Source organism: Gracilinanus agilis, chromosome 1, assembly GCF_016433145.1.
Source record: "Gracilinanus agilis isolate LMUSP501 chromosome 1, AgileGrace, whole genome shotgun sequence".
Lineage (NCBI taxonomy): Eukaryota > Metazoa > Chordata > Mammalia > Didelphimorphia > Didelphidae > Gracilinanus > Gracilinanus agilis.
Window position 1 is genome coordinate 312,196,528 of NC_058130.1, and position 72,089 is coordinate 312,268,616.

At 37.2% G+C, this 72,089-nt stretch overlaps 4 protein-coding genes across 4 annotated transcripts in view; 1 reads left to right on the plus strand and 3 right to left on the minus strand.

Annotated features, from left to right (window-relative positions):
* SPATA9 (spermatogenesis associated 9) overlaps positions 1-8,053 on the plus strand; it is an 11,579-nt gene extending 3,526 nt beyond the window's left edge. The window contains exons 4-5 of the mRNA XM_044657646.1: positions 5,445-5,540; positions 7,784-8,053. Of these exons, the coding sequence (XP_044513581.1) occupies positions 5,445-5,540; positions 7,784-8,053 (366 nt within the window). The remainder of the gene's footprint in view (positions 1-5,444; positions 5,541-7,783) is intronic.
* A 9,326-nt stretch (positions 8,054-17,379) lies between these two features.
* RFESD (Rieske Fe-S domain containing) lies at positions 17,380-32,277 on the minus strand. The gene is made up of 4 exons (XM_044657647.1): positions 32,236-32,277; positions 21,186-21,368; positions 21,061-21,095; positions 17,380-17,886 (listed from the first exon to the last, which is right to left on the minus strand). Exons 2-4 carry the CDS (start codon positions 21,361-21,363, stop codon positions 17,587-17,589), a joined length of 513 nt encoding a protein of 170 aa, XP_044513582.1. The 5' UTR covers positions 21,364-21,368; positions 32,236-32,277; the 3' UTR covers positions 17,380-17,586.
* A 32,616-nt stretch (positions 32,278-64,893) lies between these two features.
* GPR150 (G protein-coupled receptor 150) lies at positions 64,894-66,309 on the minus strand. Its single transcript, XM_044657648.1, has one exon. It carries the CDS (start codon positions 66,307-66,309, stop codon positions 64,894-64,896), a length of 1,416 nt encoding a protein of 471 aa, XP_044513583.1.
* Positions 66,310-70,484: 4,175 nt separating this feature from the next.
* The window catches only part of ARSK (arylsulfatase family member K), a 50,083-nt gene continuing 48,478 nt past the window's right edge, over positions 70,485-72,089 (minus strand). The window contains exon 8 of the mRNA XM_044657649.1: positions 70,485-71,302. Within this exon, the coding sequence (XP_044513584.1) occupies positions 71,028-71,302 (275 nt within the window). The 3' untranslated portion in view covers positions 70,485-71,027. The remainder of the gene's footprint in view (positions 71,303-72,089) is intronic.

Consider the following 72,089-nt stretch of genomic DNA (forward strand, 5'->3'; position numbering starts at 1 on the left):
GGAGCTAGAGGCAGATCTTTTTAAATTTAAAAGTCTATCATTTTTTCTAGAATATGGCCATATAGATTCATTGAAAATTTAAAAAATCTGTAGCATCTATTTTTTCCTTTCTCTTTCTGGTTGCATTTATTTTTTGTCTTTCAAATGTAACTTATTTCCCTTTAACACTTCATTTTTTTGGACATATGTTCCTTAATTCTGTTTCATAAAAACACAATTTTATCAAATTAAGTACTAATCATATCTTTGATGAATAGTATTTTCCCCCAAGTATAGTCATTATAATAACCTATAGATTTTCTTTATTAAAAATTTCCATTTTAGATATTTATTGTTAACAGGTCCTCCCACTCTATTGAGCAAAAAATAAAAAACAAAAACAAATCCCTCAATATGGATCTACATTTTATAGCAAAAAATATCCACATTAGCCATGTCTAAAAATATATCTTTTTTTCTGTATCTTAAGTTCATTGCCTCTCTGTGAAGAAGTGAGTGATACATTACATCTTTATTGGATTAATGGTTTATCATTATATTCTAAAGTTCTAAATACAAACTTTCCAAGTTGGTTTCTTCTGTATGTTGCAATCACTGTATAAACTATTCTCTTAGTTCTGCTTATTTCACTCTGCATCATAAGGTCTTTCCAGTCTCCTATTAAGTTGTTCATTTTGTTATTTCTTATGAACTAATAATATTCAATTACATTTAAGTCCCACAATTTGTTTAGCTATTGTCCAATAGGACAATACCCCCACAGTTTCCAACTTTGGGCTACCATGAAAAAAGCTACTATAAATATTTTTGTACATAAAGATCTTTTACTCTTTTAATTATTTGGGTATATTGGTCCAGTAGTAGCTGATTCAAAGTGTATGCACAGTTTGGTCACTTTCTGAACATAGTTCCAAATTATTTTTCAGTATGACAATGTATGAGTAGATCTCTTTTTTTTTTCTTCCATAGCCTCTCCAACACTTGCAATTTTCTTCTTTTCTTTTCTTTATTATTTTTTTAAATCCTTACCTTCCATCTTGGAATCAATACTGGGTATTAGTTTCAAGGCAGAAGAGTGGTAAGAGCTAGGCAATGGGAGTTAAGTGACTTGCCCAGGGTCACGTAGATAGGAAGTGTCTGAAGTCACATTTGAACCCAGAACCTCCTGTCCTGGGCCTGACTTCCAATCCACTGAGCCACCTAGCTGCCCCCTTTCTTCTTTTATTATCTTTGCCATTTTGATAGATAGGAGATGGAATGTTAAAGTAGTTTTAATTTGCATTTCTCTAGTGATTTAGAACAATATTTCATGATTCCTAATAGCTTGGATTTCTTCCTTCGAAAACTGTCTGTTCATATCCTTTGATCATTTATCAATTGGGGAATAGTCCTTTGTCTCATAAATTTGAATAAGTTCCTTATCTGACTTAGAAATGAGAACTTTATCAGAGACCCTCAATGGAAAGATTTTTTTCTCCCAGTTACCTTCCAATTTTTATTATATTCTCCAAACAGTGAAACTTCTCCTTGTTTCCCTTCTACTCCCTACTCTTAAAAATGAAAGAAAAATAAAACCCTTGTTGCAAACATGTACAGTCAAGTAAACCAAATTTCACATTGGCCCACCTCAACCCCAAATAGATGTTTATTCTGTATTCCGAGTCCTTTACCTCTCTTATCAGGAAGTGGGTAGCATATTTCATGATTTTTCCTAAAGAATACTGGTTGATGATTAAACTATTCAGATTCCTTTTTTAAATTCTATTTAATTGATTAATTAACAGAATTAAACTAATCAGATTCCTAATACTTTCAGTTTTTCTTTACCATATTGTTCTTCTGGTTCATTTTACTTTGCACCAAGTTCATACAAGACTTCTTAGGTTTTTCTGAAACCATCCCCTTCATCATTACTTATAACACAACAGTATTCTATCACATTCATATATCATGGCTTGTTTAGGCATTCCCCAAATGATAGGTACCTCAGATTTTCATTCTTTGCCATCTCAAAAGCGGCTTTAAATATTTTTCTTCCTGATTAATTAGAAGTTGTTTTGCTTAGGACTAGGGAGAGAAAGAAAAAGAAAAACAAATTTTCTCTTGTTTTCTTCTTTCCTGTCCTCCTCATTGCTATAGTAGTAGCCAACAGAATAGAAGACTTCCCTTCAGGACAGTTCCCTATAACTAAAGATATTCCATTAACTAGTCTAAGCCAGAAACAGGATGCTAAAATAGAGACTGTCATTCCTGAAATCAGAGATATCTTGCAGACTTTTATTCTGATGGCTTCTTCACTTGTACTCTTTTGTAGGTTCCACAAAATATACAAGATTCAGTTTGTTGCTCAGTCATTTCACTTATGTCTCACTTTTCATGACTCCATATGGAGTTTATAAAGCAGAAATACTAGAGTGGTTTGTATTTTCTTTTCTAGCTCATTTTACAAATGAGAAAACTGAGACAAACAGGTAAGTGACTTACCAAGGGTCACATAACTAGTAATTGTCTTGGGTTGGATTTGAACTCAGGACTTCATGACTTCTAAAACTTTATCTACTATGCTATGTAGCTGCCCCCATGAGAGTCAGAGAACCTGACATTTTTTGAAGTTTAATAATTATCTACAGTTAATACTATTCTTTGTCATTTTCTTATCTTTTATATACTGGAAATGTGATTATTAATTGTTCAACTGACAGTATAAATAATTCAGTTAAGAATGACAGCAATAATTAGAATAATGAAAATTTTTTTTCAAGATTCAGGGTAACTCCATCTATAGGGCACAAGTGGAAATTTTTTAAATGTAAAACAATAATCAATTTTTGGACAACTTAAAAAATAAAATTACCTTTCTTTCATAAAGGTCAGATTTTTGTTCACCTCAGAAGTCTAGAAAAATGTTGCCACCAAATAACTGAAAAAGGTGTTTTTTTTAACTTTTTTTAAAAAAAGGTGTTTTTACAGAAAACATATCCCAACACAAGTGCATGCACTTGTGATATGGGCAAAACTATTCTCAAGGTTTTTCAGTCATGTAATTGTATGTATAATGAGGCAACAGGTTTAGACGAGGAAGAAAAGTAGGTAGAAGAAATATAAACTCTCAAAAGTCTGGGGCCATTTAGTATATGAACCATATAGTATATTAGTCCTTGAGGGTATTACATACTTGATATTCATAAAGGTGATATTATTATTCAAGAAAAATTAATGGCATCTTGTGTTTAAGAAAGTTGGATGACATAATCTACTTTCATAAAAAATATTAGTATAAATAAAGTTTTTATATTGACAGGAGTAAGCTTTATTTGTATGAAAGATTCATTAATATAAAATGCCTCCCCATAAAGAGTGAATAATGTATTACTACAATGCCTAGTTTGCAAATAATTTTTCAGTTATGAAACAGAATTTAAGGATAAAATATAGTGAAATTTTATCACACTTCAGTCTGCCAAATAAGAGGCCCATTTGAAAAATGTATCAAAACTAATCAAAGAATGCAATCCTTATTTTCCCAAGTTCCAAGTAATCTCACAGATAATCTCATAGCAATATTTTACTATGCCTCTCCTACTCATTCCTCTTCCCTCCCCTTGCAAAAAATAAAAAGCACCACCCAAGACTAAATTTTTAAAAGTATTTAAAGTCTCTAGCTCACAAATAACCAAAATAGATAAGCACAGTCCTCAACCCATGACCATTGCTCCCAGTGCTTTGCCATAGGAACCCATTATAAAAAGTCATGAAGCTAGAGACCACCTGAGTTCATAGAATCATGAAATGATAGGTCTGAAAGGGATCTTGGAGGTCATCTAGTCCAACCCCAGGCCTTGAAATAAGCTCTGGGTTTCCAAGAGAGGAACGTGAGGAGGGAGAGGGCATTCTAGACATCCAGGTGGCCTTTGCTACCCTGGCACAGAGACTGGAGATGTAATATCAAGCATGGAGAGCAGCAAGTAAGTTAGTTTGTCTGCAGATAAAGTTCCTGAGGAAGAGTAATGGGTAATCAGTCCTCCAAAGCAGGCTGGATATAGATTATGAAGGGGGGGACTAAATACTAGATAGAGGAAGTTGTAAATCATAGAGACAAAGGAGAGCCATTGAATTATCTTGAACAAAAATGGCTCAGTAGATAGCCAGACTTGGAGATGGAAGGTCCTGGGTTCAAATATGGCTTTAGACATTCCCTAGCTGTGTGACTCTGGACAAGTCATATTAAACCTCATTGCCTTGTCCTTACTGCTCTTATGCCTTGGAACCAATACTCGGGGTGGTTGTTGTTTTTTAATAAGTTATCTTGAACAAGGTAATAATGGTCAAACCTGCACTTTATAAGAATTTCAGTTTTACCCATGATGTGGAGGAATTAAAGGAAAGGAAGAGACTGAATTCAAGATCAGTTAAAATGTAGTTTCCATCTAAAACTGACTAATAAATGTTCACTAGAATAAAGCAAAGGATGGTGCCTAGGTATAGCTCTCTATTGGATACTTTTCTCCAGGTTGACATCAATTCATTAATTACATTTCACTGATTCAAAACATTCATTCACCTCTGAATTCCTATTGTACATAAAACATTCAGGCCATATGTTTTTCTCTTGTCCTGAAAGATATTGGAAAAATCTTTGTAAGGACCTTGTGAAAAATCAGTCACACTTACATCATTTCGTAGGAATACTAGATAGTCCATTAATCAAAAAATTATTTGAATTAACAAGAAATCTCTCTTAAAACGCAAATAGGAGGATTTGGGGGCTATCAGTCATTCTCACAGTAGTAGAACTTCATTTAATCTATGCCCTTTTCTAAACACCTAAGAGATCAATCCCAGGGGTTTGATATACAAATACAGGAGCATCCCCACTTCTTTGTTTAGAGGGAGGGGCAGGAAATGATTAATTGTTGGACAGTATCGGTCTGAGTGTCTAGGGATCTGGAAAGGATGGTTATTACAAAGGATTGTAACAGAAGGTATGATGATTTCAAAGGCAAACTTTTTCTATTCAAAATTTTGCATAAGTATTGCCTTAATAAAAGAGCCAATAGTTCTCTTCTTTATCTCTATGTCTCCCTCCCCTGACTTCCAGGACCCAGAACTCAACCCAGTATATTAATATAATGGCATTTTAGGTTAAAATACCTTTTGTGAGACTTAATCATTATTTACAATGTTTCCAAGGGAAAATGTTTTCTGAATTCCAACCAATCAACTTAAAATTATAACAGCAAGTAACACAGGAAGCACATAGAGTTCTTAAGGTTTGTTAAGTATTTAATATATATTTGTTACTAATTGTCTTTTGTGGTAGAATGTCTTTTCTGGGAGCAAATATTTAAAGCCTCATTTTACACTTTGCATAAAGTTTCAAAATGTTAACTATTTTAAAAGAAAGAATAAGAGAAAAAAACTTAAATTTTTTTCTTTTCCTACAGGTCAGAAAGGGTTCTTTGTTAGATGTAATCTCCTTTCCAGCAAAAACTGCCTTCGTAAGCATAATATATGCATCTTATGCAGTGCTAATTTATTTGGTAGGTTAATAAAATACTTAAAAGTACAATAATAAATATAGTTCTTTCATGTGATAAGGTTAATACTCATTTTTTCATAAAGATCAAATACTAGAGTAAACTAGAATATTCATAACATTTGGGTGGAATTTCAACCTTTATTAGCCAGAATAAATGCCTTTTTTGAGAATAGGGATTACATATCCAGGCATTCATCCAGTTGTCACACTGTAAGAAAGAATGGTCCTCTTTTCATACTAGCCTAATTATAGTACAGTAGAACTTCTGTTATCCAAATCTTAATTAACTAAGCATCTAAATTATCTAAAGTATACTGACAGAAAATAAGAGTGCTGAAATAGTCTTATCAAAGCCTATTTCTAGAGACCTGATATTATTTAAATATTTCCTCTAACATTGAAATTGTACTATTAGTACAGTGTCCCCAATATCAATTCACAAAAGAAGCTGTCATTATTTAGTTAGCCATAGTTCCCTCAATACTTTGGATAATCAAGACAACTTGAAGAAGATTCTTTTATTTGATGGATATAAAATGGAATTGAATATCTTATTAAAGGTTTTTGCATGTAAAATACGACTCTTAGGAGAGTAAATTATCTACCTTCTGACCTATATCCTCATTAACTTTGAGTTGGGAATCATATAGTGTGACAGAGATAGAAATGACTTTATAATCTGGTTCAATCCTCTTGTTTTAGAGATTAAGAACCAAGGCCCAGAAAGATGAAATTACTAAGGCCACACAGTTCATTGACTGGTACAACTCCTAGGCTATCCATTTTGCCACTTGTTTTATTGGGATGGGGATGGTGTTCCTTCCCTGCATCCAACCCAAGAATCCAAGAATTATGGAAAACAAGTCTGGAAAAGATACTGAGTTTTCTGTTCAAACCCCATGTCACAGAGGATCACATTCAGATGGGGAGATAGAGAATCAGAAGATCTTGGCTCTAATCCTAGTTATGCCATCAATTAAAGTAACTTTGGGCAAATGATTTAAAAGTCTTTAGGCCTCAGTTACTTCATCTGTAAAACTAGGAGGTGTACTATAGCCCCTCTTACTCTTGAAGTCAATGGCTTTTATGGTATATGCACTAACTAAATAAACCCACCCTTTATTTAACCTGTGACCTACCTGTTATCATATATTGCCAATCATTGGAATGAGACCATATGCCCCTGCAAAGGACAGAAAGCAGGCCTCTTGCTTAAGTACATGGAACTCATGTTGCATGCATCTAAGGTTTATATTAAAATGTTTGCTTTAACCCTCAAACATTCTAAGGCAAAATGCCACAATTTTTAAAATTTAATTGTTTAAGTATTTCCCAGATTAAAAAACAAAAACAAAAAAAACTAAATCTTCCTTGTTAGAATTTTAGCTTCTTACATTTCACTTCCTTTTAATGACTTATGACTAACTGTTCATAAGCTACCTTACAAAAACTAATATTTTCATAGCCTTCTCTTCTTCTAACTGTACTTGTTTGAGTCTTCCAGCTTCTCAGAGATTATACTTTGCCATTTATCTGTTCACATGCTCCTTTTCTGGTGGAATGCTCCTTGAGGGCAGGGACTGTTCATTTGTAGCTCCATATCATAGAATAGTCCTTTTTAGAGTGGAGTTGCTTAAGAAATAATGTTGAATTAAGTTGATTTGTTATTTTCCTAGAACAGCTGCTCTTCTCTAAAAGTATTTAGGTTTCATTTGCATGTCACACTATATGAGGTAAGAGCAACACAACAGACCTATGTTTCTCACCGTTTTTGAATTGTTAAAACTCTTACATTTTTAAAATTTATTTCATTACATTTTACTTCCTTATTAAAGTGCCATATTACATACATTTATTTGTGAGTGACACTTCTTGATTTGGAGGAGATAAGCAGATTAAAATAATTTTAAAAGCATTTTCATGATACTCTGAGATAATGAGTCTAGGTGCTGGAAATCACTGCGCTATTGTCTTATTGAATTCTCCCCCAATGATCTATATCCCTTTCAAACTATGGTACCCTAAACTAGACACATTTATTACCCACACACAGAAAACTCTATAGATGGTCTAAATTAAAAAAAATATTTTATGTTATTATTTAGGGACCTCACTTAGAAAATATTTTATTTAACAAATCATAAAAGCATAGATTCTGAAGTTATGTATTGGAATACATAGATTGCTAACTTTAATAGAAAATGTTATTTAAAAATAAAATGGATTTTTCTTTTTATTACATAGGCAGTCTGTATTAATGCATTGCTGGAGAAGGCAAAGAATATTTTTCAAGAGGAAGAGTCCATAAGGCAAAACAAAAAGGATAGTAATGAAGTTAGAAAAGCCTTTTCTGAGCCTGTATTTCCTGAATATGAAATTGTAGCTAAACCTTATAGATCTCTGCCGGAGAACCCAAACGCTATTCTCCTTTCCAAACTTCCTGATATTAAGTTGAGTAACAAGATTCAAGTATTACATTCTGTATTTGACCAATCAAATGAAATGAATGAATAAGTAAATATGAATATAAAAATCACTTTTAAAATGGAGCTTAAGTGCTATCTGAAGGTACATTTAATTGAAAATGGGGGAAATATAGATATATTAAATATGCTACTTATAAACAAAGCAATTGCTAACAAAATGCCAATCTCTGGTACTAAATAAAATGAACTGTTCATATATATCTTTATATATATATACATATACATACATATGTATATGCATGCACATATGTGTATCTTTGTATGATATAAGTGGTTTTCAGCACAATAAAGAGAAAGTAATTAAAATATATAAATAAATGTAGATCTCCACTTTAACAAATCAATATTAATTTGGCATATATTTTATTACACAAACTAGATTGTTGGTCCTTTTACAATAAGTTTTAGTTTTGAATATCTAATAAATTAAGTTATTTTAACATTTTAAATTAAGTTTAAAAACTTTAACAAAATACTCCATAATTTTCATTATAAAGAAAATATATATTTGTTGAATACTCATAGGCTTTATAGCTTTGTCATGAATAAATACTTTCTGCCTCACTTTCTCCATCTGGAAAAATGAAGAAGTAAACATTGGAGGTTCTTGGGTAGTAGAACTGTTTAATTATAAAATGTTATGTTTTAATTTCAAAATTGATGTGTATGGACAGGTTTATTCATATATACAACTTTATGGCAGCTAAATGGTATCAGGGATAGAGTGCTAAGCAGGTAGTCAGGAAAATCTGAGTTCAAATCCTGTCTTATACATTTACTTATACATTAACTATCACCTTAGGTGAGTCATTTACCTTAAGAATCTGTTTTCTTTAGTTTCTTCATCTGTAAAATAGGGATAATAATGTCACCCTAACTCCTAGGTTGTTGTGAGGATCAAATTATATGATAGCTGCAATGAATTTAGCATAATGGTTGGCACACAATAGATGCTATATAAATGCTTAGCTACTATGATTATCAATCAAATCTTATATGTAATCAAATATGTAAAACTTTATTATTAGGACTTTATTTTTTTACCTTTTTTTTTCACCAGTTACATTTAAAAACAAATTTCCACAGAAATTTTCTGAAATTATATGGTCGAACTTGTCTCTCCCTCACCCTCCCTTCTCTCTCTCAGAGCTGGCAAGCAATTCTATCTGAGTCATACATTCATTATATGGGAAAATATATTTCTATATTGTTCATTTTTGTAAGTGAATAATCATATAAAATCAAAATCCTAAAATATAAACCCAAATAAACAAAAGAAAAATCATATGCTTTGATCTGGATTCTGATTGCAACAGTTCTTTCTCTGGAGGGTAGATAGCATTCTTTGACACAAGTCCCTAAGAATTGTTCTGGATCATTGCATTGCTATTAGTAGCAGTCTATCACATTTTATCATCCCACAATATTTCAGTTACTGTATATGATGTTCTCCTGATTCTGCTTATCACTCTGCATCAGTTCCAGAAAGGTCTTTCCAGCTCTTTCTGAAATAATCCTGTTCATCATTTCTTATAGCACGATAATAGTCCATCACCATCATATACCACAATTTGTTCAGCCATTTCCCAACTAATGGTCATCCCTTCAATTTCCAATTCTTTGCTACCACAAAAAGAGTAGCTATAAATATTTTTGCACAAGTAAACCCTTCCTCCCCACTTTTTTAACCCATTGGGATACAACATTATAACTTTAGAAGTAGATTAATGCTAACACTTAAAGGTGACCTCTGTTTCATAATCCTAAAGTTTATTTTCAAGGCTTAAAATATATTATTTACAGATTGTAGAATAAGAGTTTAAATTTAAGGCCATAAATTAGATTCATACTTCTTTCTTATGATAGGAACATGTGAGCTCTTTGAGGAGGATACCTGGCACAGTCAGTGCCTATCAAGTGAAATTGAGTTGATTTATAGCTAGTCTCCTGATTCTAAAATTATTTTTCTTGCCAATGAGCTACATATGCCTCTATGTTTTATCTTCAGCCTCTGAGATCAACAGAAATATATGGATATGATTACAAATTTTTTCCTAGAAGTTTCTTCTTGTTCAGTCATTTCAGTCAAATCTGACTCTTTATGACACCATTTAAAGTTTTCTTGGCAATGATAAATGATAAAATGATTTGCCATTTCCTTCTCCAGTTCTTCTTATAAATGAAGAAATGGAAACAAAAAGGGTTAAGTGATTTGCCCAGGGTCATATAGCTAATAAGTGTCTGAGGCCAGATTTGAATTCTGATCTTCCTGAGTAGAGATACAACACACTACCTAACTGCCTTAGAAGTTTCTTAGCCATTCTTGAAGTTCTTTACCCTTTCTTTTAGTAATGAATTATGGAGATTTGCCAGGAATTTGAGTCAAGTTCATCACCCTACAGTTTCTAGCTACCATCTCTTCTTTTTTTTTTTTTTTTTAAACCAGGACATTTATTCTTTAATTGTACTATAGCAGTGTTGACAAAGTATTGGCACATGTGCCAAGTTGGCACTAGGGATTCTGCTTCATCCCCCTTCCTCCCAGCTACCTGAGGATATTTTTTGCAAGCCCCGCCCCTCTGTTTCACCCCCCAAAGTGAGCACTTCCTCCCTCCTCTCTCTAGGGCTCACAGGCAGCTTGAAGTTGCAGTTTGGGCTCCCAAATTTGAAAACCTTCACCAAAGTTGTCTATAGCAACTCTCACATTCTCTATAATCTTTCAGAGAGCACTAACAATGGTTCAACAGTAAGTAACAGCCCAGAGACCTGAGATATATCCTGGGTTCAGGTGACTTGGAACTCATCAAGGGCACTTAGCTGTTTTCTTTTATCTCCTTGTTTATTTCAGGTTTCAACTTCTTATGTTTTTGTTCTTTTTCCAGTCCAAAGATCATTAACTTTGACAGTGAAAACAGACACTAGAACTGGACAGTTCTGACCTCCTTCTGCCATCTGTTATCATGGCCCCAGCGCACTAGAACACTGGTCCTATCTTTGTACTTCCTCTTTTCTCAATTTAGATAAAGCAAAATAAAACAAATACTGTTTTGATATTTTCCAGCCTCAGCTCTTTCTGAGCTTCAGTTTTCCAAACTATATTCTTAAAGGACCATGCCGTAATTTTCCATCGATCCTCTGCTACCTGCCCTTGCTTCTGTTTTCTGTACATCTTTTATTTTACTTTTAAGAAATTTATATATTTTCTTTTTTACATGACCTTCATTTCTCAATATATCTCTTCACCTCACTATATCATCTAATAAAGAAAATCTAATCATCTAGTAAAGAAAAAAGACTTAGCAAAAGCAATTAACATATCAACCAAGAGTGACATTATATTCAGTGTTTCATACTCATAGTTCCCTGCCTCTGCAAAGAGAGGAGGTACATTCTCATATCTCCTCTTTGGGACTAAGTTTGGTTATTATAATTACTCATCATTTAGTTTATATTTTTTGTTGTTGCTGTTCTATTTACATTGTTGCAATTGTATAGGTTTTCCTGGTTTTGTTTAACTCATTCTATATGCCTTATTCTCTATAGTCACATTTGTAATTTCTTACAGTGTACTAATATTTCATCATATTCATGTACCATTTTTTTCAACCAGTTAATGTTAAAAGGCATATGCTTTGTTTCAAGTTCCCTTAGGTATGTCTTTTAATTATTTATTTTAAATTTAAATTTGTTCATTACATTAAAATATTCAGGTAACTACCTCCTTACTTTACCCCTTCCTGCATTCGAGAAGCCATCATTTGGGTGCGGGTGGAATACATATATAAAACTATTTCTTGCTCTTTTCTATTTATTGGTTCTTTCTCTGGAAGTGGACATACACAAATGACTCTTCAGACAATAATTCTGTTGTTGTATATAATGTTCTTTTGGTTTTGCTCATTTCACTCTCTATAATTTTATGTAGGTCTTTCCATTAAAAAAATTAACCAGCTTGTCATTTCTTATGGTGCAAAAGTATTCCACAATCATATGCCATAACTTGTTCAGTCATTCCTCAATCGATGGGCATCCCTTCAACTTTGTCTTTGCCACTACAAAGAGAGCTGATAGAAATATTTTAGAACATATAGGTTCTTTCCCTTTTTCCTTGATCACTTTAGGAAATAAACTTAATAGTGGTATTGCTGGGTCAAAATGTAAATGCAGTTTTATAATTCTTTGGGCATAATTCCAGATTGCTCTTTAAAATAGTTGGTACGTCTTTAAGAAAAATCTAAGCTGACAGATGAATTCCCCATAAATACATATCAGTCTCTAGATAATTCCTTCATCTATTCACTCCTCATGACCTATTCCTCCATGCCCCTATTCCCCCCAAAGAGAGTCATGTGAGCTTGCCATCGAAAGCACCCTCTCCATGTTCTTTTGAAATCTCCTTGATTGACCATAGACTCCTGCTTTCCTCTACCACTTATTCTTCTTCCACATTGAGACCACCAGACCTTTGACTCCTCAGTTTTCTCCCAGGTCAACTCCCTTACACATGTCCTGTTTCCTCCATCTTCATCCCTTGGTGAACCAAATCAGCTCTATACTGTTTTATGTTCCTTGCGCTCTATCATATTGCCAGTTATAACCGGCCATGACTTAGCCTTAGGTAACTCCCACCACCTGCCACTTTTATTTCCACATACATGCTCCTGAAAGTAGGTGGAGAAAATCACATTATTCTGACTGAGTCCACTAAATTTATGTTAACTTCAATTGCTGCTAGGCAATCCTTCTATACTCCCCTTAATAATTTAGTTTTCCACTCTCCGTAGCAGCTCTTCCAAAAATTTTCAACCTTCTGCAAATCTCCCATTGCCTATCTTTTCCCTTTCCTGTCAGCTGAAAACCTTGTCCTACATTTTATTTTTAAAAATTGAAGCAATTCGCAGAGCCTTCTTTTCTTTCTACTACTCAGGTGACTTCTGCCATTTTTCTCCTCTTTCACCTCTGTCTCACAAGAAGAGTTAGCCTTATTCCTTACCAAGGTCAATCCTACCAGCTGTACTAGTGATCCCATTCCATCCCAACCACTCAAACAGTTTGCCTCTTCTGTCATCCTACTCATCTCCTATCTTTAATCTTTGTGTCTACTAGCTATTTCTTTACTGCCTACAAACATACCATCTCTCTTCCATCATCAAAAAACCTTCATTTGATCCTTTCATCTCTGCTATTGTCATATATTTCTTCTGCCCTTCATCGCAAATCCTTGAGGATGCTGTCTACAACAGGTACCTCTACTCCTTTCTTAACTCCTTAAAAATCTAGCTTCTGCCATCACCAGTCCATTGAAACTACTCTCTTCAAAATTATCAATGATCTCTTATCAAATTCAATGACCTTTTCTCAAGTCTTCATTCTTGACTTCTCTGAAGCCTTTGACCTCTATTGATCACCAATCTCTGTTTTGGGGACGCCACTCTTACCTTTTCTCCTGCCTTATCAGACTATTCCTTCTTACTCTCCTGTATTGGATCCTCATCCAGGTCATGCCATTTAATCATAAGAATCTCACAGGGCTTTATTCTATGATCTCTTTCTTCTTCCTCCTCTTATACTACTTTGCTTGGTGATCCCATTGGTTCTAAAGGATTTAATTACCATCTCTAAGCTGATAATTCTCAAATCTAACTATTGTAAGGGTGAAAAAGAGGTTTTATGGGTTCAATATATTAAAGATGGTCGCCAGAGGATTGAACTATTATCAATCCTCAATTAAGAATAATCTCAAATCAAAATGGACTTTTATGGAACTTTATTTACATGAGAAAAGAAAGAGGAAGTATGGAAATAAGAATCTATCCCATTGATTAGTCCAGATAGATCTTAATCCTCAGCCTAGGGTTAAAGGGCCTGAGGCCAGGAGGTGAATGGAGTAAACTTCATTCAGAGTCTATAAAAAGAAGTTTCTTAATAGAAGTTCAGGAAGATTCAGTCTTTGAACTCACCACATGGAACAGTCTCTGTCACGAACCAGCTAAGCTCCCTCAGGTCCCCTTCACCAAATCAGAAGCAGCCTCACTCACTCAACTCCCTCTTTTAAAAGGGGTCACGTATGCAGCACTTCCAGTGCCTTCCCCTAGCCTGCGTGTCCAATCACAATAGACACTCTCATAGAAAGCATAGGGGGTGGTAGGTTGATTCTCATTCATTACTCTAGCACACATGGGTTAGGACCTCCCAGAATTGGAAGGTGCTCTCATCTCTGGTGATTAAATCTAAAGATGGGCAGTGTAGACTTAATCTAATTATCACACTATCCTGCCCTAACTTCTCTAGAGAACTGTAATCTTGCATCTCCTAATTGCCTTTCAAATATCTCAGACTGGAACTCATTACTTTTGTCCCTAAACCTTCCCTGCTTCTAATTTCTCTATTACCATAAAGGACAACACCAGTCTCCCAGGCTTAAGACCTATGAGTCATTCCCAACTCCTATTTCTAATCTCTCATATCCAGTCTGTTGCCGAATTCTGTCAGTTTCACCTTTACAATATCTCAGGAACATACCTCCTTCTCTCCTCTGATATTATTATCATCCTGATGCAGATCCTTATCACCTCACACATGGGACTACTGAAATAACCTGCTCGTGTGCCAGCCTGCTTCAAGTTTCTCCCCACTCTAATCCAAGAAAGAATCGGAGTCTGAATGTAGATGGAAACATGTATTTCATTTTCTTTCTCTTTTTTTTTTCCATTTGAGAATTCTTCCACAAAACAATTAATAGGGAAAAAAAGTTTTAAATGATTACACATGAAGAATCTATATCGGATTGCTTGTTGTCTCAGGGAGGAGAGAGTGAGGAAAGGGAGGTCAAAAGAAGGGAGAGAATTTAGAACTCAAACTAATGGTAAAACAAATGCTAAAAAGTGTTAAATGTTAAAATGAAAGTTAAAAATGGTTTTTAGATATAAAGGGGGGGAAATATTATTAAAAAATAAAGAAATGTGAGTTTCCTATCAGTCTAGCACTGTCTTCCTCAACAGAATTTTAGGCTTTTAAATTCTATAATACTCTTTCTCTGAAGCCTCTAAAATTTACTCTTAAAATTAGATGCATATTAGATAATGCCTGGCTTTCTACTGCACAATTTTGAGTGTTAAAGTGGTTTACCCATACTCACTTAACCCTTATTTTGAATACTTCTACTTCAACTACCAACTCTTCCTTGTTGGTCAGAATCAGATCCAGAAAAACAGTTCTCTTATTTTCTTCCCCTTTCAAACGATGAAATCATAATCAAGGTAAACTAAAAATATCAGTTGCTCTGCTTTTAGCAGGTGAGCTTCAGCAGACATTGAAGTTCCTGATCCCTCCTATATAATCCCTCCATGCTAGGCTTATAGTTTTTCCCCCCAAACTCATCATTTATGTTCTCCTGTCTTCATATCTGCTACATTTTTTAGAAATAAGTTTTTACTGATGTTGGGGTCTTTTTATCATCAAAATTTCCTACACCATCCCTCCCTTCCCTCTCCCAAGAGTTATCCCACTGAACAAATGATATTTTTATTCAACTGCCCCAAAAAAGGAAAAGTAGAAAAGTCAGCAACTGATCAATACTTCAAAAATGTATGAAAATATGCAAAATATGTCACACCTGTGAATCTCTCACTTCTGTAAAAGCACAGAGTATGGGTGTCTTCTCATACCTCTTCTTCTTTTTTTTAAACCCTTCCCTTCCCTCTTAGAACCAATACTTTGGTTCTAAGGCAGAAGAGTAGTAAGTGCTAGGCAATTGGTTCTAAGGCAGAAGAGTAGTAAGTGCTAGGCAATGGGGTTAAGTGACTTGCCCAGGATCACACAGCTAGGAAGTGTCTGAGGTTGGATTTAAACCTAGAACCTCCAATCTCTAGGCCTGGCTCTCAATCCATTGAGCCACCCCAGCTGCCCCTATATCTCTTCTTTGAAGCCATGCTTGTTCATTGTAATTTTGCAACATTTACTTTTTTTTTTTTTTTGGTGCTTCTTTCCATTTAAAATATTGTAGTCACTGTGTATACCATTTTCTTGGCTCTGCTTACTTCACTCTGCATCGACTTTTGTAGATTTTCCCATGCTTTTCTGTATTCACTATTTGTCATTTCTTACAGAAAAATAACATTCCATTATATTCATGTACCACAATTTGTTTGTTTCCCAAATAACATATCTCCTTTGTTTCTAATTCTTTGCTATAATAAAAAGGAATGCTATAAATATTTTGGTGCATGGGAGAACTTTTTTCTCATCTTAGTATTTTGTTTTATGCTGAATACAAGAAAGAAAAGTTACATTTCTAGACAGAAGTGGACTTAACATATAAAACAATATGTATACTTATATAGAAAAATGTAGGTTTCAAACAATATTTGGCACACAAGTAAATCATCTCTTCTCCAAAATCTACATAAAAGATCCCCAGCAGGGAAAGTTAGCCCAGCAATAGTGAAAAACAATATAGCTTTGCCCATTATGAAAAAACAAAAAACTGAAGTAACAAAAATTGGGGGCCAATGTGGTCTGCATTACTATTCTATGATAGTTGTAAATATAAAATGCAGTTTTTATAGGCTTTTTGTGGGGATTTTTTATTTACAAAACCTCCTTTCATCATTGATGGGATGATCATATGTATAGTGATGTACTACTTTTTTTGATAGGATAATTAATATGTAGCTAAGAAAGGGCAGGGCAGATCCATTAAGATATGCAGCTTATTTATCAACAATCATTTGCAATTTAACCAATAGGAAAGATTCCAGGTGTGTCCCTTAGAATGACTTAGGGCAGAGTGTTCCAAATTATAATATGCATTTGCCTAGGGAGGCATGAGATCCTTTTGGTGGGGTCAGTAATGATTAAAATTATTAGGTATTTTCATGAGCTGCTCCCTCATAAATACATACACTATTTTCCCCCAACAAAAACAAAATTCTAATCAAAGTTAACAAACAGAGAATTTGCTCCAACTGACTACTAATCAGGTCATATCCTCAAAAACACAGGCATTCAATGACTGTTGGCCAAATTCCCTGGAATTGTAGCTTTAACAATATTTAGACAGCTGTAATAATGTTTTGGACAGAATCCAAATTTGAACTCTAGTCCCCTAGATCTGGAATCAGAAGATTTGAGTTCAAATTCTGACTCTTGTTACTTAATACTTGTGTGACCCTGAACCAGTCATACAATTTCCTTAAGCCTCAGTTTTGTTATTCTATAAAATAACAGGATTAGAGTAGATAATCACTAAAGTCCCTTCCAACTCTAAATCCTATAATCATATGATTTACACTGTGTGTGGAGCTTATAGTCATGTTTTTTTTAATTTTGTTTTTGTTTTTAAACAAGGGCATGTCAATGAGTATTCTGATAGGAAAAACGTATCATAGATTTTGTTCCATACTACAATCCTGTCTATGCTTCTCCAAGTTATCATTTTGTTGTTGTTTTTAAAAAAAAAGGATACATTCATACCAGGCCAATTCTATTTATTGCCTTTTGTGTAGAATTTCCTAAAAATACTTTCTTTCCACATATACGAAAATTTTTTTTTCATTATTGTCATGTATTTTTAAAATCAGGAACTTTCTTCAGAGTAGAAGGTCTTTTAATTACTTTAAACTGTCCAGTGGCATAGAAATCAGAATCACACTTTAAACCTGAAGTCTTGTTAAGTGTTACATAAATATACCCATTTTTCACAGTTACAGTATGAATCCTTTGCTTTATTCCTTTGGAACACCATTTGGGTACTGCTGATGGATCCTTAGGGTTTATAGATTGATATAGTCCTTCCCCTGTTGTCAAAGTAATTTTGTATTTATGCCAAGGGCAAACAATACATGCCTGTCCGTCAAAATCCTGGGGAAGAAAATGGTTAAGCAGATTAAACATTTTGAAATCCAAAATTCTCACATTAAACATAAATTTTTTTTAATAATTTTTATTTTATTTTCCTTTCTTTTTTTGCTTGGCAGATATTTGTTTTCTCTCTTCCCACAAACCCTTAACTGGAAAAAAAAAAAAAAGGAACCAAAACTCTTGTAGCGATTATGAATAGTGAAGGAAAACAAAACTTTACATTAGTAATGTCCAAAAATGTATATTTCAATCGTACCTTGAGTTTTATCACTTCTTTGACATGAGGTAGACAGAAAGGCAACAAGATTTAAAAATAAGAACTATATTAATTTGCATTTACTAAATGCCTACTCCCTGGCAAGCACTGTACTAGGTGCTGAAGATACAATCACTAACATAACAGTTCCTGCCCCCAAGCTGACTGATTTTTTTTTTTTGCAGACCCTTTTCTTTTTTCAGTCCCAAATTCTCCCCCTTTGCTTATCCTCTTCTTCCACCCAATGAAAAGGCAAGAAAGACAAAATGTATTACAAATATAACATTAGCTATGCCCGCCCTCCCCCCAAAAGGAAGACAAATGGAAAAATATGCTTTAAACTGTACTCTGTCCATTAGTTCTCTATCTGGAGATAGCATGTTACATCATGAGTATTTTGGAACTGAAGTGGGTCATTATGTTTACCAGAGTTACTAAGTCTTTCAAATTTGATTAAATTTTCAATATTGCTCTTATCGTATAAATTTTTCTTCTGGTTCTGTTCACTTTACTTTGCATAAGTTCAGTTCTTTCTAGGTTTTTCTGAAACTCTTTTGTTATAGCACAGCAGTATTCTATCACATTCATATAACTCATTCAGGGATTCCCCAATTGATAAGCATTTCATTTTCCAATCCTTTGCCATGACAAAAAGAGCTCCTATAAATATTTTTGCATATATGGGTCCTTTTCCTTTTCTTTGATTTCTTTGAGGTATAGCCCTAAAAGCAGTATTGCTTTATCAGAGGGTATATGTGTATGTATGTGTGTGTGTGTGGGTATGTGTGTATATATATATTATATATACGTGTGTGTGTGTATGTGCGTGTGTGCACGCGTGTATAGTTGAATAACCTTTTGGGTATAGTTCCAAATTGCTTTCCAGAAAGGTTAGACACAGCTCCATCAACATGGCATTGGGTGTATCTGTTTTTCCATATCCCATCCAATATCTGTCATTTTCCATTTTTTGTCATCTTAGCCATTCTGGTGTATGTGAGGTGGTATCTCAGAGTGGTTTTAATTAGCATTTCTCTAATATGGATTTAGAGAATTTTTTTAACACGGCTAATGTTAGCTTTTATTTCTTCCTCTGAAAATTACCTATTCATATCCTCTGACCATTTATCAGTTGGGGAACAGCCTATATTCTATTGGGGATCTAATTTGTGTGAGGCTTTGGAGTTATGAGAAACCTAGGTTTGAATCCTGCCTCTGACAACTTTACTAGATTTGTGACCATGGACAAGTCCTTTACTCTCTATGAGCCTTGATTTCTTCACCTAAAAAATTAATAATAGTACCTACCTCACAGTAGCATTGAATCGGAAAATGTATATAAAATGCTTTGTAAATCTTAGGACACTATTATTATTAATAAAACCATACAAAAATTACTACAATCAAACTATATTTTAAAAGTTCTTGACAACTGATCACTCATACGAAATGTAAATGACAAAATGACAAAAGAAACAAATATATCAAACCATGTACCTGGAATCTAGAGTATATAGTAGATGTTCAATACATGCTTATTGAATGAACTGAAATGTCACTGAGGCAGCTAGATGGAACAATGGATAGAATGTTGGGCCTGGAGTCAGGAAAGACCTGATTTCATATTCAACCCTAGATGTTGTCAGAAGGGCTAAGTTGTGTGACCCTGAGGAAATCACTTAACCTCTCTCTGCCTCAGTTCTCTCAATTGTAAAATGAGGATAATAATATACCTCAAAATATTTTTATGAGAATCAAATGAGATATTTGAAAAGCTCTCAGCACAATACCTGGCACAAAGTAAATACTTTCTAAATGTTTGTTCCTTTTCTTTCTCTTCATATTACAAAATTCAAAATGAAATTCATAGATTTTTTTATTCCCAGTTCCACTATAGAGCCAATATGTAACACTAAGTTATTTAACCTTTTTTTATCCCAGGAGTTTGAAATATCTCTGTTGGATAAATATCATTTACCTATTAAAGATAATTTCAAAACATTATATTTGTAAAGTACAGTAAAGTGTTTAATACTTATAAAGCAAAAAAAAAAAGTCTTTAGATAAAATGCTCTATTTCCTTTCAACTCCAGATAGTTAAAAGAATGAAAATGACTTCAACCTGCTACTGGAATTATGACTCTACTTTCTAGTTCTAATGTAGGTTAAGACAAGAAACAAAGTGGAAGGGGCCAGGTAATAGAAGAACTTATAATTTCTGGGACCCTTATGGGACAGCACTTAAAAGAGAAAGGTAATAGCTCTGGAAGAGTGGGAGAAAACTCTGTAAGTGGGGCACGATGTTATATTTGGATTTAACATGACCTCAGTCTTAATATGAATATCAATTAGTATGCCTTCCAAATTTTTATCCACCTGGTCTAATAGTCACCATCAACCTAGGGAATAAATTCTGGATGAAACTTCTGAATTTTCCATTCATCAAAATGCCCTAATATCTAGTAATCTCTTAATAATACGCAATGACTAAGGTCATACCTTAGGCCAGATATGAACTAGATAGATACAAAGTTCAGAAAGAGAAAGGGCATGTAAATTTAGGCTGAAACCTTGCATGAGTAGGAAAGGCAATTAATGCTGTCCATTTTTTGTTTGGAGGAGGGAGGAACAAGCAAAAATTGAAAAGGCAAAATAACAAAGCTTGATAGTTTTTTAACTTTTCTGTAATTGAATCTTAACAATATGGCTTATGTATTTTGTAATATGAATTTGGAAATATTCATACCAATATTTATATATAAAATAAATTACATTCTAAAGTAAAATATAATTTTTATGCTCTCCACTAGTTTTGAATGCCAAAAATTTAATAAAATATTAAATAATAAAAATATTGAGAAATGAACTAGAAAAACAATTATCTGAGTTTGTTGAAAATTAGTTTAGTTTGTACTTACCTCTATCTCTCCCAAATGTAAAGGTCCTCCTGAATCTGAAATATAAGTGAATACAACATCTGGTTAACAAAAACAGTTTCAGAATAACCATATAACCACAAGGAGAACATATTCAAAAATCTTACGGTAACATCGAATATCCATAGCATGATATTCTCCTTTGTGATAGAAAATGACAATTTCTCTCTCATGGACTATAGCTGTCATTCTTTGAGATTTTTTAATGTCTTCTTCTCTGCCAACATAGACAGGAGAATCATCTTCTGTTGTCTCAGGATCCTGTGTAGAGTTTTGCAAATCCATGTTTGCTGAATAAAATAAATGGAAAAAGGCACTAAATTAACAACTAAAAAAATGGTATTTCTTAGTTTAGGATCTTAATCAATACAGAATTAATTATATTGTATAAAAAAACTTAGATTTCTTCCAGATAAATAAAAGACTTTATATAAAATTCTTGTAAGACACTAAAATCTTTACTGGATCTTAAAAAGTATAGATATTTTATTTTTAACTAAGATAATCATTTGTTAAGAAGGAGGACACTGAAAAAGAATAAATAAAGATCTTCAATGGAGGAATAATTTGCAGGATAGAGAGGCTTGACGTGAATTACAATTGACAGGCATGTGGTACAGCGGGTAGAGCAATGGGCTTGTACTCAGGAGGACTCATCTTCATAAACCCAAATCTGGCCCTAGCCACTTAACTGTGTGACCTTGGGCAAGTCATTTAATCATGTTTGCTTCAGTTTCTCATCTGTAAAATGAGCTGAGAGAAGGAAATGGCAAACCATACTCCAATATCTTTGCCTAGAAAACCCCAAATGGGATTACAGGGTCAGACATGCCAGAAAGCAACTAAATAACTACAAGTGAATTGTAGTCAATTGTGGACATGACTGACACTCCAAAACACACCCAGGAAGGATATGTGAATTTATAGTAATATTGAAATTATCTTCTCAATATTAAGCCAAACATTAGAGATTTATAAAAATATGTAAAATAATGCCACTCTTTATTCATAGAAAATGTGTTAACATATAGTGGGCTGATTATTGTTATTTTAAATGAATGAATACTTTAAAATGTTACCAGTTTTTATTTAAAATACAGTAAATATTGATAGATTTGCCCATATTAACAAGAACTCTCTAGGGTTCTTGATAATTAAAAAAAAATTTATGCAGCCCCTCCTTCCCCTTCCCACACTATAGAAGGCATCATCTGGAAAAATATATAGCATATATTTTTCATATTATCATTTCTCAGTTCATTCTCTGGAGGTGACCATTTGTTATTCTTCAAATATTAAGTCTATAGCTGTATATAATGTTTTCTTGGTTCTATTCATTTCAATCCTCATTATCTCATGTATAATTGGAATTTGGGAGATGCCATTTAAAAGTATATATATATTTTTTCTATGGACACATGGGGACTATCAAACTACATTTCCTGTGGTCCAACGGGTTTCCGGTTTCCGGTTCTTTGGGCGTGGGGACGCCTGTGTCCCCACGCATAGGACAGTTTAAATGGGAGGAGATCTGAAAGTAAGGCCTCTTGACCTTCCTGAGGGCTGGATAGAAGATGGGCTCCAGTGGTAAATATAAAAGATAGGCGTGGTCTTATATATATTTTACCAGCATGGCCATGCCTTTAATTAAACTACTAATTTCTATATTTATATCAGTCTTTATCATTTTTAATCGTAACACTCATGTAGTTCTATCCAAGTTTTTTAAAAATTTACTCTATTCATCCTTTTTATGGTGTAGTAGTAGTCCATCACAATCATATGTCAAAATTTGTTTAGCCATTCCCCAACTGGAGGACATTCCCTCAATTTCCAGTTTTTTGCCACTACAAAGAGAGCTGATAAACATATTTTGGAACATATAGGTTCTATGCCTTTCCCCCTGATTTCCTTGGGAAACAGGCCCAGTCATGATATTGCTGGGGCTAAGGACACATACAAGCTTATAGCAATCTGAGCATAATTCCAAATTAATCTCCAAAATGGTTGGATCAGTTCACAGTTCCATATCCCCTCCAACACTTGTCATTTTGCTTTGTTATTTTAGCTGATCTGATGGGTGTAAGGTGATATCAGAATTGTTTTGGTTTTCATTTCCTAAATGAGTTAGAGCATTTTTTCATATACCTATATATGGTTTTGATTTTTTTCATCTGAAATTGTCCATATCTTTTGCCCATTTATCATTTGGGGGATGGCTCTTATTCCCATAAGTTTGACAAAGTTTTCTTATGTGTTTTCGATATGCAATCTCTATTTGAGAGACTATGAAAATTTTTTTCTCAATTTTATGCTTTCTAATCTTGGCAAATTTTATTTTATTTTTTTTTAAACATTTATTAATAATCGTTTTTAACATGGTTACCTGATTTTGGCAAATTTTATTTTATTTGTACAAAAACTTTGGTTTAATGTACTCAAAATTATCCATTTTATATATCACAATGCTCCATCTCCTTTACTCATAAATTCTTTCCTATCTATAAATCTGATAGGTAATATGTTCCTTGTTCTACTAATCTGCTTATGATATCTCCTTTTATGTCTAGTTCATGTGTCCCTTTTGATTTTATCTTAGTGAATGGTGTAAGACTGTTGGCAAACCTATGGCACACATGCTAGAGGGGCTGCTCCCTTCCTCCTCTCTATGCATGCTCGAGGACATTTCTCTCATCATCTGCCCCTCTGTCCAGCAGCCCAATGGGAGTGCTTCTTCCCTTCCCTGTCTGGAGTTAGGTAGAGGCTCCCATGCGGTATGAGGATTGCAGTTTGGGCACTCAGTCTCTAAAAGGTTCACCATCACTGGACTGTAAGATATTTGTCTATACCTAGTTTCTGCCAAACTACATTGCATTTACCGCAGCAATTTTTACCAAATAGTGATTTATCTCAATATCCCAGATCAGTGATGGCAAACTAATGGCACAGATGCCAAAGATGGCCAGCCCCCAGCTTGTTACTAGAAGGCAGAGGGACTCAAGTGGAGCTTCTCCTCTTCCCCTCTCCACTGTGTCTGACATTTTTTCACATCCCCCATCCTTCTGCCCAGGAGCCAATGGGAGTGCACAAGGGGGTAAGGTGGGCAACTCACAAGGAAAAGAGCTGGAGGGGAGCAGAGACCTTAAGCCACTCGCCTTTTCTTCTCTACACTCACTGAGGACATTTTTCACTTCACCCACCTCCACCCAGCAGCCCAATGGGAGTGCTTCCTCCCTCCCCTATGTGGGACAGGGTGTGCTTGGCATTTGGTGGGGGTAGGGACATGTCACACAGTCTGGTGGGGTGGAGTGAGGTGAGGGCAGGGCCTGGTACTCCATCTCTAAAAAGTTTGCCATCACTGGTCTAGAGCTATATTTTTGTCAAATACAAGATTACTATAATCTTCTCTTACTGTTTGTTATATGCCTGTTTGTTCTATTTCACTGATCTACCTTTCTATTTCTTAGCTATCCAGATAGTTTTGATAATTACTGCTTTCTAATAGTTTAAAATCTGGTAATGCTTGACCTCCTTCCTTTATCTTTTCATCATTAATTCTTTTGCTATAAACATAAGTAGGTAGGGTTTAGGTAGGGTTGTCATTTTATTTATATTGGTTCTGCTCATCCATGAACAAATAATATTTCTCCAATTATTTAGACCTGACTTTAAGTAAAAAGTGTTTTATAATTAGGTTTGTGTAGTTCCTGGGTTTGTTTTGGCAGGTATACTACCAGGCATTTTATTCAATCTGTGGTAATTTTAAATGGGGTATCTCTATTCTTGCAGGGCTTTATTAGTAATATAAAAAATGCTGATGATTTAAGTGAGTTTTATATCCTGCTACTTTACTAAAATTACTGATAGTTTCAACTAACTTTTTAGTTGAATTTCTAGGATTTTCCACATATACCATTATATCATCTGCAAAAAGAGATAGTTTTATCATCTCTTTGCCAATTCTGATTCCTTTGATTCCTATTTTCCTCTTATTGCTAGCATTTCTAATATTATGTTAAATAATATTGATGATAATGGACATCCTCTTTTTGCTCCTGATCTTATTGGAAAAGTTTTAGTTTATCCCCATTACAAATAATGGTTTTAAATAGATGACTCCTAACATTTTAAGAAAAACTCCATTTATAAGTCCTTAATAACTTTTAAGAGGGTAAAGAAGTCTTAAGACCAAAAGGTTTAAGGACACTATTCTAGAACATAACCTTTGGCAGGGAGGAATTGAGGGCTGATAATGCTCACAGTTGTTACAACACCAATTAGAACTTTTTCTTTTAAATAAAGAACTAGCTAGAGAAGAAGAAAAGAAAGACACAAGAAGCCTTGAATTCAAGGTATGATAGAAGTAAAATGTAGAGTTTTAAAAATAATTATAAAGGTATTTAGTTGTAATTTTTCTAACCAATACTTTTATTAAAACATTGTTATAAGAACAAAGTCTTTTACTTACTAGCAATGTGATCTTGGGCAAATTATTCTCAGGATCTGTTCCCTTTTTAAAAAGAGGAGGTTTCAATAGTTGTCTATTTTCTTCTAGTTCTAAATTTATGATCCTCTAACTTTAAATCAACAATGCGAAGCAACAAAACTCCAGACAAAAAGAAAGGTCAATATTAGTACCATGTCATCAGAGTTAAAGGACATGTCTTTCTGTTAATAATAAATAAATTTTAGGGAATGTGCTTTTCAAGGAGGTAAGAAATGTTTTGATGTTTGTTGGGAAGTATTTGTTTAAAACTGTATTAATATTTTTATAATAAAAGTTGCTGTGGCCAAAATTTTCATCAACTGTTGGCCAGCCTTCTGGTGATAAACCTTTCCAAGCTTATAATTGTATGAAAAACACAAAATCCATTACTGGGTCTGTACTCAAAAGTATTTCCAAATTAATACAACTTTCTACTGCCCCCAATTGGCTTTTTGTCAATGCTGCCTAGCAAACATTGGTTTTTGCTTTCTCTCTCTTCTATTTCCCTCTTATCTCTAACTACCGTAGTTTTCTTTTAGAAGGTGCAACACCTATAGTTAGAAGATTTTTAGAGGTATTAAGCCAATTATGTTGAATGATCAATTGGGGAGACTAGTCTCCCCAAATGATCATAGGGAGATTGTGAAGACAGGATTAATTCTCTGCCCATTTTTAGATTTAATCACTTATCTTTAAGTATGGGGAGGTCTGTGAGCCCCGTGGGAGATAGTGGGTGGTGAATCAGAATTGACTAACTGCCCCTTGGGCAGTCCTAAGCAAAGCTATAGCTGTAATTGGTCCATGTAAAGTGGAAGAATGGTATAGGAAGTGACAAAAGGAAGGATCTTTAAAAGTGGCGAGAACTTTTTGTGACCAGCTTTTTCACCTTCGAACTTGGCCCTGGAGGAGCTCTTTTTCCTTTTGTAAATAAAACTACCATAAAAAGTCATTCTGACTTGAGTAATAATTTCAGTGACCACATTTTATACATTTAGTCCAACATCTCTTTTTTAAAACGGTGGGAAAAGTATGTATAAATCACTGGCATATACTATTGAACTTAGTTGACTTGTTGGTTAGTTTGCAAAATTGCTTATTTACTTTTTATTTTTTGTTACAAGATGCCTTAGTAGTGTGTAAGGAATAGTAGTAGGTAGGGGAAAGTGTAGAGATATATAAAGAAATTAAAGTGATATAAAAAATAAATTTTAGACCAGATTCATGATTTTATTAGTATAAGAGAGCTTTCAGTGAGCAAAATCCTACCTAATATTCAGAACCTGCTCTGCAGTTTAGAGAATCTTTTTTTGTTTGTTTAAATCCTTACCTTCTGCCTTAAAACCAATACTAAGACAGAAGAGAGTAGTAAGGGCTAGGCAGTGGGGTTTAAGTGACTCACCCAAACTCACACAGCTAGGAAGTGTCAGGCCAGATTTGAACCTAAGATCTCCAGTCTTTAGGCCTGGCTCTCAATCCATTGAGCTACCCAGCTGCCCCCCCAATTCTGAGAATCTTAGAGAGCCCCTGAGGACATGGAAAGATAGAGTGACATGCCCAGACTCAAACAACTTTTTATGTCAGAAGCACGGTTTGAATCAATATCTCTAACTAGAAGTCAGACTTGTTCTCTTTCCATGTGCCATGCTGAAAATAAGACATTGATAAAAATTTTAATGTTTAGATACAAATTTCTTTTCTGTATCATGTTTGATACATACTGTATAGAAGTATATAAAACAAAGCAACAACCTCCAAGTACTATAACCAGTTGGTTAATGGGATTATGAATTCTTAAAATACCTAAAGCAGTGATGGTGAACCTTTTAGAGACTAATGCCCAAACTGCATCCTCATGGAAGACAGGGGCAGAAGGAAGCACTTTCATTGGGCTGTTGGGCAGAGGATCAGGTAATGTGAAAAAATGTCCTCAGGCACGGTAGAGAAGGGGAAGGGTGCAGCCTCCTTTAGCATACATGCCATAAGTTCACCAACACAGACCTAGAGTATTCTTTCCACTACTGAAGTCACCTTTTTATAACTAGTTTATTTATACAGGAAAATCGACAGGTATGACACTCTTAAGTTGTGATGACAAGTCTGTCAAAAAAGTTTTAATTTTTGTCTCATGTTTTCAGATTAAATGTGGATTTCAATTTTTCATATTTCTCCCTATTAAGATAAATGAAAATAAATTTGTTGTTTAGCCATTTCAGGTTCTTTGTAATCCCATGTGGGGTCTTCTTGGCAAAGATATTGGAATAGTTCGTCATTTCCTTCTCTAGCCCATTTTATAGATGAAAAGCCTGAAGCAAACAGGGTTAAGTGACTTGCCTAAGATCTCAGGGCTATTATATATTTAAGGTCAGATTTGAACTGAGGAAGATGAGTCTTTCTGACTCCAGGCACTATACTCTATTCTCCACCACCTAACTGCCCGGGGTAAACTATTTCTTTTAAAAATAAAGACTTTTTTCTACTAAAATATATATATATATAAATCCAATGCATCCTTTAAAATGATTTTTATAAAAAAGAAATTACTAAATTAGAAATTTTGTAAATTCCTGAAAATATTGGAAAAGTTTGCTTCTAAAATAAGAGTTAGGCAAGAAGAAAAAGGAAAAGGAAAGAAAGGGTCCCACAACATTTTTACTTTCTTTTCAATCATAGCCCTGAAATGCTGGCTGGAGGATCAAGGATCTACACTTGCTAGAAATCGGACTCATACTCTAGACTAGGGGTTGGCAAGATATGGCTCTCCAGCCATATCTGGCTCTTTCTGCAGGAGCCATAAGGTCAATTTTTTTTCAGGTGCTGTTACAGGAGCACTCACTGTGAACACTGTACGGCTCTCACAAAATTACATTTTAAAAAATGTGGCGTTTATGGCTCTCAAGGCCAAAAAGGTTGCCGACCGCTGGCCTAGAGCTCCTGTAAACAGTGCGCGCTCCTGTAACACTGTAACAGCACCTGAAAAAAAATTGACTTTATGGCTCCTGCAGAAAGAGCCATACGTTGTTGACCCCTGCTCTAGAGGATCAAGGGCAAACCTCAATAAAAATTCACATAGTATATGTCGGCCATGGGGGGGGAGGGGGGTTAAGGGGAAAGTAGGAGCATGAATCATGTAACCATGTTAAAAATGAATATTAATAAATGTTTAAAAAAATTCACATAGTAGAGTATCTTACTTCTTTTCACAGTAAAAAGCACTACAAAGTCAAATTATTTCACAAAGAAATATCTAGGTGTTTAAAAAGTATACATAGTATCTTGAGCTAAGGTTCAAATCCTTGGAGGACATTTAGTCCAATCTTCTCCATTTTACAAATAAAGTCAGATTTAAAGAGGTAAAGATCACACAGGAAATAAACAGCAAAGTCAGAATTTAAATTTGGCTACTCTTTAAAAATCCAGGTCTCATCATTCCACTACCATCAGTCACCTGGGGTGGGGGTTAGGGGGAGGGGGGGAGGGGGAGCAGGGTGAGAATGATTAATTGGGAGGAGTCGAATCAAGTTTCTAAATTTAAAATGTCTTTTCTGGAGATTAAATATATTTGTTTAGACAAAGACAGTGTCTAGAGGGGAATCTCAAAGGGAAAGCAGGGAGGGGATAAACTGTTTCAAAGAATATTCTGTCTATAATACCAATATGGTTGAAGACTTTGGAAAATTCAGTTAAAACTGGGCATTGAGTGAAAGGGAACAAGACAGTTCTAGAATTCATTTTTTAGATTTCAAAAAAGTTGAAGAACTGCCAGAACCATAAAAATAATGAAAAGCACAAGATGTGTGATAACATCAAAATTACAATAATTAACTCCAAAAGGAAGTTAAAAATAAAATACACTTTTTTCCAAGTCACAGGAAATAAGAGTTAGCAAATTCGCAGGAATCTAAGAACAGTTTCAACTTCCTTCAAGGTTAGTAGAAATGAAGTGGAGCTTCTTTTGCAAGAGATAAGAACAGAAGGCTGTAGACAGAATGATAGAGGCTTAAGTTACTGTATTTACTCCTTTTCACACTATAAAATACTTTTCATTATAATTGATTTCTTTGTATGCATCATAAATGCCATGCTACATTTAGTGACCACAATTAAAACCATATCTTATTGAAAAGTTTTGACCATCTTTACCCATTTAGAATATTGTAAACAAGCCCCAATCCAATTACTGTCATTTTAATGCATTATTCATATTTCCCCACACATTTTTAATCTAAATTCCATATTATAACACAATCTTAACTGAAAAAGTGACAAATTAAATTAATTCATTCAATTGTACTGAGAAGAAAAATATTTCAGAATTCTATATTCTGAACTCCCTTAAAAACTCCCTTATTTCTTTTCTATAACTCCCTTGAAAAAAAAAGAAAATTTTCTGCTTTCCTTAACTTTGAGTGGCCATACTGTACATAATAAATAACTAATTCCAATGGTTTCAACCTATATTAGGGCAAATATAATTATAAAACACTAAACTCAATTAAGTCTATTAAATTCTATTTAAGCATTTGTGAGTATCTCACAAAAAGGAGCCAAAGAAGGCATGATAAAAGCAGAAAAACCAAAATTACTTACTGGTTACTCCACAGTACACAGGACTAATTAGTTCAAACTGTAGGTACTCTACCCACACAAAATATCAGAACTTCACTTTAAGTTGGCCACACCCTTGCCTTCAGCTTCAGTTACAAACTTTTTTTCCTCTTAAAAAGTCCTCTGTTATTTCTCAGTATACCAATCCTCAATTTATAATAAAAGGAGAGAGGAGACACATTTCCCATATACCCTTTTCAACAAATTCCTCAAAAACACCAAATAAAATGAGCATGTCTGTGTATACTATGAAATGGTTTTAGTGAATTATATATGAAGCTGCAAATCTTCATTATATACAGCTTTCATTTCAAATATATAATGAATTCAAAGTCACTTGCAAGGCTGTCCCGCTTTATCTGATTCCCTCTTTACTATAGGCTCCTATCATTATTTTATTGATCATCTAGACTGTACTTGAAAATCACTATCATGTGTCTCCTGAGTTCTCTTCAGCAGGATAAACATTCTTCATTCATTCATTGGCTCTCCACATGATATGAACTTAAGGCCCCTTCATCATCCTAGTTACCCTGTACAGTCTTCAGCTTATCAAAGTCTTACCTAAACTATGCCTTTCTCTCCCAAATAAACATACCTCAGATAGCATTTATATAAAGGCAAAGCAAAATGTCACCATCATTCTGTTTCTAGAAGCTAAGCTTAGATCCACCCAAGATCTCACTAGTTTTTGGTTTCAGTTGTCTAAAACCCTAGAATTTTTTTTTATAACAGCTGTCCAACTAACCATGTTCCATCTTGTACTTATGAATTTGACTTTTTTTTAAGTGCAAGACTTCACATTCACTTCTCCTAACTTCATTTTATTAAATTCAGCACAAGGCTCTAATATGCCAAGATCTTTTGGTATCCTGGCTCATCCATTGTGTTAGTTATCCCTCCTGACTTTGGGCAAACTTGTTGAGCTGATGATCTGACATACATATGTATTTAACATGACTATAAACCATAAACAGAATATTGATGCAAGATTTTTTTTGTCCAAAGCTGTACTTTGTTAGGTATTGATGGCTAGTCATCTTAAATATTTTATATATAGACATATGTACATGTGTGTATAATGATCTATATATTGTGTTATATGTGCATATATGTACAAAGTAAACTATGAATCCAGTTACCTAAGAATGAATGTGTATATACTGATTTAGGTAAAGTTATATATATGTATCTATATACACATATGAACATAGGAATAATATATGTCTATATATGGTAAGTAAATTTGAGTCACAGCCAGTCACCCAAAATAAGAATGTGTATATATTGGTTCAGTTATATATATGTGTGTGTATAGAAATGTATTTTTAATATTAACATATAAACACATACATGTAAAAAGAGCTTGTCTGTACTTTCCAGGGGACAGTAGTTGTCAGAGAAGGAATCTCGCTCACTTTCTGGATCAAATGGCAAATGGAAATTGAGAAAGATCACCTTTAAACTCTTGGGTTCAAAACCTAATTCTGCCATATGACCCAATGCGTCTTGGTTTCTTCCTCGGGAAAAGGAAGGAATTATATTTTACTGTTCCTAAACTATGCCCCAGGTTAACCACTATGCCGGGAGACCACCATCCGAGGGACTATGACGAAACAAGGCCAAGAATAAGACCAAAGGCGGTGCATTAAATACAGGAACTTGGGCCTTGGCACTCCACAGGGCAGCCCACCGGATTTGCGAAGTACCGAGAAATACTTCCCCTATACATACACCGTCAAGGAGACAAAGGATTCGTCCCTCCCAGGCATCTAAGGGTCCCCCATAAGCTCTGCGAGCCAAGGGAGCATGCACCGACCGGGAGAAGAAACCAGTGCCCCCCAACCCTCGGGTTCCAACCGCCAGTCAGCGACCCCGCCGGAAGTAGGAAACAGTTCAGCCTCCCAGAGAGTCCTGCCCCTCCCCAACCCCCCCCCCCCCCCGGGTGCCCGCGCCCGAGATGACAGTGTGTACAAAACCCGCGCATGTAGCCTACTCCTCTTCCCCTTCCCCGCCCCCGAACCTCAGCCCAGGAAAAGGGAAGCAGCGCCACGCACAGAACTAACCCCGCAAGCTTAGGGGTCCACGAACATAGAGGCCTTCGGGCGTTCCCTTTTCCGTAGGGGCGGAGTGACATCGCGCACGTGACCATACGTATGGATCCAGTGCAGGCGCGGTCGGAGGGGAGGGCGAGCTATTAATTTATGGACGCTTCGCCCCTCCCTTCCCTGCGGTCGCCTCCGTTTTGAGTGCTCTTTGGCGCCAGGTTGGATAGTGTGACTGGTCTAGGGTCTTAGGTTCGAATGTTGCCTCAGACCCTTAAATGTGTTGCTTGCAAATTACTTAGTCTCTGCTGCTTCATCTGTAAAATAGGATGATGATAGCACCTGCCTCTCAAGGTGGTTATAAGGACCTTATGAGATATCTACAAAGCTGTTTGAAAACCTTAAAAGTGCCATGTGAACCCTGGCTATTAATAATATAATTCTCACTCCTCGGTCTTGGTTATCACTGAACCAATGATGAACCGACTTGTGTCCTCACCTCCACCTCTTGTTCAGCTTAAGGACCACCTTCAAGAAGCCTTTACTAATTTTCCCATTTGTTAATGCCCAGCACTTCACTCCCTATATATCTCCTGTACTTAAAAAAAATTTTTTTTAAATTTAGAATATTTTTTCCATGGTTACATGATTTATGATCCCCCCCCCACCTCACACTCTTTCCTACCCGCTCCCAAAGCTGTCAAGCAGTTCCACTGAGTTATTCAAGTATCATTGTTCAAAACCTATTTCCATGTTATTCATATTTGCAATAGAGCCATCCTTTAACATCAAAACCCTAATCATATCCCCATTGAAGTATTGTTGTGTGCAGATGCAAAGTATGGAATCCCTGCAAAGGTACAGGGAGAGCCTCACCCAGAATTCCCACCAATTAACTGTCTTTAACCCTTCTCAACTGCCCCTCACCCAAAGTTCTCCGGGGGGTACCCACAGTTCTTTCTCTGGATATGGATAGCGTTCTTTCTCATAAATTCCTCTGGATTATCCAGTCATTGCATTGCTGCTACTAGAAAAGTCTATTACATTCGATTGTGCCATGATGTATCAGTCTCTGTGTACAATGTTCTTTTGGCTCTGCTCCTTTCACTGTGTCAATTCCTGGAGGTCATTCCAGTTTACATGGAATTCCTCCAGTTGGTCATTCTTTTAAGCACAATAGTATTCCATCACCATCAGATACCATATTTTGTTTAACTATTCCCCAATTGAGGGACACACCCTCATTTTCCAATATTTTGCCACCACAAACAGCACAGCTACAAATATTTTTGTACAAGTCTTTCTCTTATTATCTCTTTGGGGTACAAATCCAGCAGTGGTGTGGCTGGGTTAAAGGGCAGGCATTCATTTTAAGCCCTTTGGCCATAGTTCCAAATTGCCCTCCATAATGGTTGGAGCAATTCACAACTCCAACGGCAGTGTATTAGTGTCCCCAATTTTGCCACATCCCCTTCAACATTTATCACTTTCCTTTGCTGTCATATTGGCCAAGCTGCTAGGTGTAAGGTTCTCCCCTACTTATTTATCCATGAACATTTCTCCACATGTTGATAGATCCAAAAAGGACCTTAATAAATACTTGTTGCTGATAGGCTAACTGGATTTGGAATTAAAAGGCTAGCTCTGATGTTTATTATCTGTAAGACCTGGTGAAAGTAAATGCAAGTCTCTGCCTAATTTGTAAAAGGCCTCCATGGGGTTAGATATTTTAGGCCTTTTCTACCTTCAAATGCTATGATCTTATGACCTCAACCAGCTAGAGGATCACCTTACAATTCCACAAGAAGTTCAGCTTCTTATTAACAAGTTTAGTTATTTCCATGGGGACTACCAATCATTTGTTATTTTTCCTCCACTCATTTAGAAAAAATACAATTAGTATGGCCTCCATCCATGTATTCTGAATGGCTAGTCTTGTAAAAGACATTTTTATATACTTAAGCTTGGCTCTTTCAGTGCATTGTTAGTTGTTTAACAAAGTTATTATTTCACTTTTCATATCAATCCAAGAAAAGTTAAACTAATTCTCAAGATATTCCTGGTTGGGGGACAGCTGGGTAGCTCAGAGGATTGAGAGCCAGACCTAGAGATGGGAGGTCCTAGGTTCAAATCTGACCTCAGACACTTCCCAGCTGTGTGACCCTGGCCAAGGGTGTGTGACCCCATCGCCTACCTTTACCACTCTTCTGCCTTGGAGCCAATACACAATATTGACTCCAAGATGAAAGGTAAGGGTTAAAAAAAAAAAAAAAAAAAGATATTCCTGGTTCCTTGTATTTTCCCCTAAATTAGACAATGAAACTCACTTCTACTCTAACAGAGTTTTGCTGCAAAGAGAAGTTAATTGGATTCTCAAATCTTATTATCAACCAATCATCAGACACAAAGTAAGCAACTGAAGTGCCAAGGTCATTGTGCTGAGTGAGGTGCCAGGACATGAGTCCTGTCTTCAAGGTGTTTATTATCTACTTGGGCAAACAGAATTATAAAGATAATTTAAATTTATTCCCATAATATTTTAAAAAGCAAATACTTAGCCATTACCATATTATAATAATTCTGATAAGAAAATTCCATTTTGAATGAAGAAAAAAATAATGCATGATAAATGAAATAAAACACATGTAATTATCTAATAATCATCATCACAGCATATGAGAACAAGAATAATATCCTTGTAAAAAGTAAAGTTACTTCTTGAATAAAAATTGAGCCAAATAGTTATGTTTTGCTAAAATAGTAGGGTTTAAAAAATAAAATCAAATAGTAAAACAAACAAAAAAGAAGTTATCCTTCATATATTTTGATTTTGATTACTTTCTTCCTCTGGTGATATGCTCAACATACATGTCTCTGCTCTACTTAATTATAATTTACACCATTAATTTTTTTTTCTTTTTAAATTAAAACCTTTACCTTCGACCTTAGAATCAATACTGTTTATTGACTCTAAGGCAGAACTAGGCAATGGGGTTAAATGACTTGTCCAGGATCACATAGCTAAGAAATGTCTGAAGCCAGATTTAACCTGACCCCAAGACTTCTCATTTCTTCTCTCTATCCACCGAGCCACCTAGCTGTTACCTACACCATTAATTTTCTTATTTGATTTGTGCATTTTGTAGCCACTAAAACTATCACCACATGTAGCCTTTCTTTTAAAAGAAAGACAACACCTAATTCCCAACTCAGGAACACATGATAAATTGCATTCTTTCATTGCTTTGGGAAAAGTTCCAATTAAACCTAAGTAACTTTCAAAACTAAAAAAAAACAACACAAAAAACAGTGTGTTTAAGGGATAAAGAAGGTATGGCCAATTATAGAGGAGAAAGCCAGGGTTGTTGGTAAGGGTAAGTGGGGAGATCACTGACTCAAATAAATCTCCTGCCATTCTTGCAGTGGGGTAGAAGCCCTTTTAGGCCCCAGCATTTTTATTTCATTCTCCAGATAGCATTATAAGTGTTCCAGTCAGTGAGTGAATTATGTGGGCTCACATCCTTCCTTTTATCCTGGTCCCTGATGCAAAGATGGTCTTTCCCCTTTCATCATAGGTTGGTTACTTGAGAGTCACAATCTTATCTCCAAGGCTAACTAATGGGAATGTGCAATTTACAAATGCAATTATCCTAATTATTCAAGTGAAGTTTAAGCAATCAAAAGAAGGAGTGGAATTTAACCAATCAAAACAAGAATTGTTTCAGTCCTATCTAGCTGAAATTTTACAGCCTTTTTAACCAGTCAAATGAGGAGAAGGTTATCTAGTGCTCTTTCCAGGAAAACAAAACTCGGTTTGTTTATCTCTTGGAGAGATGTACTTCTCAGAGAGGAATCCAGTCTATCTCTATTCTCCACAAGGGGAACAGTGAGAAGGAGAAACCAGTGGTGGCTGGAGCACAGTATAAATGACTCAGCATAAGGCCAGGTGGAAAGTCAGGTGGGTGGGGTAGCTCAAATATTCTTTCTAAGAAAGGGTACAGCCAGGAATGGGGGAAGGGGACTGAACTTATAGTGTAGAAGAACAGATTACAAGGAATGTGGTGATAGGGGATGAGTCAACTCATAGAAGAGATCATTGAAAGAGTATCCCACATTTATCATTTGGGAATGGAATAGAAAAGCATTTATTAAACCCTTATATATTGTGGAATGATCAGCTGTGAAAGACTTAACTACTCTCAGCAAGACAATGATCCAGGACAGTTCTGAAGGACTTAGGACAAAGAATGTTATCCACCTCCAGAGAAAGAACTATTGAAGTTGGAATGTAGAGCAAAGCATACTATTTTTCACTTTAGTTTTTTTTTGTTTTTTTTTTATTTTGGGGTTTTGGTTTTATATGAGTATTCTTTTACAAAAATGAATACTATGGAGGGGGCAGCTGGGTAGCTCAGTGGAGTGAGAGTCAGGCCTAGAGACAGGAGGTCCTAGGTTCAAACCCGGCCTCAGCCACTTCCCAGCTGTGTGACCCTGGGCAAGTCACTTGACCCCCATTGCCCACCCTTACCAATCTTCCACCTATGAGACAATACACCGAAGTACAAGGGTTTAAAAAAAAATGAATACTATGGAAATATGTTTTGCATGATAATACATGTACAGGCCAGATAGATTGCTTACCATTTTTGGGAAGAAGGAGGAAAGGAAGGAAGACAATTTGGATCTTGTAATTTCAGAAAACTTGTGTGGAAAATTATTACATGTAATTAGAAAAATAAAATATCCTTAAAAATAATAAAATTTAATATAATTCTTTAAAAGATGAAACAGGAAAAAAGAAATAAAATCAAAATAAATTTTGATAAGTACATACTCTGTGTCTAAGCAAGTCTCTTAACCTTTTAGTGCCTGGGCAACTCTAAGATTATTAGTCACAGAACAGTTACTGATTTATTTTGATATGGGGGAATTTCTTGAGTTGGAACTTCCTATTTTGATGAAATACAAGTCTAGATTAAAAAAAAAAAAAGGAAAACAAATTGACTAGTTTTCTTCTACCTGTAAGGATTAAAACTAGGATCTAATTGTGCCCCTTGGATATTGTTGTTTTCTATTAAGAATCAGTCAATGAATATGATTACAAAGTCATTCACTAAGATGTGTTATGTGGAGATGCAAAGCATGGAATCCCTGCAAAGATACAGGGACAGCCTCACCCAGAATTCCAGGGGACCCCCCTGGAGAACTTTGGATAATGGGCCTGATACCCTCTGTGGCCTCTTTGCTTAACTTATACTGAGGGATTCTAGGTGGAGTACCCTCTTTCACCTCGATTTTAACTGGGTTGACAGATTTTAAAATTCCCACATCAGTTGAATGCTTAGCTGAAACTGCCTCTGGGATATCTTCCGGTATTTCAAAGATACTCCCTATGTGTTGTTCCTCCTCATCACCCTCCGCTTGCCCTAGGAATAGCAAGGGATGGTGTTTGAGTGACTGGGTAAGTGTAGGAATATCTGTCCTGACCTATCACACTGGATAGTGGCACCTAATTTACAAAGAACATCCCTCCCCAGGAGATTGGATGGGCAACTGGGTATCAACAAAAAAGAATGATCTAGGGGCAGCTGGGTAGCTCAGTGAATTGAGAGCCAGGCCTAGAGACGGGAGGTCCTAGGTTCAAATCAGGCCTCAGACACTTCCCAGCTGTGTGACCCTGGGCAAGTCACTTGACCCCCATTGCCTACCCTTACCACTCTTCCACCTATAAATCAATACACAGAAGTTAAGAGTTTAAAAATAAAAAAAAAAAATTAAAAAAAAAGAATGATCTAAAGTCATTGTGCCTATTTTCACCATCTTAGATCTTAGCTTGGGCACCAACTCCATTTGCCCAGTGGCTCCTTTTACTCTCACAGACCCCATTAGTGCACAATTTTCTGGTGCTGATGTCAACACAGACTGGGTTGCTCCGGTATCAATAAGAGCAGGATAGATTTGATCTCCTATTGTCACCATAACCAAAGGTTCCCTGTCTTTAGCTGTCTGATCAACAGGTACCAAAGGTGTTTCTATTTCTATGTCCCCCAAATCCCATTGATCTTGTTCTAGGACTTCTGTCTGTGCTGGCTCAGGATTCTGTGAGTGTATTGATGGTAAGTCTCCTTCAAAAATGGCTTGTTGGACTGCCAATGCCTGAATTGGCATTCCCTGGACTGTTTATGGGCCTATCAGTGTCAAAGCGTATCTCAGTTTTTCCAGACCATGAGTAAGGTAGAGAGTGTCCTTCTCTTCACTGAACATGCTTTGCTTGACTTTAGCAAAGGTAGATTCAGGAGAGGTATTTCTCTGCATTAAAGGAAATTCTACAGAATTGGGAATGTGCTTTTGGTTCCTGACTACATCCCAATCCTGTGAGTCTATGCTTTCTTCTTGTATTTGTTCCCTAGACTCCATGTCAGTAACAGGAAACTTAACTCTAGATGTATTTTGCATAGGAAACAAAGTCAGTGTTGTAGATTCTTCCTTTGTCCCTATTGATGTCATTTTGTTCCTCTCTTGGCTACTGACATTTATGGAACTGAATTCCTTTAAATGCATTAACTCAGAATCTACTCCAAAGGCAGCTCTCTTTGGAGTATCACAGGCTTGAAAGTGTGCTACATCTTCGTGCACTTGACCCTGAAGTAGGCTTGGTACAAATTCTCTAGCTCCAGGATCTAGCTTTAAAATTCCTCTACTATTGTAGCTACTAGAGTTTTCACTTTCCCTTTCAGCTTTCCTAGTTGGTGATAGAGAAGAGGTAGTGCCTGTGTCTGAGAATTTAGCACTTTCCTTCTCAATGATCTGTTATAAAAATGAAAAATGATAAAGGCTGGTATAAATATATAAATTAGTATTTTAATTAAAGCCATGTTTATAGATAAAATCATTAGACCACGCGCTTGTAAGCATTCAAACCTGCCACCTCCAGAAGCGCCTACTCGCAAAAAAGACCACTCCCTCCTAACCCAGGAGATTTAAGCTCTCCCCTGCGTCAAGACGTCGGAAACGGAAATCAGTTGGACCATGTTGGATCACGGGAAATGTAGTTTTGATACATTTCCCTTGTCCATAGAAATATATATATTTTTAGAATGGCATTCCCCAAATTTCACTTTTACAATTCCCCGTGAGGTCCGGCAAAAAAAAAGGTTAGTCCTTTTTTCTTCGCTGGACCTGTAAAAATAATTTGGGGATAAAGAAATAGATGAACAAATGGTTAAAATTAGATGCATTGACAAAAAACCAATTTGGGGGCTGTCCCCCACTGGCATAACAGTGTACAATTAAAACAATACATACAACTCAATTTCAACTCCCCATAGTTCAATCAACTGCACCCCAAAGTTCAAAGTTTGGTCTTCATGGTACAGTGAAGGCTTTTCAGACATCTTCATGTGTCCTCACCAAACAAGCTCGTTGTCTGGATTCTGGGGAGATGGCAAGATCCTTATCCTGAAATTATTCTCAAAAGAATTTAAACTTTACATTATAGATTACAAAACATACATTTTCTTCTAAGATTTTATATAATTCCCCGTGAAATTACTCCTAAAAGAGTTAAATAAATATACATATATTTTTACATTATTGAATTTTAAAAAACAACTTAACAGATATCCCCGTGAGGTAAATCTTAAACACACCTTTTTTCTAAAAAAAAAAAGGTACCTCAGGTCAGTTAAGGATGGCAAAATACAAAGAACAAAATTCAAGAAAAAAGAAGAAAAAAAATTAACTTGTGAAAGAAATATGCAAAATTACCCATCCAGGGCCAGGACTTAAGGAAAATGTCTCTCTCTGATCTGACTTATGATCAGCTTTTTAGGGAAGTGAGCCAAATAAATAACCAATCTTGGGTGCTTTCTAGGAATCTAAGTTGAGGGGACCCACGTCCTCTAAAGTTTTAGAAAAGACCGGGACTCCAGGACTCAAAACCCAATTTCCACGCCCTAAAGTATTGGCATAGAACTGCTATTTTGCAGATCTTAGTCAGTCAAGTCTCTGACCATGTGCTTTCTTTAGCACTATTAACAACTTTCATATTCCCTTCTGGAATCAGAGAGGCATTTAAATCACAGTCCTATAGGCTCAGGTATTGCTGTAGAATCAGAAAAAGGATAAATAATGATTATATATGTACTTCCAGTACAAGATGAGAAAAGGGGAAAATCAATTTCTCTCATTAAAAAATGTTTTAAAAATCAAAAATATATGTATAGCTTAGAATTAGAAGGGTTATGTTACCCAAAATGAGACTTTCTCTGAGAGAAAGTGGGTTTTACAAAATAGCAGATTCACAATGCACATTCAAATAGAGTACCATTATTTCCAATAGCACATTTTAAAACAATAAATAATGATGTTCAAAATCATATACTTGTTACAACTTGTAAATCTTGGCAAATGTTATTGCTTCCATAGCAAGGAATATACAGGAGCTCCTTGACTCTCTGTATTTAAAAAAAATCCTGGATAGGAATGCTTCTACCCATTTAAGGCAATAATATCTCTTATAATAAAATATATAAAGGCTTTATCCTTTAAGACAACAATTCTTAAGGATTTAAAGTAAAAGTTAAAAAAGATATCTTGTAAAATTACAAGGTAATATTCAAAACATGGAAACTTTCAAGGTTCTTTGCAATTACCAAGACAGAATAAATTTTAAAAGACATGTGCTTCTATAAGATGTTCATAGATGGTACATATAACCGCATTGTTTCTGATACAGTAAGCTTTAAGTAAATTAGGAAATATAATAACATCATGAGCAGAAACTTCATTAGCGTAAAATGATTCAGTGCAACAGGAAAATCAACGAAATAAGCAAGATTAATTTACAAAACTAATTAGCAATATACAGTAAGATACAGTCTTTTTAAAACAGAAATAAAGCTCATTCAGTTCCGAGGTTTTAAAAGTTCACCCCTGATTTCAATTTAAGGTTCTTTTGATTGAGTTCTGCTGAGTTTAAGGGTTTTTTTTCTTCTAAAAGTTCAAAGTTCTGAGCAGTTACAGGGGTGAATATTTCTCCCCTGAGTTCAGTTATTAATCACAAGCAAGTCTGAATAGGCCATTCGGCCGATTAAGGGTAAACGCTAGTTGCTAGGTCCAGACGCTATCGTCCACGTGGGCTCGGGGTTAGTGGAGAAAAGCTCAGGAAAACTACCCACGTGTAGAGTCTGTGTGGGTTGGGGTTGCCTAAATTAGGTCTTTAGAGAAACACGTGGAAGGCTAGAATGTCTCCTATAAGAAAATAGAGAGAAAGGGGAATATACCCAAATTGTTAGCGGCAGGAACTGAAGCAGTCTCTGGAGGTCGAGATCTAGGCAAGTCAGGACTGGGTTCCTTCCCGGAAATCTCAGGAAAAGCAGCTCGGGGTTCTGGAGTAGAAGCAGCAGCACTGGCAGCACCAGAGGCAAGAAAAGCGGCGCGGAGATCAAGTCAGGAGTCAGGAGATCGGCTGTGAGACAAAACTGGCTGGGTACCGGCAGTCCATCAGTGCCAGCAAGGGCCACCAGGCCTGGGGCATTGAGCAAAATAATTAGCAGCCCAGCGGCAATTAAAACCATTGTCTCTCTTCCCTGGAAAACAGCCTCTAGGCTGGGGAAAATCGGGAGAGGACTGGGCAAGGAAAAAAATCGCTTCTGAGACTCGGGGTCCCAAAGCCACATGGCTTTTTCTTAGGCTATCTAGAAAATTGAGAATTCTATTTCCAAACTTCTGGTTGCCATAATTATAAGTATTAAAAATGATAAAGGCTGGTATAAATATATAAATTAGTATTTTAATTAAAGCCATGTTTATAGATAAAATCATTAGACCACACGCTTGTAAGCATTCAAACCTGCCGCCTCCAGAAGCGCCTACTCACAAAAAAGACCACTCCCTCCTAACCCAGGAGATTTAAGCTCTCCCCTGCGTCAAGACGTCGGAAACGGAAATCAGTTGGACCATGTTGGATCACGGGAAATGTAGTTTTGATACATTTCCCTTGTCCATAGAAATATATATATATTTTAGAATGGCATTCCCTAAATTTCACTTTTACACTGTAGGAGCCCATCTCCCTTATTGACACTGTCCATTTCCAAGAGATCCCCATTAGAACAGCTGTCTATATTCATTGCCCTTGCTGCTTGGCCTTGCTGTATATGTAAATGATCCACAGTCTTACTACAGAATGGTTCTGTCCCCCCATAGTGAGAATCAAGGAATGCTACTTTCTTCAAGCTTTTATCAAGAACTTGTGCAGATGTGCCTGATTTTCTGTCAGTGTACCCCATATCACTGTTTCCTTTCCCATAAATTCTCTCCTTAATTTCCATTATATCCTCCTCCATTTGCAATTCCTCCTCAGTCATATATTTGTAACTTCGTGTTACCTCCTCCAACCCATAAATCATAATATCTTCTGCACCCATTTTGTTCTTCTCACATTCCTTTGCTACATCATTATCACTGCCTTTCTCTTTTCTTGCAACAACTGCTCTCTCTAAGGCTGCTTCCTCGGTTCATAAGGTACGAGGTCTAGCTCCTTGGGACAGGTATTCTTCCATTTTTGACAAGCTTGGGGATCTACTAAACTTGGCACAGTCATGGTCACAACATCTGGCCTTTACCTTATCACTGTATCTACTATTGTTGTCCCTGTTGTTATTATTATTGGTGTTACTATTGTATCTGGAATTATAGTATGTATTCCTCCTGTTGTTATTGTTATTATTCCTGTTTCCAAAGTTAATCTGGGACTTATATCTACAATCCCGTACCACGTGACCAACTTTTGAACATAGGAAACATCTTTTAATTTTGTTGTTAGCACTGCCACTAGATTGTCTAGGCCTGCTTTGGCTCCTCTGATTGGTGGACATCAGAGCCATATTTTTTATTTCTTCCACCTCCCTGGCCTTCTGAGCTTCCCTCAATTGCTTTTTTAACTCAGCAATCTCTCGATCTTTTTCAGAGGTTCTAGATGGTTTATAGTCACTATCCTTTGAGTCATGGACATAAGCTGCTGTCTTTCTCAATTCCTCAATGGGCATGGTCTCCCATTGTGGGCAATGTAGTCTAAAATATGTTTGGATGTAATTTTGACTCCCTTTCACAAATTGCCCCCTGATATGCTGAATGTTGTTCTCAGCAGTCATGTCCCTAATCCCTAGGATAGTCTTCCCAGCTTCCAGCAGTCTGTCTAGGTATATGCTCAGATGTTCCTCCTCCCCCTGCTTCAACTTTTCAAATGAGCCCCATGCATTTGATCTTTTGGCATGAAGTTTCATTGCCTCTGCCAAGTCCTCCCTGCATCTCCTAAGATATGTCATGTTTGCATGAGATGACAGCTCTAGATCTTGATGTTGCTCTGGCCACGATGCTAAATTGGGATTGGTCCTTGTTTCTGTAATAAATTTAGCTTTTTCACTTGGGGTAAATAGTTCTGTCAAAAGGAGTTCAACATCTTCAAAATTTGGATTATACAGCCTGACTGCCCATTTGAATTCTTTTATTGCCTTATGTGGATTTATGAAGAACTGGGGGAACCTCCTTTTTAAAATCTCTAGATCCCCTCCAGTAAATGGTTTATAGCCCTTAACGTGTATGATCCCAGCATCCGGTTGTACTATTATTCTGTCTGTAATGGGAAGTATTGTTACAGGAGCTGCCTCTGCCCCTGCAACTTCTTGCTTTTCTGGGTTGTCATTTTTAATCTCTTGTTGTTTTTCACCCCCCTTCTTTGTTGTGACCGTGCTTTCTATGATTTCCAGCTGCATAATTGTCCTGGCATCTAGTTCTTTCCCCTCTCTAATTTGTTTGTTAATCTCTATTAGTGTCTTCATATATTCCAACATCTGTTCCATAACCGGGTCAGTAACTTCAGCCTTTCCAAAGGTGAAAGCCAGTATCTTCCTCAATATCATTAGGGCCCCACAGCAAGTGGCAGTCATGACTATCCCTGTTGGTACATAAGCCAAGGCCTCCCCTACTGTAATCGTCAGCCACAGATGTGTATCATAAAACTCTATCATTGGTGACAAACCAAAATGTGGCACAAGTTTGCCAAATCCCATACATTAAAACACCAGAGCACCCCAAGGTAACAATTGCTCTATTGAACATGTTGGCCATATATCTCTTCTCCACTAGGTTCTATAGAAAAATCCTAGGCTGGCTGGCCAAAACTGTTATGATGATAATAACAGATAATTTGGAGAAGCAGATAAATGTGTTAGGGCCAAATAGATCTTCAAGTCAAGAGCCACAGATTGACAGGCTTCAGTGAGGAAGGAGGGGGTAAAACACTCCTGGATCTCAAACCCCTCCCCCTCTAACTGCTGCTGCTTCAGTTGGTAATGAAGACAGGAATGAGATTCTTCTGGTAAGTTTCTGTTATGGCTGGAACCCCAATGATGTTCCTTTTCTTTAATTTATATTCCTCACAGGTCAGTTAGATGAGTAAGTAGAAGCTAGCTATAACTGTTGTGGACTGAGATGATCTTCTTAAACTGGCAGCAGACAGGATTCAAACTAGATGTCCAGATTGAGTTGTGAGTATCCCCCAAATAAGTTTCCAGGCACAGATTTGAAGGTAAAGGTTATATTAGGAAATAACAAGGAAAACTAGAGAGGTTAATGAGGGTTTTAGGATAATGAACAGTGACCCTGAACTGTTAGGTTGATGCTGCCCTCCCCCCACCCCTCACAGGAGGGGATGAAGGCACTTAACTAAAACTTGTTAGATAATTTATATATCTAATCACTAAATCACTAGGTAATTATATATTGATATTAATGAAGAATAATATTAAGAAGCAGGCTAACCCTATGAGTAAAAACCACTGGCTTATGCTACAATGGACACCTCAGGTGAACCCCCAAGTCTGGAGTAGTAAGCAGGGTGTCTGCTCACTTCAACCTCCACAAAGTAACTGTCTCAAACCCTTCTCAACTGCCCCCTCACCCAAAGTTTTCCAGGGGGGTTCCCTGGAATTCTGGGTGAGGCTGTCCCTGTATCTTTGCAGGGATTCCATGCTTTGCATCTCCACATAACAGTATGTCTCTCATTTATCTACATGAGGTCTATATCAAAAGTGATGGAGGTGTATTAGTGTCCCCATTTTCCCACATCCCCTCCAATATTTGTCATTTTGCTCTTTTATCATTTTATCCAGTCTGATAGGTGTAAGATAATAATTTGTATTTCTCTAATCAATAATGTATAGGGCATTTTAATACATATGCTTATATAATACATATGTATATATACATACATACATATATGCAAAACTTTGGTTTCTTCATTGAAAAACTGTGTTGGTGTCTTTTGACCATTTATTAATGGGGGAATATCTCATATTCTTATAAATTTGGCAAAGGTCTCTATATATTTTAAATATGAGACCTCTATCTGAGAAACTCTATAAAATTGTTTCCCCAATTTTCTGCTTTCCTTCTAATCCTGGCTACATTCATTTTATTTGCACAAAATCCTTGAAATTTAGTGTAATCAAAATCATCCAATTTACATCTCATAATGTGTTTTATCTCTAGTTCATAAATTCTTCTATTGATACATTATGATTATATTCTGTGCCTTCTGATTTGGGAGACTGGTCAAAGATCAATTGCCATATAGTAAATAGAAAAATTTATATTTGATCCTAGATTCTGGGAATCACTAGAATTTACTTAGTAGAAGAGAGATAAAGTTAGATCTCCACTTTGTTAAAATTACTTTGGTGTCTGGATTAGAATGGGGATAGATTTAAGGTAGGGAGATTCAATAGGAGCTATTCTAATTAGTCAAGATGAGAGTTGATAAGGGCCTAAAGAACAAGAGCAGTAGCTCTGTAAGTGGAAAGAAAGACATATATGAGAAAAATTGGGGACACAGCATGATTTGGCAACTGATTGAATATGTGGGATTAGTGAGAGTAAGGAGTTAAGGTGGATTCTGTGGTTGAGAACCTGGGTAACTAGAAGTATTATGGAAGTACCTCAATAATCAGAGGAAAATTTAGAAGAGGAGTGGGTTTTGGGGGAAAGATGAGTTTTGTTCTGAATATGTTGAGTTTGAGCTCTCCACAAGATAACCTAGTTTTAAATGTCCAGCAATTGGTTAGCAGTTCAGGATTGGGGCTCAGGAAAGAGATTAGGGCTAGACAGAGTCATTATCATATAGATAGTAATTAAACTCATGGGCCCTGGATGAAGGCATGAAATTATAATAGAGAAAGAAAAGGAAGTCAAGGACAGAGTCTTGGAGTACACCCACTATTAGTGGATATGTGTTATACAAGGTGGCCCAGATCAGGTGAAGAAAGGGATTGTGATATTCTTCTTAATAGCAGATGTTGATATTTATCTCTCAGCCTTGTTCAGTAATAGGTGAATTGATATTTTGAGGCAATCAGATACAGATGCTGGATATGCAGGTCTATAGGCCTACCCACCCATACCACCCGGGGCCCTTCCCAAAAATGAGACCCTGAAGGGCTCAGCCCCTGGATTTTTATAGCGGTGGTAGCAACTGTCTTTTGCTCTTGGCTCATGCCATCTGGGTAAATTCTAAATTCTAGAACTGACAGTCTGTCACTCAAGTTGGTCTCCATCTTCTTCCCAGAGGTTGCCTATTACACATGACATGAATGAAAACCCAACAAAGCAGAATGAAAAGGGATAATCAGATAAATAGGAAGACAACCAGGAGAGTGGCATCAAAAAAACCCAGAGAGGAGATATCTAGGAGAAATACAGCAGAAAAATAAAGAAGGATAAGGATTAAGCAAAGAGTCTAACATGGAGATTAAGCAATTATCAAAAACTTTGGAGAGAGCAGTTTCTGTTGAGTGGTGTGACATTATAAGCCAGGCTTTCAGAGAGTTTGGAAGAAAATGAAAGGAAAGGAAATAAAGAAACTGAATATGACTTGTTTTATCTATTAAAATTTTTTTATTACAAACTTAATAATATAAACATATGAGTTTTACCCAATAAAAAGAATAGAAAAAGAAGACAGCCATGAATATCTACTTGATACAGTTTGGTAGGTTATTTTCATATTTCAAATTAAACATGGTAATTCCATTACTGTTCTGTTTTGTTCTATTCTGAACTTCCTTCTAATGTCCTTTATATGATTCATTGATGCTCTTACTTATCTTACTTTTCTTCCTTTCTTTTCCTTTTTCTTTTTTTAGTATCAATATCATTCCTTTAAACCCTCCTCAGATCTCTTCTAAAGCCAACAAAGTACTGGTTGGACACTGCACTGATCAGAGTTCTTAAGTATTTCAAAGTTGTTTTTCTTTGCATTTGTAATGAGCAAATCAAACTTGTAAATTAATTCTAGTATATGGCAGTTTGTCTGGCTGGCCAAAAGTAATAGTATTAAACTGGGATATTTAAAAATGTAAATTAATTACTTTAAGGCTAGCTGGCTTGAAACTAAATGTAATAATTAAATAATAGCTAATATATAATTTATTTGACTGCATCGATATTGACATAGCTATAGCTATCCTGGCCAGGCTGGTATAGGCAGTGGAGGAACTTGCTTGAGGCAGTCTCATATGACGTTATTTATTATTCTTTTTTAAGTAGAGAGAGGAATAGAGAGTATGAATAGGTTCGGAGATCTAGTATAAAATCCTTAGTCTAAATCTAAATAACCAACCCAACCAACTATCCCTCACGGGACTTCTTGCTCACTGAAGTGAACCTACAATTATTTACTCTCAACTGACTAAAGATTATCTTCTATCTTAATAAGCTATTCTAATTTATACATCTTCTTTATATATATATATATATAATTCTTCACAAGGCGAAATGCAGCACCTCTCACTCAAATTCAAAGAAATACTATTGCCTGTGACAGTTTTTCACAGACCAGCTCTCTTGCTCTTCAGCACCCCCTGTTGTTCCTGTAGTGAATAGGCCCAACAACTCGACCCCTTCTCTCAGAGGGCTGGAGAGGAAAATCTTTAGTCACTAAGCTTTTTAGTCACAGATAGTAAGTTCTCTTCTTCAGCTTTCTTGAATTTCTTTCTTTCACTTCAGCTGTCATTAACTGTCTCCCAGACGCAGAGAGCAGAAAGTCACTCCTCTTCTCTCAGAGTGTCAGAGAAGATGGAGTCCAGAATTCTTCCTTTATTGACCTTTATCCTTTTTGCTTAAAGGAGCAACAGCAAATTATCTTTCCCCTTTCTTGAAAGGGACAGAGTAAAATGAACAAAAACCCTTTCTCTGAGCTGGAACCTTTGCTTCTAACTAGATTAATTAACTAATTAAAACATTATAATCAACACAATGTAGAAATTACATAAATTGTTCTCTTACTTTACTCAGCATCAATTCATACAAGTCTTCTCAGTTTTCTCTGGATCTGTTCTTTTTAATTCATATGGTATAAATATTCTTGTACGTTTGGGCCCTTTCTCTCTTTACCTTCCTAGGGCTATGTATATGCCAAATAGTGATATCACTCACTAGGTAGGCACATGTTAGTGACTTTTTGAGTCAAGTTACAAATTTCTTTTCAGAGTGTTTGAATCACTACACAGCTCTACTGACAATGAGTTAGTGTGCTTATCCTTCCACAAATCCTTTGACAGTTGTTTCTAACCTAGTAAATTATAGTTTTAGGCCTATGGAATGTCAAGGATATGGGTTTACAGCTAAGAACAGTTTTCCAAACAAACCCCACATAATTAAACAGGGAGAAAAATGAAACTGTAAAGGAACATGATTTCCAAGCATTCCTGATGAAAAAGCCAAGAGCTACAGTAGAAACTTTGGAATTCAAACACAGGAGTTAAAAGAAAGGGAAGGAACATAATAAACATTGATAATATGTAACTGGAATCTATTCATAATCCTCTACAGCTCTTCTCTTTGCCTAGCTTTGACCCTCCCTGATCAATGGGATTTTTTTTAAACTTTCTTTCTCTCCCTTTAATTCTTTCTTTACAATCCATTCTTTGAAGTTAATGTCTGTTTTTTTTTAAACCCTTGTACTTCGGTGTATTGTCTCATAGGTGGAAGATTGGTAAGGGTGGGCAATGAGGGTCAAGTGAGTTAATGTCTGTTTTGCTTGTGATTATTCCCTTACATTTTAGTTTCTGTCCTGTTCATTATTAAAAATTAAATTAATTACTCCCACCTAATTACTTCTGATCCCAGAATGGTTCAGTGGATGAACCACCATTGGAGGAGAGAACACGTTGAGAAGTCATTTTATTTTAAGTGTGCTACTGCTGATTATATTCCTCTACATCAGTGATTCCCAAAGTGGGCACTACCTCCCCCTGGTGGGTGCTGCAGCGATCTACAGAAGCAGTGATGGCCACAGGTCATTTATCTTTCCTATTAATTGCTATTAAACTTTTAAAAAAAATTAATTTCCAGAGGGCTAAGTAATATTTTTTCTGGAAAGGGGGTGGTAGGCCAAAAAAGTTTGGGAACCACTGCTCTACATAAAAAATAAACTTCTGACTTTGTTTTAATCCTCTCTACTAATCCCACTCTACATTTGTTTTTATTTCCTGCTGTAATTGTTTTCATTCCATTTCCGTCCAAGCTTGTCTTCTTAACCACAGACTTATTAACCATCATACTTCTTAGTGAATGATGTAAAATGACCAGAAGAGTTGATAATGAAAATGTAGGCTTCTCTGTAGGAGAGAAGCTTACTAGTCACAGAAACCCAAGTAGACATGGACAGCATGGAGGTGATGCGGAAAATCACCAGAATTAACAGAACAGAGACTGGATGCCTGGTGGGGAGCAGCTGAGACACAACACTTGGTGGGAATCAGTGCAAAGCTTTTACTTTATCTTGCTCATTTATCCACCTCCCAAAGGAACATTGTTCTCTTTCAGTGTTATCCTAAATTCTGAGGAGTGAACTTTTTTCTTATATTACCAAGAACTAGGTCTCCCTGTCCACATGCTGTTGCATTACCAAGAACCAGGTCTCCTTCGATGTTTATGTGCTCTTTCCCTATTAGAATTTCAGATCTTCTAGGGCTAGGAGACAGTGATAGATACTGAGAAAAATTCTAGTGGTTTAAAAAACAAAAGATATCACTACAATATATTTTTTAAAATAAGGCTAGTATGGATAGCCTGTGGTTTAAAAAAATAATATTGCTTGAATTTATTTGTGTTCTTTTATTTCATAAATTTGTATTTACAACATAGTCACAAAATGAATGATCAATAGGTAGATGATTAATTAGATAAATGAAGGGCAGAGAAAAGGCTCAGTTCTTAAAATACAGCAAGACCAATTTGAAATACAGTAACTGCATTAAAAAATACAAAAAATCAATTAACAATAAACTTATGAAATAATGCCTATACCAATGAAATAATTTTCTTCATATTCTGTCAAAAAAAAAAAAGCTCCTTAGTGAGTTTTGGTGAAAATGGCATAACCTTTGTCTGAAGAATCTTTGTTGGCTCTGTAATCATCGTTTATTTTGCTAGATGCTCACTAAACATCTTTTTAATGATTCATTCTACATTAGGTGCTTTTTCTAATGAAAAGCCTTACCCATATCCCCTCCCCACACCTCCCTTTGTTGCTCTCTTAGTTCTCAAATAATTTTGTATTTAGTGTCAAAGGACCTTGTTTCAAATCTTGATTGTTGTAATGGTTAGAATGGGTTTGACTAAATTATAAGAATTTTTTAAAATGTTGTCGCAATAGAAATTTACTTTTATGGCACAAAACTGTTAATAGCTCTAATAGCTTTATTATAGTAAGATAAAGGTAATAAGAGAGGGAAATACAGAAAGGAGGCAAAGAATTACCTAGCCCAACAACCTAAAGCATAACAACCCAGAGTCTGTCTCCAAATCTCAGCTTCAGAAATAACCCCACCCCCACCCCAGCTTCCTGCTGGGTCTCACCTTATATGCTGTTCCCTTCATCCACTAGCTCTCCTACATCATCCCCCAGGAACCAATCACAATTCCTCAATTAGCCTAGCACTACCCAGAGGGTCAGTGCCTGTGGAATCAATGCCCTGGTTGCTGATTGACTCACATTCAAAACAAATGGAAGAGAAGTCTAAATCTCTGATTGATCAAATCAAAATGCAAATTCCCTTTTCACATTGTGAAGACCTAAACTTATATAAATTTGGTTAAGTCATTTAAAACTCTTTAGACTTTGGTTTTCTTAGTTGGTTAGTTTGGATATTTATAAAAACAATCCTTTTCTTCTTTCTAAAAAATTAAAAATTATTTTGTTAAATATTTTCCAATTATATGTAAAAAAATTTTAAACAAACATTTTTTAAAAAAACTTTAGGTCCAAATTCTTTCCCCTATTGCTGTGACCCAATTGATGGATATTCCCTCAATTACCAATTCTTTGTTACCTCAAAAAGGGCTGCTATAAATATTTTTGTACAAATAGATCATTTTACTTTTTTTTTTTTATCTCTTTGGGACTATAAGCCTACAGGTTCATTATCAACTCTTCCATTCATTTTACATCATTCACTAAGAAGTACAATGGTTAATAAGTTTGTGGTTAAGAAGACAAGCTTGGAAGGAAATGGAATGAAAACAATTACAGCAGGAAATAAAAACAAATGTAGAATGGAATTAGTAGAGAGGATTAAAACAAAGTGAGAATTTTATTTTTTATATAGAGGAATATAATCAGCAGTAGCACACTTAAAATAAAATGACTTCTCAAGGTATTAATGGTGGTTTATTCATTGAACCATTCTGGGATCAGAAGTAGTTAGGTGTAATAATTAACATTAGGAGTTTTGACAAAAATAAGAGAATAGCTTTTAACAAATTTTAATATTTGAAAAGAGGTATATAGGAAATATAGGAAAGAAATAGAGAGATTGCCTAACTCCCAAAACTAGCTATAACTACCTATAACTATAATTGCCTATAACTAGCGATTACTGCCTAATATTGCTTATAATTCCCTATAACTGCTTATAGAGAAAAGTCCAACTGATCAATAACAACCACCCCACAAAGTTCCAACACAATCCAGCTCAATCCAAGACTGAACCCAATCTAGTGTTTTTCCTAAAATCTGCCCCGATCAAGCGTGTCAAGATCTCTCCTCAGCAACTCTCAACCAACCAATGCCCAAATGCACTCCAACTGCCAGCACCTAACTCCCAGCAACTGACCCCCAGCAACTCACTCTGGCCCCTTTTATATCCTTTTTTTACCTCACTTTCTGTCTCTCTGGTTTCTACTTCCTGTTACTGTGGGCTGGTTTATCCCTATACATCTCTATGGTAAAAGGAGCATTAGGTCCCCTATTAAATTAAAACAGGAATAAAGAATTCCCTTTTACAGGACACGGAGTTAGTAGTCATAGAGCTAGGTCAAAGATAGCTCTTTGGGCACAATTCAAATTGTTCTCTAGAATGGTTGAAATAGTTTGCAACTCTAGCAACAGTTCATTAGTATCCCAGTTTTTCCACATTTCCTTCCATCAATTATCATTTTCCTTCTTTGTTCTGTTAGCCAATAAAATAGTTGTGAGGTGGTATTTCAGAATAGTTTTAATTTGTATTTCTCTAATCACCAGTGATTCAGAGCATATTTTCTTTTTTTCATGACTATTGATAATTTTGACTTCTTCTGAAAACTGCCCGTTCATATCTTTTGACATTTATTAACTGAGGAATGGCTTTTATTTTTATAAATTTAGTTCAGTTCTCTATGTATTTGGGAAATGAAGTTTTTGTCGGAGATTTGCTATAAAAATTTCCCCCTAAATTTGTTGTTTTCCTTCTAATCCTGGTTTCATTGTTTATACAAAAACCTTTTCACTTAATGTAATCAAAACTGCCCGTTTCATTTTTTGTAATGTTCTCTATGTCTCTTTTGGCCCCAAATTCTTCCTTTATCCATAAGTCTGACAGGTAAACTTTTCCATGTTCCCCTAATGTGTTTAAGGGGTCACCCTTTATTTGTAAATTGTAAGGATGCTTGGGCAACTGTAGATGATTATTGTACAGCAAAGTCCTACAGATGGAGGTGGGAAGAAATAGGAGATATTGGTGAAACCTCCTACATGAATGGTAATGATAGGTTTGCTTAGAGGCTGCTTCTATGATCTAGCTGCTGCCCAAGAACTGTATTGAATCTGCTAATAGGAATAAGCAGTTCACTTGTTCCCACCTATTATCATTGATTAATGAGGGAATGATCGTTTCCCTTAATTAATAATCAAATTGTATAATAACTTCAAGAGTAGTAAACCTTGATCTCTATTTCTGACTGCAGAAGATCAATAATTATGAAGTTTACCTTCAATAGCTGCCAAGTGGATCTCTAATTGACAACTTCCTTTGGAACTCTGAGAATAAACCAGGTCTGTAATGGTTTCTTATATCACTAATTTAATAGTAACAAATAAGATAAAGAAAAGGTTGAGGGATTAAGGATGAATCCTAGACCTTATCTAATATATTGAATGTATAATAAAATTTCAGTATATCTAAAGCAATTGATATCTTGAAGCCTGCTTGGCAAACTGCCTGGTCAGGCCAGAGGTGTGACCCTGATTGCTTGATGGTTTATCTCAGTCCACGATGTTTTGCTTTTTGTAGCTGATCTTCTTGTTAGTATTTAGATTGGTATATTGGTGTTGATTTATAGATGTTGTTTAATAACTGAAGCTGGATGTTGATTCACACAGAACAATCTGTGAGCAGCTTAGGCACCTAACCTAGCTAAGAGGCGATCCTGAGGTGACCCCATCCTCCCACCAGTATCTCAGAACTGAGACCCTGATGTTCTGTGCTTTTCTGCTTTTATAGGTACATCTCAACTGACTTTTGGTCTTATGCCAGCTCAAATGCCCTCAATGCATTCTGTATTCCAATCTAGTAACTGGCAATCATGCTTGACCAAAATAGCTTCTTACAAAAGTATTTACAAAATTGAGTCTTGATTTTGACTTTATCCTGCTGTATGGTGTGAGATGTTGGTCTATGCCTAGTTTCTGCCATACTGTTTTCTGGTTTTCTCAATAATTTCTGCCAAATGTTGAATTCTTACACCCAAAACTTGGATTACTGTATTACTATAGTCTTTTACTACTATGTATTGTGTACCTTGGCAAACTTTAACACCAAAGGTCTTAGAACTGCTACCTCTAGTTCATCCACCTGAGATGGGGGCACAGGGTCCCCTGGATACTTCAAATCCCTAGAGGAATCCCAGGGCAAAGATTACGTGAGGAATTTTCCAATCTTGTACCCCTGCAGTGTTGGCTGAAGAAAGTTGGCCTTACTGCAACCAAAGAGATGGCTGAATAAAGAAAGGATTCTCTCTGTCTTGTTTTAGATGTATTTACATTAGTTTTATGATAGGGGTCTTGGCACACTGTTTGCACCATCACTAGGTTCCTCAAGAAAGGCATCTCACCCACCTTTATGATCAGGATGTCATAAACAATGAATGCCTTGACTTATGTCCCCAGACTCTAAGGCACCTCACAATATCCCTCTGGTTTGTCCCCCTTCCCCACCTTTCTTTCTGTGTCATGTAGACCCTACTTTTTTAGGATATAAAAATCCTGAACTCCTTTTTCTTCAAGGGGGCAGACTTTGACCTGCAACTCCCTCTCAGGAGGCAGTTTGGTCCTGCACCTGCCTTCCAGCCATTCAACCTAAATAAATTTCTCTATTTTTAGGGATAATCATTGGAGTCTTGTCATTCTTGAGGGAGCACTTTCCCTGGCCCAGAATTAATCTCAAGCTCTCCTACCATATACTTTTGAAGTCCAGCTGGCACTCAACTCCTAGCTTCAAGAAATTTTAGCATGCACAGTAATCCATTTCTTTTTTTCTTTTTTTTAATTTTAAACCCTTAACTTCTGTGTATTGACTTATAAGTGGAAGAATGGTAAGGGTAGGCAATGGGGGTCAAGTGACTTGCCCAGAGTCACACAGCTGGGGAGTGTCTGAGGCTGGATTTGAACCTAGGACCTCCCGTCTCTAGGCCTGGCTCTCAATCCACTGAGCTACCCAGCTGCCCCCCACAGTAATCCATTTCTGCAGATGGGCAGTGAAGAGCAAACTTTTTAAAGAGGGAACCAAAGGAAAGGAAATGCTCATCTGTCAGTCTGTTTCTAAGGCAACTCTTTTGAAGTTTCATTGTATTGTGTCTTACTCATTGTATCTGTCAGATTAGGAACATTTAGAACATTAGAACATTTAGAAATGGATAGAACATTTCAGGGGGCCGCATCTGGCCCGCAGGCTGTAGTTTGCCCATCATTGGGCTAAACTATAAGGGTAATTGATTAGCTATGTTATGAATAAAAATTAATATTGGAGGCTTTATACTAAATTTAAAAGTATTTATTAGTAAAGAGAAAGAAAGAGAGAAATAAGGTTTCCAGTCTTTCTAATTTAAAGTAAGTCCCCAGCTGAGTTAAATCTGCTCCATCAGGTCCCAGATTCCAGCCCAGTGAGGTCTCTGCCACATCACTTGCCAGAGATGGCTTACATAGATAAGCCAGATGGCTGAGAGAAAAGGGTCCTTTCACAAGCCCAAAGGAATGGCAGAGAGCCCAAGAGAGCTTCATGCCCTGGCTTTTCAACCTCAGTCTAAACCTTCCTCCAGGATCCTTTGACTGGCCCAAAGTTTCACCTCAGCCTCCCTATGTCACATCCCTTGACTTTCATGACGTCTACAGTCAGGAATCTCACCTGTCAGGCTGGATAATTAAGACACATGACTCTGTGACTCCTATGATTACTTATTAGGTGAGTCTTCTGGGATTGGACTTTGGAGGTCTCCCAGATATTTAATTCACACAGCCACAAACTCATGGATTAAGGAGGTATCTATCCAAACCATGTGAAGACCTCCCCTGGTGGTAAAGGCAGATGAGAACAATTTGTTCCAGTGGCAATGAAGGCAGTTGAAGCAGGCTCTATGGAGCACTTTGACCTTGATCAGACCTTGAAGATGCCAGACATTCAATTTTTGTCTTGCCAGTGTCCTTTGTAATATAGAAAATCATACTGCCATATTTTCATGGGGCAAGTTGGCAGTTTGCCCTAGTTAGAATATAGAAACTGGCATGAGTCAGGGGGCAGGTGGCACCTGGCAGTTGGAGCCAGGGTACTATTACTATATAAGAGCTTGCAGACCCCTGGCTACTTCACTTCTCATTTGTCCTTCTACCTCTTGGGTTTTCTGGGGCCCTGGGGGGTGGGAGTGGGAACGTGGGAATTAGTTTTTTTTAGGCTAGGTAGGATCAAAGTATCACTGCAAACCAATTAGAAACATCATCTGATTCAACAACTATTCTGTTACCAAAGGTTAGTTTATTTCCAGCAAAAGAGACCACTTTATTTTTTGACCCATGGCTGGTCCCTTGGGTCAGCTGAAGAGCATTCTGTCTTTCAACACCTTAAACTTTGATTAAAGAAGGAAACTGTTAGTTCTTAGTGATACCTAAACCTCTTTCCAATCCCCTTTACCTAAACTTGATTATCAATAAACACTTAGCTTTATTCCAAGAACTAGATGTTTTTTGTTTACCTTCATCAAAAGCCTAATAGGGATTGCTGCTTGAACATTCTAAGTGCTACAGCAGAGATAAACTCCAATACTGTGGACAGGAAGTGTCACATCTCCCTTTCTGTCTCACTTCTAAAAACACCAATAGAAAGTCACTTCCTCATCAGGACAGGGGCTGTAGAACATTCACCTTAAAGGAGTTTGATGCCTAGCAAAGGAGAGTTTCGCCTATCTTTCTGCTAGCCTGGGGCTGAATCTTTGATTCATTCATATTCTTTTTCAAGACTGCCCCCGGTATCAGCCCATACCATCCTCTCTATAGCTAGCTCCTCCTCTTGCTATCATTATTACTAGCTACAGCCCCATATTCATTACACCTTGAATGACTGGAAGAAAAACTGATGATTTTGTGTAACTCAGTTTCATTTAAACCCAATTCATGCACAAGTTAAGACATCACTCCATGATTTAATTGGTCATTGATCTAATGGACAAACAATATTGGATACCTAATTTATTCCACTGATCCATCACTCAATTTCTTAGCCAGTGCCAGATTGTTTAGATAATTACTACTTCGTAATATAGTTTGACATCTGGAACTGGTAGTCTACTACCTTCACATTTTCCCTATATAATCTCCTCTGTACCATTTCTATCCTGATGATACTCAAATCTACCTATCTTGCCCCAAGCTCTCTGTTGACCTCAGTGAGTGAACTTTTAATGTTAGCAGTAGTATCAAGTTAATCATAAAATGTAATTCTAAGATAGGTAACTAATGTTAGCCTAACTGATGATTTTAGTAGGCTTTTTGTAATTGTTTTAGTATAATTATTAGAGTTGAATTATGTAAGATGTCTGAATTAATATATATTCAGTCATTGTTAGCATAGACCTTAGTGTCAGCCTCACCCTTCAAAATTTGCTATATCATGCACCATCAGCAATAATTATGATCTTGAACTCATGACCCAGTATATGCCACTAGGCCTGACACTGGCTTCAAAGCCTGGTACCACCCAACACCACCCACTCTTATCTTTTACATCTAGTCCATGTTTCCCCTCTCCCCCTTGTCTATCAAGTGACTTTCAAGTCATCATTAAGTGACTTCTTCTACCAATGAGAAGTATATTCTGCTCTATTTTTTAACATGGTCTTGGATTACTTTTAATTTGTATATAATTTGTGATATTCTTTGGTATAAAGAGGAAGTCCTTTCACGATGATCAGGGTCTTTTGGTTTTGACCAGAAATCTGGCTTTATTGTGAGACTGGCCCTTTTGCAATGAACCTATTTCTTTTTTGGCTCGGAGACTTAGTTTCCCTTATTTGCTTTCTTGCAGTTAGAAATTACACAACACCTCCAGTCTCACATCTCCAACTTTTAGACATTTCAAACTGGATGATTGGTAGACATCTTTTTTTTTTTTTTTAAACCCTTACCTTCCATCTTGGAGTCAATACTGTGTATTGGCTCCAAGGCAGAAGAGTGGTAAGGGTAGGCAATGGGGGTCAAGTGACTTGCCCAGGGTCACACAGCTGGGAAGTGTCTGAGGCCAGATTTGAACCTAGGACCTCCCATCTCTAGGCCTGGCTCTCAATCCACTGAGCTACCCAGCTGCCCCTGATTGATAGACATCTTAAACTTAACATACCCCAAACTGAAATTATCTTTTCCTCTATATTCTCCCTACCTCCTGCTTTTCCTATTACTGTAGAATTACTATACAAAACTATCCTCTGTGTTAGTGGAAATTTGGGGTTCATTTGAGCCTTAAATATTTAGATATATGACATAAACTTCCTGTGGACATTTAGGGGACTTTGAAACTACATTTCCCATAATTCAATGGGTTTCCTGTCTTACGTGGTGACGTGAGGCAACGTAAAGCTTAGCTTAAGTAGAAAGGACTTGATTGGGACGCACTCTTTGGTACAAGGCAGCCAGGTGGGAGAAGGTATGGTGGGCAATTTGAATTAGTTCTTAGCATACATGGGGTCTTCTTTATTTTACCAACATGGCTTTAATTAAAATATTAATACTTCTATTTACATCCTTCTATATCCATTTTAATCATAACACCTCCCAGTCCCTCAGGTTCACAAACTAGGAGTCACCTTGGACTTTTCACTATTTCACCCCCCCTTATTGATTTTATCTTTGCCAAGGCCTTTTGATTTTATCTTTGTAAGTTCCTATATGTTCTGTTCTCTCCTCTGACATTGCCACAACTCTAATATAGGCCCTTATCCTCTCATGCTCTCATGCATATGCTCATTGCAAAAACCTACTGGTGGGTCTGCCTGGCTCAAGTCTCTCCCCACTCCAATCCATCTTCCATTCAGCTGCCAGAGGGCTTCAACCATGTCATCCCCATATTTAGTCAATCCTTATGGTTACCTATTGCCTCCAGATCAAATTAAAAATGTTCTATTTGACATTCAGAGCCTTCATAACCTATTTATGTCCTACTTTCCCAGTCTTTTTTCTTATTTCCCACCACATACTCTTCAATTCAGTGACCTTAGTCTCCTTGTTATTCCAGAAATGAGATGTTACTTCTCTTGGAGCCAGGAATTTTCTCTGGCTGTTCTCCAGACCTGGTACATTTCTCATTCCTTATCCTTGCCTACACTCAGTACCCACTAAAATCCTATTTTTTATAGGAAGTCTTTCTTGGGGGCAGCTTGGTGGCTCAGTGGATTGAGAGTCAGGCCCAGAGGCAGGAGGTCCTGGGTTCAAATCTGGCCTCAGACACTTCCTAGCTGTGTGACCCTGGGCAAGTCACTTAACCCCCATTGCTTAGCCCTTACTTCTCTTCTGCCTTGGCACCAATGCACAGTATTGATTTGAAGACCGAAGGTAAGGGTTTAAAAAAATATAGGGGGGCAGCTGGGTAGCTCAGTGGATTGAGAGCCAGGCCTAGAGACAGGAGGTCCTAGGTTCAAACCCGGCCTCAGCCACTTCCCAGCTGTGTGACCCTGGGCAGGTCACTTGACCCCCATTGCCCACCCTTACCAATCTTCCACCTATGAGACAATACACCAAAAGTACAAGGGTTTAAAAAAAAATTGCAAAAAAAAATATATATATACATATATATAGGAAGCCTTTCTTAACCCCTCTTTATTCTAGTGTTTTCTCTCTATTAATTATTTCCTATTTATTCTGTATATAGCTTGCTTTGTATACATTTGTTTCCTTTCCATTAGATTGTAAGCTCCTTGAGGTTAAGGACTATTTCTTGCCTCTTTTAGTATCAGAGTGCTTAGCATAGAGCCTGGCATATAGTTGGTGCTTAACAAATATTAATTAACTGACTTTGTAATTTGTAATTTTAAAGAATTGTTTAGGGGAACTGAGAAATTTTGATTTGTTCAAGGTTATAACAAATATGTATTAGAGGCAGGACTTGAATTCCTGCTTTTTCTGTTTTTTATACACTAAGCTTCATTTCTTCTATCAGTTTTTGGTGGTGTAAGGGTTAAAATTAAAGGTTGTATTAAATATATAACAATGTGGTTGCTGAAAATATATTACTCAAGTCAAGATAACTTTTTTATGGTAGTTTATTTACAGAAGGAAAAAGAGTGAAAGCAAGGAAATCAGAGAGAGAGAGAGAGAGAGAGAGAGTAGATAATCACTCTACCCCAGTCCAAACCAGGCAGGGCTTCAGAGGCCCCAGCAAAGAGGCTCCAGAGGCATATTAAACGAGGGTTTTGGCTATGAGGCCTTCTCCAAGACAAGGGGCCTCTCTGGAGCCTAGTACCTCTAGAAGAGCCAGGAAAGGGAGTCAGCCTTTTTCATTCACGCACGTGGTAGTTCTAAGGGAAAATCCAAGAGCAATCTGAGGTCCCCAGCCAGAGCTCCTCCAGGGCCAAGTTTGAAGGTGAAAAAACTTGTCATAGGAAGTTCTTGCCACTTTTAAAGATCATTCCTTTCATCACTTCCTGTGCCTTCCTTCCACTTTATGTGGACCAATTGCAGCTATAGTTTTGCTTAGGACTGCCCAGGGCAGAGTCAGTCAATTCTGATTCGTCACCCACTATTGCACACATGGGTCACAGAACTTCCCATACTTAAAGATACGTGGGGTGTATGTACTTCTGGTGATTAAATCTAAAAATGGGCAGAGGAGAATTAATCCCATCTTCACAGTGGCTTAACTCATTAAGCTCCTGACTGATGCTTTAGCTGTAAAATTGTCTTCCATATACTCCTTACTTCAAGGTATGAAATTTTATTCATGTTTGCCTATTTTAGCAACAATCTATTTCAATTCCATCATCTAAACCAGAATGAGTTTGCCTCTTTTCTGGAGATAGACAATACTGTTTACTAATACTTATTTGATCAACATTCAACATTGAGAAGTAGTTGCTGTTTTCTCCTTTTCCTTTCCCCATGAAAGCCAATTAGTTACAAATTAGTTCAAGTGGGGCAGCTAGGTGATTCAGTGTATTGAGAGCCAGACCCAGAGGCAGGAGGTCCTGGGTTCAAATCTGGTCTCAGATACTTTCTAGCTGTGTGATCCTGAGCAAGTCACTTAACTCCCATTGCCTAGCTCTTACTGCTCTTTTGCCTTAGAACAAATATACAGTATTGATTCTAAGATGGAAAGTAAGGTGTTTTTTTTTTTAATTTTTAAACCCTTAACTTCTGTGTATTGACTTATAGGTGGAAGATTGGTAAGGGTAGGCAATGGGGGTCAAGTGACTTGCCCAGGGTCACACAGCTGGGAAGTGTCTGAGGCCGGATTTGAACCTAGGACCCCCTGTCTCTAGGCCTGGCTCTCAATCCACTGAGCTACCCAGCTGCCCCGAAAGTAAGGTTTTAAAAAACAAAACAAAACTTGTTCTAGGAATGCAAGTATGGCCCATCCCTTGATTTTTTTTTTTCAGTCTGTAAGATTAGGTAGTTTCAAGATCAACCTGATAGTTAAATTTTATTCTTCAGTGGGTTAGGAGTAGTATTCTTTGAGGCTGCTCTAGAACATAAATACATCTCTGTATTTGGCTACAGTACTGGTTCAAAAAATGTGGTCCAAGAACCCTTGGAAGTTCCCAAGACTTTTTCAAGAAAGTCTGATAAGAAAATTGTTTTTTTCACCTCCATAATAATACTAAGATGTTATTTGCCGGGGCAGCTAAGTAGCTCAGTAGATTGAGAGTCAGGCCTAGAGATGGGAGGTCCTAGGTTCAAATCCAGGCTCAGACACTTCCCAGCTGTGTGATCTTGGGCAAATCACTTGACCCCCATTACCCACCCTTACCACTCTTCCAACTAGGAGCCAGTACACAGTAGTTAAGGGTTTAAACAACAACAACAAAAAAGATGTTATTTGCCCATTAAAATATTCTCTCTTTCAACTAAATATCTGTGTGAGGCTGGATTTTCTTCATATATTGCAACCAAAACAATATATAGAACAGCTTGGATACAGAAGCAGATATGAGAAGTAAGCTGTTTTCTATAAAGCCAGAATTAAAGGGGTCTGCAAAAAATATGTAAAATAGTATTCTTCTTGCTTTTTTTTGGTTTTGGAAAATTTCCCTTTTTTCATAAAATATATTATTCACATTAACCTATAACCAGTTTATCATTGTTATAATTAAGTAGAAAAATACATATTTTAAAACTTATCAGCTTTAATTACTAATATGGTAAATATTGACAGATATAACCCACATAAGAAAAGCTCTGTGGGGTCCTTAAAAATTAACAGTGTAAAGGGGGTCTGAGACCCTTTTATACACTGTTTGAGAGCCATTGGGGGATTATCATAAACTGTTAGATTCAATTTAGTCAAAGATGACTCAGTCTTGGATTTCACTTTCTGGGCCCATTTTAGAAAAGAATGAATCTATTTCCCTCTCATCCCTTTCCTCAACTAGGTTTGTAATAGCCCCCAGTGAGGCCAACGGCCTCAGTTCTATTTTCAGATTTGAGCGTTAAAGATTATTGTAATGTGAATTGGACGAGGTGAAAATATCAACAAAATCTATAGGGAGTGGAATGTAATCAGATTTCACATTAATTTCACCCTTTACTCTCTGTTTTGTATTCTGGCCTTAACTGTGGAGCATTCAGAGAGCACTTCAGGCAGATAATATACCCCGTTGTAGAGAAAGCTTGTTAGACTTTATTCTATATACTTTTCTACCTGGTACAGTATAAAAGGTTCAAGCCTGTTACATTCATGATTTTGTTATTGTATAGTTGTATTTTAATTATTGTGATTTATAGTCCATTTGTAGATTTACTAGGTGTTCATTCTCTCTACTCTTGCTAATAGTTTTTCATAAAATTATGGTATCTTAGCACTTAGAGTTGGGAAGGTCAGAGAGAGGAAATAAATACATCATTACTGCTTGATAACATTTCTGATAAAAGTTTTGGGGGAAGAAATTAAGTAGTTAAAAGGGGGTTCTTTATCTGTGAATAGTTTACTGATATTTTTCACGTCCTTCATGATGGATTATCAATAGTAAACAACAATAGCCTATTTTAAAATAGTAACATATTATAAATATTCATAAACCAGGAGATTTGGATTAGGTTTTTGGTTCTATCACTTTGACCTCAGCCAAATCATTTTACCTTTATGTATTTGTTTCTCCTTTTGGAAAGGGACATAAGTCAATTTTTATGAACCTCATAGCTATAAGAAACACACAAATTGTCATCGTTTCATTTTTTTTTATGTAGTGAAGTGCTCACATATTCAATCATACCCTTTCTTAGAATCAAGGACATCTGCAGAGTAAGGCAAAGGGACCCCACTGTTATCTCTCTGTGTTCTAATTAATCCATCATTTACCTTCACTTTTTGGTAAACATGACACTATTATATAGGCTTTCCACACAGCTCCCTGAAGATAACAGTTTCATTTCCAGCTGCCTTTTCCCATTGAGGTTGGGAAGCTCTCTCTCTTTCCCATACTAAAGAATTCCTTTTCCAGGTAACAACTAAGGTTTTTTCTCTCAACTGATCTCTGAGCCCAGAGGAAACTACTGAAGATAACATGGGGAAGGGTTTCTAAGTCTCTTTCCCTCTTCTGAGAATTTTCTGGTGTGGATTATTTTCAAAGGGAATTAATAATAAAAATGAACATGTAACAATGAAATGAATTATAATGAAAGTAGCTAACATTTATAAAGTGCTTTAAAATTTGCAAAGCATTTTACATATTATTATCTTACATGTATTTTCTGGGAGTTAAGTTCATGATGTCTTTAGTGCTAAAGCCAGACAAAAGGAAGACATTACCACTTTTTTTTTTAAAGAAGAAACCGATACTTCTTTGCACAGTAGACACTAAATAAATACTTGTAGAATAAAGGAGTGACATGTGAAAAGTTGTTATTTTTTGGCTTGAGAAATATTTTTATTTTTACAAATACTCTATCACTAATCAGTCACAAAATGAAATATAGCATGATGAATATGATCACAGTTCTAGCAGCATCTCAGGCACAGCAGCTAATCAATCTGTCTAACAGAAAGTATGTCTTTTTTTCCCCTCTCCTGGAAAGAAAGAGAAACACAGGGTACACGCTGTAAAAGATGTAAATAAGACTCAAATGAGAATTGACAGCAAATCGTCAAATCTTGGCACTTCATTTAAAACACAACTGCAGAATTCAAAAGTATTATTAAATAGATTCGGAAAGCAAGAGCTCTCTAAAGCTTCTTAGTCTTCAGAACAAGTGGCTGCCTAATTTCTACTCCCCCCTCCCCTTTTCTTCTGCATACACTGGAGAATGGGGTGAGTTCAAGAGAGAAATGAAAAAGTTAGGAAAGGAAGGAGAGAAAGGAGAGAAAAAGAAGGAATTAAGTAGGGGAAAGGGAAGAAAAGGGAGGCAGGGAAGAGAGAATGTAGAAAGAAAGGAAACAGGAAGGGGGAAAGGCCAGGGAAGGATAGAGGGATGGAAGAGAAAGGCGAGGAGGGGAAAAGAAGGGCAGAAAAAGGAGAGAGGAAGGAAAAGAACTAGGGTAAGGAGGGAAGAATTAAAGTCAACCACCTTTTATAGTGCAGGCATTTCTTCTTCAGTCAGGGATATCTGGAGAAGGGCTTCCCTCGCTTCTCTCTGATAAGAGTAGAAGTGAAAAACTTAGGCCACTCCAAAGACTAGAAGGCGCTTTCACAGGAGCAGGGGAGGTGCTTGGGGGCTGGTGGTAGGGCTGGGTGAGGAGAGCCCTCTGTCATGAAAGCTCCGGGATGTTCTCCACGGTGATGGTGATGATAGTGGTGGTGGGGCCAACGGTGCCGGTGGAGTGGCTGGTGCCCCCGAGCCACCTCGTCTTCGTCATCCCCTTCTTTCTTCGGGCAGTGATCACAGCAGCAGATAGTGCCCAGCCTCCTCCATAACCGCCGCAACCGGCTATCTCCAATTTGGAAGAAAAGGTAAACGTAGGGATTGAGGGCGCTATTGGTGACCACCACGATGCCCAGCGCAGAGGCCAGGCCCTCGCCCTGCTCTTCGCCCCGGGAATCGGACGACCAAGCGGCCGCCAGCTCTGCTGCGAAGTAGGGCAGCTCGCAGACCACAAAGAGCAGGGCCAGCACCAAGGTCATCTTCAGGCTTTGCACCTTGGCAGGAGGGAGGGCGCTTCGGGCCCGGACTCTGCAGTGGCCAGCCTCCCAGACATAGGGGGACCAGGCGGCAGAAGCTGGTGCCTGGGGTCGCTGATGCCACAAAGTTTGGAGCAGGCGGCCGCAGGCGACGCCCAGAATAGCGAGAGGGGCCAAGAAGCCCGCGACGGTCCCATACACTGTGTAGACTTGCAGGTGCCAACGAGGCAGAGCTCCAAAGATGGTTCGGCACCGGCGCTCCCCTGACCATGCCCCGGCAGAAGCCTGAGGCCCCGGTGGGCTCTGTGAGGCAGCCAGCGAGTAGCTAGGCATCAACGCAGCCGAGGGCAAGGCGGGAACCCTGCTGTAGCCGTCGGGGAGTCCGGCTGTAGCCCCACCGTGGACCACGAAGGCCTGGGGTAAGGAAAGGAGCAGCGCCAGCAGCCAACTCAGGGCGGCTAGTGCGCGCGTGGGCAAGGGCGGGCCCAAGGGCCGGCTCACCACCCGATGTCGCTCCAGACAGATGAGGGCAAGGATGTTGGAGGAGGCCAGGAGTGCAGACACCTGCAGCAACTTGACGACCCGGCAGGCCAGGTCTCCCGCTACCATGTGAGTGTCCCCCAGCAGCTCCCAAGCCAGCTGCGACAGCATGGTCCCCCCGCACACATACAGGTCGGCCAGGGCCAGATGTACTAGCAGAAAGTCCATCTTCCGACGCTTGGGGCCGGCCCAAGGTCCGCCGCCGCTGCCGCACAACGTACAGAGCACCACGGCGTTTCCCACCACTGCCACCACTAAGATTATCCCCAGGGAAACGAGCCGGACCTTGCGGCTTGGAGGAGCGGGAGGTTGGGGCAACATCCCAGCGCCAGAGTCCCCCACAGACGACAGATTAAAACCCCGTCCCAGCGGGATGGAGATGGAGAGGTTAGGGACTGGCGACAGAGGGCCGGGGCCAAAGGGATCCTCCATCTCCTAGCAAAGACCGCTCTGAAGATTGAAGTGGTGGCACTGTCGGGGTGGGAGAGATGGGGAGCGGAAATTCGAGGTGAAGGTGAAGGAGCGCTCCAGCGGCGGGGCCACCGGGTTAAGTTCCTTCTTGGAAAACAAACTTTCTTGAAAAAGCACACACAGTGATGAATGTCGACAGATTTGCTCCCTCTCTCTTTCTCTCGCGCTCTCTCTCCTTTTTTTAATTTAATTTTATTTTTTATAGGTTGTGTCTCCGTCATTTGACACTGCGATGTGGGTTGTGCACCAAGCGAAGGCACGATTGCTTATTCGCCACCCCCACCCCCACCCCCCTTGAGCTGCCGCTTTCCCCTCCAACCAGTCCTGCCCACCCCCAGTCTTCCCTGGAGCGCGGTGAATGGAGTAGATCAGCCTTGAGAAAACAGCGCACACTCGCTAGAAGTGGCCTTGCAGCCCAGACAGAGCACTCTCCGGGAAGAAAAGCGCATGGACGGATAATTAACGATTGGGCCTGAGCCTTGGTAACCATCTTCCCCCGGAAAATAGCTGCCCAGGTCTTTAACAGCTGCCTGAGCCTTTACAGGGACTTCTTTAAAGAACGGATCTATTTCCCTAAATCCATTTGCTCATCCTCACGCAAGAGACACAAATGGGGACAATCTACCTGGTTTAAAACGTGACTCGGCGTCAGAAATGAGAAAATAAAAGCCAGAACCCAAAAGCAAACGTGAATAAAATTAAACCAGAAGAATCTCTGAGAAGCTTGGTACGTATAACCCGTCTAACAATCAGTGCGGATTTTGTTGGCTTCTTCCAGAAATGAAGTCAGACTTGTGGTTGTGGTTTCCCAACCATTAAAGGCTTCCTCTTTTCCAAAGCAGCAGATCCCCGTTACACTCTCTGTGATGTGAAATTAATTTCAAATAAGTCTGAAGAGTGCACTGATAGGCTTTATGCAAATAAATGATCCATTTATTACTTTTTCCCTAATATTTGATCCAGGGATGGATGCAGCCCTTTCTCACTTAGTTTCTGCTTCCACCAGATGGGAGGTTGCTGAGAGGGACTACGCCTCCAGTAAACCTAAGAAAAGGTGACTAAGAAAATGTAAAAAGCAGCCAATTTTATTTGGAAAGAAACCCAAGTAATAGGAATTGATTTAGGTTAAATTCTTTCAACTGATCTCCCCATCCAAAGCCCCCTGCTCCCTGATTTATCCTATTTAATATTTTTTTTCCCCTGCTGGAGACATTAACTCAAGCAGTTGCAGAGCTTCTAACATAAGGCTGGTTTAGCTAGAGTAAGGATCCTTGCACTTCTCTAGCCATGGTTTAGGACCAAAGGTAAATAAAATGCTGGGATTGACGATCTTAGATTTGGGAAAGCTTCAAAACCTGAGTGCTAGAACCCCATTGTAATTGCTAAATCTTTTCTTAAAAAAAGATTTTGACATGCTAAGAACAGCTCACTCCCCCCCATCCCCAGTAGAGCTTGAACAACGGATTGATGTAATGAATTCTAATCTTGCTCCTTAAAATCCTTAAAAAACTCTCCTGGTCCTTTAAAAAAAAAAAAAAAAAAAGGTTGTTTAACCTCCCATGAGTCACTAAACCATCTTGAAATTTATTTGCCATATCCAGCAAATTAAAGGGTTGTTCTTAGCTCAGCCAGTGGGGCAACTAGATAAGAAGTGGATAGATTGCCAGGCCTGAAGTCAGGAAGACTCATCTGCCCCTGTTCAGATCTGTCCTCTAACACTTACTAGCTGTGTGACCCTGGCCAAGTTGCTTAATCCTGTTTGCTTCAGTTTCCTCATCTGTAAAGAAAGCTGGAGAAGGAAATGGCAAACCACTTCTGTATCTTTGCCAAGAAAACTCCCAAAATAAAGGTCAGTGAAGAATCAGACACCGCGGAACACCAGGCCCTATCAGAGTACTATAATTCCAGGAATCATAAGAATAATTAACATTTTATCCTCAGACCTCATTTTGGAAGGCCTGTCTGCACTTGGATTTGAGTTCCTATTTCTACTGCAATTTGTAGTGATCTGGAGCAAGTCACCTAATGGCTACAGAGCTCATAAAATTCAGCCTCAATAAGCAGATTACAAAGGTTTAAAAATCATTTATTCAAATTAAAAACACGATTGATACTTACTATCTTTATAAAACAGCAATTTAATCCTTCAATTCTCCCCGCTCCCAATTCCCACTTTGTGACAAAGAATATGCCAACTCCAACCTAGCCAATGAGGAAGGGGTGGGGAAGCATACTTTAATTCATATTGGAAAGGAAAAGGCATTTGAGATAAAGGTAATGATTTAGTCATTCAATCAATAAAGATGCTATATGCCAGGCACTGTACCAAGTGCTTGGATTTCAAAGACAGGCAAAAGCCAGTCTGTGCCCTCAAGGAGCTCACAGTCTAATACAGGAAAAAAAAAGTTAACCAACATGTACAATCAAGCTATCTATAGAATAAATGGGAAATACCAATAATTATTATAATAATAGCAAACATTGACATCAGTGGCTACTGTGTGCCAGGCACAGTGCTAAGTGCTTTATAAATACCAGAGATAAGAGGAGTTGGGAAAAGCTTCCCAGAAGTAGGTGGGATTTTGGCAGGGCCTTGAAGGGAGCCAGGAAGCAGAGATGATGAAGAAGAGCCTTCTGGGCATGGGGGACATCGAAGTAGAAATATCAGGAGTGAAGAGATGGAGTGTCTTTTGTAGGAAAGATCAAGGAGGCCTGTGTCACCAGAACAGTGAGGGCTGGTGTTGTAAAGTGGTAACTGTGCTGGTGAGGTTAGGAAAGGCCTTGATTGACAAAAAGATTTGCCTTTGATTGTGGAGATCCTAGGGAGCCACCTGAATTTATTTGGGAGTGAGGCAGTGGTGGTGGTGTGTATGACTCAGTTGGACTGGCACTGTAGGAAAATCCCTTTGGTAGATGAGTGCAGGATGGAGTGGAGCAGAAGAGACTTGAGGAAGGCAGACCCACTGGCAGGATGTTACAATAGCTCAAGTGTGAGGTGACAAGGGCCTGCACTAGAGAGGCGGCAGAGTCTGAGGAGGGAAAGGGATGAGAAGTTGCAAAGGTGAAGTGAATAGATATGGAGAGAGACAGTGAAGAGTCAAGGAAAACACCTAGGGTGGTGTGGAAAATATATGTAAGGTAATGGGGTCACCAGGGATATTATAAATAAACTAAGTGGTTTGTGTGATCACATTCTGGAATTTATGAGAGACTGGACCAGGATGGAGAGACCAGAGTTTACTGGATTCCCACAGGAATGGCAGTTGATCTTAACTGTCACTCAGTTTCCACTAGGCCAGAGTATAGTAACAGGCTGACAAGGTAAAAGGGACTTAACAGCTTTAATTATGTTTGACTAAAAGGTGGGAAAGGGATTTCTATACTTAAAATCTAAAGGATAAAACCACAGGGCAATGGGAGGACTTATTCTACCCTTATCTAAGTGATCTAAACTAACAGGGCCCAAGGAGCTATAAATGGAGTCTCTGGGCAACTGCCTCTGACCTGGAACCTGCCAGGCTTGAGTACAGCTAGGGCCTTTGTGGCTTTGGGATTCTCACTGCAATCCACTGATGATCTCTGGATGCCAGGAGTCAAAGTTGTCTCAGGTACCAAGTAGTGAGGGATTTGCTTGAAGCACTGTCCACCAGAACTCAAACTTCTCCTCCTCCCTTGGATCTGTAGATCTTGTCCTTTTTGCTAGATGCCACACCACACAGGATCCCAGGGAAAATCAGGATGCAGGGTGTCCTTTGCTCTGAGGTCTCCCAGGCTGGCAACAGTTTTTGCCCACCACTAATGGAGTCCTCACTCAGGGCTCAGACACACTTCATCCTCCCTCATTCCATCCTGGAATTCCCAGCTCCAGCTCCTTCCTGCTATGTACTTAATACCTAATCAATAACTACTCTAATCTAATCTTCCTCACAACAGTGGGAACAGTCTTTGTTTAGGACTTTTAGACAAGACACACTTATCTGAACAAGTAAATTATAATATTCATACTTGGGACACTGATGAGCAGAACAATAATAATGATTATGATGATGATGATGATGATGATAACATAAAAGGCATATTTATAAAATGATTGTAAAACATGGTTGAAGAACTGTTCAAATATGGAAAAAATGAAATAATGGACTACATCTCAGTTTATTTGCAAAAAAAGTTTTTTGGCAGAACTTTTTTTTTTTTCAAAGTAACTACAGTGTTTGGGTTAGATCTAGGTTCTTGCTACTCTGAATAAATCCAGTTCCCCAGGCTCACACAAACTTCATTCCACAGTGCAGAAAAGAACTGATGGATTCCAGGAGTGACTTGTTATCTCCTGAATCTGCTACTTACTGCCTTGGTGATGTTAGGCAAATCATGTAACTTTAGTGTGCTTCATATTCTTCTAGAAAATAAAGGCACTTTCCACTCTAAATCTATGATCTTATGGCTTTGTTTGATACTTAATGAACTTTAAAGTTTCAATAAATGTTAAAACATTTCATAGAGGTATTATCTTTGTATTAGAGTATTTGTATCTATAAAGTTTTTCTTTTATATTTCAATTAAGTTGTTTAATGTTAGTACTGTCTACTGAGCTGCCTAGCTGCCCCAATTTGTGTAAAGAGACAAAAGCATATAGATAAAGTACATTGTTACACATTCTTGGACAGATATTTTACAGATTAGTGTTGGTTTTTAAGCCATTGGTTAATTGCACTTTCATACTTCAATGGTTCTTTCAGCCAGTCCTGGTGCCACCTCAGGTTTGCTATAACTTCTGTATAGTTTTGTCCTAAGCTGTCTTTCCAACTGATAAACTGTTTCTTGTTGTACTGGTGGACAGAAGCAGAAACTACAGGATAGTTTATAATGGAGCGAAGCTTTTGGTCCAGAGAATGTGTGATTTCTGGAAACCTTGTGGCTATATTTGTTAGTTCATCTGGATCTGAAGAAAGATCTGAAAGAAAACAAATGATATGGCTAAATAATGTGTTTATTATTCAAAATCAAGTCTCTGGCTAGAAAGATGATATTTTATCTTGAATTCAGAATGTAATTCGGAATGTCATTATTTTATGTTAGGCTTGGTATTATGTAAGAAACTGCTTTCTCATTGTCTTTTAGTGGTGAAACCAAAACCATTAGAACTAGTTAATAAAAACACTGATCAGGAGGAGTACTCTGGGAATGCAAATCAGGAATGGTCCCTGGCTGATAATGGCTATGTCTTCCCAGAGTGCTTGGCTTCCTGGTATCCTTTCCTGTTCATTCTGTGGGGATAACAGAAAGAGAGTGGAGAGTATTCTAATGTCAGGGCCTTATGAATGGCTGGCTCAAACCTTACTCCGATTTCAAACTAACAACCTTAGTTGCCAAAGTAGAAGTTCTGCTGACACTTCAAGTAAATTACAAGAATAAGTTCTTAGGCATCATAAAAAAAATCCATGAATTTTGTATGGAATTATGAGACAAAGAATATGCTCTTGAAATTTCAGTTAGATATAATTTCTTTTATAATGTTGTTTTCTGTCTACTAAGGCAAACAATTGCCTTCTTGACAAAAGGGATGTGGCTCTAGCATATACAAGTTTCTGGCAGACAAATTTAAGGAATTAACATTCCTTTCATTTAAAATATGCCAAGAATATTAAGCATGATGTGTAATATTTAAAATATGATGAAAATGTTAGTTCCTTTAGGGTCAGGTACAGTACTGTGCACAAAATAGAGTCTGTCTAATCAGA

Coding starts and splice junctions, on each gene's coding strand:
- RFESD (XM_044657647.1), bottom strand. CDS start 21,363: ATGGATTTGCAAAACTCTACACAGGATCCTGAGACAACAGAAGATGAT. Junction 21,096..21,185: donor TATGGATATTCGATGTTACC/GTAAGATTTTTG, acceptor CTTATATTTCAG/ATTCAGGAGGACCTTTACAT. Junction 17,887..21,060: donor TACATTTGGGAGAGATAGAG/GTAAGTACAAAC, acceptor TTTCTTCCCCAG/GATTTTGACGGACAGGCATG.
- GPR150 (XM_044657648.1), bottom strand. CDS start 66,309: ATGGAGGATCCCTTTGGCCCCGGCCCTCTGTCGCCAGTCCCTAACCTC.